General features: G+C 35.0%; 8 protein-coding genes across 19 annotated transcripts; 3 read left to right on the top strand and 5 right to left on the bottom strand.

Annotated features, from left to right (window-relative positions):
• Nucleotides 1-12,546: 12,546 nt before the first annotated feature.
• On the bottom strand, nucleotides 12,547-13,899 carry LOC131652166 (uncharacterized). Its single transcript, XM_058921954.1, has 5 exons — nucleotides 13,741-13,899; nucleotides 13,590-13,642; nucleotides 13,180-13,392; nucleotides 13,011-13,094; nucleotides 12,547-12,919 (listed from the first exon to the last, which is right to left on the bottom strand). The coding sequence occupies exons 1-5, from the start codon at nucleotides 13,786-13,788 to the stop codon at nucleotides 12,787-12,789; spliced, it is 531 nt and encodes a 176-aa protein (XP_058777937.1). The 5' UTR covers nucleotides 13,789-13,899; the 3' UTR covers nucleotides 12,547-12,786.
• Nucleotides 13,900-19,860: 5,961 nt separating this feature from the next.
• Nucleotides 19,861-24,294, top strand: LOC131652164 (wall-associated receptor kinase-like 14). Its single transcript, XM_058921952.1, has 4 exons — nucleotides 19,861-20,046; nucleotides 20,213-20,942; nucleotides 22,528-22,602; nucleotides 22,722-24,294. Exons 2-4 carry the CDS (start codon nucleotides 20,234-20,236, stop codon nucleotides 24,011-24,013), a joined length of 2,076 nt encoding a protein of 691 aa, XP_058777935.1. The 5' UTR covers nucleotides 19,861-20,046; nucleotides 20,213-20,233; the 3' UTR covers nucleotides 24,014-24,294.
• A 371-nt stretch (nucleotides 24,295-24,665) lies between these two features.
• On the bottom strand, nucleotides 24,666-25,966 carry LOC131652165 (thioredoxin-like protein HCF164, chloroplastic). The gene is made up of 3 exons (XM_058921953.1): nucleotides 25,687-25,966; nucleotides 25,270-25,595; nucleotides 24,666-25,122 (listed from the first exon to the last, which is right to left on the bottom strand). Exons 1-3 carry the CDS (start codon nucleotides 25,861-25,863, stop codon nucleotides 24,840-24,842), a joined length of 786 nt encoding a protein of 261 aa, XP_058777936.1. The 5' UTR covers nucleotides 25,864-25,966; the 3' UTR covers nucleotides 24,666-24,839.
• Nucleotides 25,967-48,176: 22,210 nt separating this feature from the next.
• On the bottom strand, nucleotides 48,177-48,843 carry LOC131652163 (uncharacterized). Its single transcript, XM_058921951.1, has one exon. The coding sequence runs from the start codon at nucleotides 48,789-48,791 to the stop codon at nucleotides 48,306-48,308; it is 486 nt and encodes a 161-aa protein (XP_058777934.1). The 5' UTR covers nucleotides 48,792-48,843; the 3' UTR covers nucleotides 48,177-48,305.
• Nucleotides 48,844-48,980: 137 nt separating this feature from the next.
• Nucleotides 48,981-52,966, top strand: LOC131652162 (uncharacterized). Its single transcript, XM_058921950.1, has 6 exons — nucleotides 48,981-49,412; nucleotides 50,306-50,562; nucleotides 51,460-51,657; nucleotides 51,773-51,863; nucleotides 51,959-52,223; nucleotides 52,373-52,966. Exons 1-6 carry the CDS (start codon nucleotides 49,123-49,125, stop codon nucleotides 52,697-52,699), a joined length of 1,428 nt encoding a protein of 475 aa, XP_058777933.1. The 5' UTR covers nucleotides 48,981-49,122; the 3' UTR covers nucleotides 52,700-52,966.
• Nucleotides 52,967-56,335: 3,369 nt separating this feature from the next.
• On the top strand, nucleotides 56,336-58,735 carry LOC131650055 (importin subunit alpha-2-like). Its single transcript, XM_058919797.1, has 10 exons — nucleotides 56,336-56,410; nucleotides 56,497-56,579; nucleotides 56,634-56,742; nucleotides 56,813-56,944; nucleotides 57,053-57,238; nucleotides 57,327-57,499; nucleotides 57,614-57,698; nucleotides 57,775-57,900; nucleotides 58,118-58,239; nucleotides 58,351-58,735. Exons 1-10 carry the CDS (start codon nucleotides 56,336-56,338, stop codon nucleotides 58,733-58,735), a joined length of 1,476 nt encoding a protein of 491 aa, XP_058775780.1.
• Nucleotides 58,736-58,914: 179 nt separating this feature from the next.
• LOC131652161 (aspartate--tRNA ligase, chloroplastic/mitochondrial-like) lies at nucleotides 58,915-61,531 on the bottom strand. Of its 3 annotated transcripts, none has more exons than XR_009298624.1 (5): nucleotides 61,375-61,531; nucleotides 60,892-61,278; nucleotides 60,103-60,292; nucleotides 59,952-60,009; nucleotides 58,919-59,657 (listed from the first exon to the last, which is right to left on the bottom strand). XR_009298624.1 is itself a non-coding variant. In XM_058921949.1 (4 exons), exons 2-4 carry the CDS (start codon nucleotides 60,109-60,111, stop codon nucleotides 59,491-59,493), a joined length of 234 nt encoding a protein of 77 aa, XP_058777932.1. In that variant the 5' UTR covers nucleotides 60,112-61,278; nucleotides 61,375-61,531; the 3' UTR covers nucleotides 58,915-59,490. The 3 variants fall into 3 exon arrangements, 1 of the variants encoding a protein (XP_058777932.1); XR_009298625.1 differs by having other exon boundaries at nucleotides 58,923-59,657; nucleotides 60,103-60,169; XM_058921949.1 differs by having other exon boundaries at nucleotides 58,915-59,657; nucleotides 60,103-61,278.
• A 23-nt stretch (nucleotides 61,532-61,554) lies between these two features.
• Nucleotides 61,555-66,983, bottom strand: LOC131652160 (KH domain-containing protein HEN4-like). 10 transcript variants are annotated; one of them, XM_058921948.1, is made up of 5 exons: nucleotides 63,728-64,053; nucleotides 63,168-63,524; nucleotides 62,977-63,014; nucleotides 62,762-62,852; nucleotides 61,555-62,681 (listed from the first exon to the last, which is right to left on the bottom strand). In XM_058921948.1, the coding sequence occupies exons 2-5, from the start codon at nucleotides 63,447-63,449 to the stop codon at nucleotides 62,538-62,540; spliced, it is 555 nt and encodes a 184-aa protein (XP_058777931.1). In that variant the 5' UTR covers nucleotides 63,450-63,524; nucleotides 63,728-64,053; the 3' UTR covers nucleotides 61,555-62,537. The 10 variants fall into 10 exon arrangements, 4 of the variants coding, with proteins under 4 accessions (XP_058777931.1, XP_058777929.1, XP_058777928.1 ...); XR_009298618.1 differs by lacking the exons at nucleotides 61,555-62,681; nucleotides 62,762-62,852; nucleotides 62,977-63,014 and adding exons at nucleotides 64,694-64,765; nucleotides 66,129-66,983 and having other exon boundaries at nucleotides 63,387-63,524; nucleotides 63,728-63,978; XM_058921946.1 differs by lacking the exons at nucleotides 61,555-62,681; nucleotides 62,762-62,852; nucleotides 62,977-63,014; nucleotides 63,168-63,524 and adding exons at nucleotides 64,135-64,202; nucleotides 64,694-64,765; nucleotides 66,129-66,983 and having other exon boundaries at nucleotides 63,836-63,978.
• Nucleotides 66,984-69,806: the final 2,823 nt, after the last annotated feature.

Here is a 69,806-nt window from a genome sequence, read left to right as displayed (position 1 = left end):
TGTCCCCAGACAAGTCAACATCATAGAAATCTTCCAATTCTAGCATGTTTGGTGTCACGAATTTAGGGAATAAGATTCTATCATGGATATTTTCATTAATGTACCTTAGCATTCTCTTGGAAGCTAGAAGGTGAAATTTCAAAGGGTTTCTCATAAATTTTCTTACCCCTCCAACATAAAATCAACTATTTGGTCTATTGTGGCATATGTACCTTAAGAAGCCAAAGAGTTGTCTAAACATAGTAGGACCATAACTTCATTATTGTCATCATCTATGATATTTAAGTGGAACCTTATTTTACAGGTTACGTTTAGGTGACATGCCTTTAATAAAGGACAACAACTTTTCATGATGACAATTAATGTCTAATGATGACAAATAGTCCTTAATGACGATAACTAAAGTACATCATAAAGTAGTTAAAGTAGTCCAAATCGTTTTTGTTTATCTATTACTTAAATAAGTGATTTTCACACCTTTTCTTTTTGTTCCCATATTTCTGTGGTGTATTTTGATTTCTCGTCTTTGTGCGGGTATTTTGTTTTTTCGTTTTTGTGCGGTGTTCATTTGTTTCAGGTTGAAAGATTAGTTTCGATCTAATGCAGATTCAATCAATGACTTTGGTGCCGTCAACGCTACAGATCCGGAAGCATGAATATTTCGGACATCTCAATACAATCAATACATTAATATTTGTAGGCATATGCAATTTGCCGTTTTATGCTATTAACATGGATGCTGTGGATTTGTTCGCAGATTCATCCTTTTTGTTTTTGGCGATTTTGAATTTGTATTGCAACGATGTACTTTATCGATTTGAATGAATGAATATCATTTATTTTCTGTCAAAAAAAAAACTCTATAATGATGGCAACCAAGTAGAACCTAACACAAGTTGCATCTCAAGTGAACTCAAGTAAGTGTTAACAAGACAAAAACGTCTGATAAGACTTGAAATATGTGAAAGACTGTCTCGACACGTCTGAGTGAACATATTGTAAAACATAAGGGTTTTCTCGTAAAAGTACATGGATAATCATACACACATACATAATCATGTTTTCAAACTTATTTTTATCAAGAAAACATTTTCAAAAATGTCTCAAAGTCGTTCTAGGTGAGTTGGATGTAAGAACAAGATTTAGTTCTGCATCTGGATTTTAGTTTTAATGATAACAATACATAGTTTCATAAAGAACAACTTTGTACCCTAATGGTTTTGTTAAGTGTGCAGCTACTAGTAAACAAGTTCTAACTCTGAGAATGTGACTCGTGACGTCATCAAACTCTAAACCTAGAACACTCTAACTCAAAGGAGAAAAATAAGGTGTGATCTAGAAAGATAATCAAGCTTTCAACCACTCTACTCAATGCTTTTGTTTATCGCTCATCCAAAAAGCTTTGGTTTATGTCTCTTATAGATAAGCATATGATATTATCAAGTTCTGAAGTCTTGCATTCAACATATTCTGAAGAACTGTGTTACCTGACTCTAAATTAAGACTCTGAATACCAAGTTCTGAAGACTCTCTCATAGAGACTTTGATTCTTCTATGTATGATTCATCAACTCTCTTTCTCAAGCCTATGAATATTAGAAGATAAGATCAAAAGGTTTTATGAGAGAACATAGTATGCAATATAAGATCAATATTCCTTCCACTACACTGATTTCAAGGGAAAAGTGTTGTACTATTGTACCATGTTGCCTCCCATTTTCTGCAAACTGTTATGCAAGGATACAACTATACATTTATGGAATTACATCTTCACCTCCAACGAATCTTTTCATTTCCTATATAAAGGAGTCTTGGAATAATGGAACAATAACAACTTCTACGTGAAAATTGCAATAACTTGAGACTTTTGAGAGAAAGAAAAACATACACGCAGGGAACTTTTGTTCTTACACTTTTATAGAAAATATTTTTATTGTAAATATTTGTGATAAATTTGTGTAATCTGCTTTCATATAAGCATTCTTGTAACACACTTTGTTTCTCAACTTTTGAGTTGTATTTCCTTGAGAATAAGGTATAGTCATAATTTCTCAATAAGACATTGATAGTTTGTCTTTGTGGTTGTAATCGAGTTTGATTATAGTGGATTAAATCCTTGTGATAGGGCAAAATCACCTTGGCGGATGGACTAGAGGTAACTTCGTTAACAGCGAACTAGGATAATAATTAGGGGTGGCAAAACAGGCCGCCCCGCGCCCGCCTAATGTCCGCTAAAAAGCGAGCGGGGGGGGGCAAGTCCGCCAAGTAAAATGGGCATAAAAATCATGCCCGCTCCGCCAAGGTGGCGGGATGGCGGGCGGCGGGCTTGCCCACCTTTTTTTTTTAATTTTTCTTTAATTTTTTAATAGATTAATAGTCTTTTTTTTACCTTTCAATTAAATTTTTCAATTATTTTTTAGAACAATGTTTTATAAAGAATCTTTTAAATAAATTTTACCTAAAAAAATATTGCATATATTTACAAATAAATGTATAAAATAAAACCATCAAGAATTTGAATTACTAGAATTAACTAAAAATGGGAGGACTTAAGGCGAGATAAGCTTAACAAATATGTGAGACGGGCTTTAGCGGGCGGCAAGTTTTGGCGGGGCGCGCTTAGGTGGACGATAGGTTTTGGCGGGGCGGGCTTTGGTGGGCGGCGGGCCCAAAATTCCAACCCAACCCGCCATTTTTTGGCGGGTGCGCGGGCTGCCCCGACGGGTCACCACCCATTTTTCCACCCCTAATAATAATATCGGTGTTTAATATTTTTGTTCCAAATTCTCTCTTTGTTGGTTTGGGTAGCAAAATATTTTCATTTTGGAAACCCAATTCTAACCCCCATTTCTTGTGTTTTCTTAAACTTCAATTGACATCAGAGCTCTGGTTCTGGTATTGATTGTTTATCAAACACTTCACCGTGTTAGATAAAGATCAAGATTTTTGAAACACAATGGCAGGAGTCCCACCACAAGCTGCAACCGTTGGTAACAATGGCAGAGATCACTATCGTGCCAAACCCCCAGTTTTTGATGGAGAAAAATTTGACTATTGGAAAGACATAATTGAAAGTTTATTTCTTGGCCATGATGTGGATCTATGTGATATGGTAGTTGATATTGATGATAGTGGTAACAAGTTAAAAAGAAGAGTGATGAATGACCAACAAAAGAAAGATTAAAGAAATCATCATAAAGCTAGAACCATTCTGTTGAATGCTATATCATATTCTGAGTATGATAAAATCACAAATAGAGACACAACTAAGTCTATATTTGAATCATTAAAGATGACTCGTGAAGGAAATGCTCGAGTGAAAGAAAATAAGGTGCTTGCCTTGATACAAAAGTATGAAGCCTTCAAAATGGAGGATGATGAAATAGTTGTGAACGTGTTCTCAAGGTTTCAAACTATAGTTGCAAGATTGAAGGTTATGGACAAAGGTTACTCTGTTGCAGATCATGTTAAGAAGATTATCAGAATTTTATCCAAGAGATGGAGGCCTATCATAACTGCGTTGAATCTGTTTAAAGATCTAAACAACACCACTCTTGAAGAACTTGTAAGTTCCTAAAGAAGTCATGCGATAGAGCTTGAAGAGGATGAGCCTCAAAGAAAAGTTAAATATGTGTCTCTGAGATATATGGGAAAGTCTGAAAAGACTAAAGCCTTTCAAGTTGAAGAGAAAGAGGAATTTGAAGAAGATTCTAAAGAAGAAGATAGTTATCTCTTCTTTTCAGAAGAGTTAACCAACTCTGGAAGAATAGACAAATCAAGTTCAAAGGATCAAGAAGGACAGGTTGTCTCTTCGAGTCTACATGTGGATTTAAAAAGTCCGGTGCTAGCAAAGACATTACTTGTTTTAAGTGCAAGGAGCCATGTCACTACAAAAATGAATGTCCCAAACAGAGAAAAGAAATATCAAATAAGAAAGTATTCAGAGAGAAGAATAAAGGTCTAATGGCTACCTGGGATGACTCTGAATCCTCAAAGAAGATGACTTTGAGGAAGAGCAAGCAAACGTGGCGCTGATGGCACGCACAGAAGCCTCCGGTGATAAGACACAATAAGAATTTGAATTTGAGTCAGACTCTAAAGAGGTATTTTCTGACATATCTCATTCTAAATTAGAATCATGTTTATTTGAAATTCTAGAAAAGTATAAAACGCTTCAGAACAAATACAAGGATCTGAAATTAGTCCATGTATTTTGAATTTGAAGCATATAATAAGCTTAAGAAATAATTCTCCACTCTGAATGAAGAAAATTTTATTCTTAAATATGATAATTTTGTCCTTCAAAGTAAGAGTTCTAAACTTGAGGAAGAACTTCTTTCAGAAGCTTCAATAGATTCAAAAAATGTCATAAAGAAATATGAAAAATATTTTCCGACATTTTTGGCTAGAAACACAGATAGAAGTAAAATGGATTTGATTATCAATGTAGTTAGCAGGAATGGAATGTATGTTCAAGAGTGCGCCTAAAAGGGGGTGGGAATTAGGTACTTTAAAAACTTCTGGTTTTGAGACTCAAGTTGTTCTTATTTTTTTGGTTTGATGCAAGAGTTTTGAAATGTGTACTTTCGTTTCTGGTTATGATTTGTGAAAGCGGTATACGCGGAAAAGTAAAGAACACAAGGATGTATCCTGCTTCCCCTCACAATCCGAGAGTATTCCAGTCCCCTTTCAACACGAAAGATATTTTACTATTGTTATGAGTTATACAAGACCAACACAATCACCAAGGACAATCCTCTTGTGATTACCCAAGTTGAAATGAGAACAATCCTCTAAAACTCAACTCCCTTGCTTCCAACAATCCTGGATAACAAGGAACAAACCAAACACGTAGAACAAGAAAACAATCCTTTCCTTTATACTCTCTTGTTTCCAACAATCCTAGAAAAATAAGGACTACACTATACATAATCTTAATTCCAACAATTCTGGAAAAATAAGATGTGATATAACGAGAGTTTTTGAATATATAAGTTTATGGAACAATTATCACTTTGAGTGATATATCAATGTAATTGATCTTCCCTTACAATAACAATAATTCACAAACATAAAAGTATAGAATGCTCAATAATTTTCTATTATGAATGATACGAAAATTATGCAGAAAATTCCTTGAATGAAGGTTAAGTATTTGAGATGTGAATTTCTAAAAAATGCAAAAGTTTGATTGGAAGAGGTAAATTGTAATTTGAAGTTTTATGTATTTATATGAGCATAACACCTTTATGAATCATGGTAAAGTCATGGAAAAATATCATGAACAAATGGCAAGTTAAATTAAAAGGAATTCATAAAGAGGTGCATGAAAAGGTGTTAAAAAAGTTGTTGTTTTTTCAAATTCGTACAAGACTTGTTAAGTCGGTTTTAACAGATACTTGACTTAACAAATACATAACGTTTTTTTAAGTTCAAATAATTATTCAAATTTCAAACCGCATCAGGTTTTGTTAAGTCAGTTAACTAGACCTGAATTAAAAAGTGCTGGCAGTTTTTTTTTTAAAAAAAATTATGCATTTGAATCAAAGATTTTTATGCATGATAATTTGAGAACTTTTAGAGATGAAAATGTATAAAATATTTTGAGCATCTAAAGCTTTAGTGTTTGGTAAGAATTGTTATTATACTTTCTTGAAATGTGAATTGCTTGAATTCAAAGTCTTGTTCATGATGCTTTAACATTAAAGATCATCTTTGCCTTCTTGTTGCTATTGGATTTGTCTTCATCAAAACATATTCATCATTGATCATGAAGAACCTTATATTCACATGGAAGAAGAGGATTTGGTTATGTTCCTAAAGAAAAACCTATTTTAAAAAAGGAAAAACCAAAAGCTCTTTATTCTCATTTCTCTTATGCACATACACAAAATGATTATTCTGCACAAAGACCCAAGTTCGCTAAAAACTCTGGGAGAACTAATTAAAAAGGACCCAAAAATATATGGGTGTCTATGGACAAGTTAATATATGTTACAGACATCCTTAGCACCACAATTGATATACATGACGGGAAGAAGACATATGTTCTAAGATATGGAACTTAATCCTGAAGCTTCGTAGGTTTCGAAGGTAATAAGAAAGGAAAGATTACATTCTCCATAACAGTTGGTAATGGTTTTCTCTCTTCTATTACTAATGTTTTATTAGTTCATGGATTAATGCATAATCTATTATCTATAAGTCAATTAAGTGACAATGTCGCGACGAGCAAATTTTGACAGGATGGAGGGCTAACCCTTGATAGTTGGATTAACTCATAGATGCCTCTGTCTTTCCATGTTTGCAACTTCTTAGCTTAAACCTTGTCTAACCAAGTAATATAGTTTTTTTTTATCTTGGTCAGAGGCGCAAAACAAAAAAACACAAAAAGTAACGCTCATGTAATCTAAGTCAATGGGTTTCTCTATACTAACAATGGGTTTGGTTCTGTGATAAGAAGGAAAAATTCTTTTAGATTATCAGCGTTTGCCTTAAGGTCAGGGAGTGGACCCATAAGCGCATGAGTTTTACCAAAAATTTAACAAGGGATAAGTACTTGGGATTTCCAGATGCGAGCTTCTTCTTCCTGCAATGGAGGTTCTGGAACATATTCTTTATTTCCAGCAACAATAGGAACCTTGAGTTTGGAAAAAAGGGCAAAGATTCTTTGGAAATTTTTGAACTTGTTGGTTTTGTGGAAGAAGCCATTAATGCAGATGGTGAAAGTGACGTTTGAAGAAAAAAGATTTGAATAAGAGATTTTGTTTGGAAAGAAGTGGAATTTGAAATAAGAAGAATAAGATAAACTCTCCAATTTACCTTTTGGACAAATGGCGCCATATTCAAGGACACGTGCTCTTTGTGTAGAGGCAGAATCAAACGGTTGATCTTCGTGGCCCACGTCATCCTGGAAAATTAGAGCCATGATGAGTTTTTGGAGGTTGCGCATTTTATGGTGATGTCTTCATAAAGTTGTCATCATAACAATAATGTCAGTGCACTACTTAAAACAACGATGAGAAGATTAAAAAATGCCCCTATCTCTAGTTAGTCGAAAGTGGAACTTTGGAGGGCAATTTGTTAGCCTGAAAATTCGACGTCATTGAGCTCGACAAATAAGAAAGGAGTTCAGTGAAATACTTAGTGAAATTTGAATATTTTGGGGGAGTATTTCGATATGGACATCTTAGCCCAAGATGTCGAAGTCATGAGTAGTTCGACATGAAAATTCTAGCCCAAGAGGTCGAAGTCACTACTTTGAAATTGAAGTTCGGACTTAGTATTTTCTATCTCAAAGTTAAGTATTCAAGACTTCGACATCAGTAGTTGGAGCAAATAGCAAGTTTAGGGCGAACAACTGTTTTTTCGCCATATCCACGCTAAGAAGACACATGGAAGCAAGTCTAAAGATGAGACGTATGCAGTGAAATACGTGTCAATTTCTAAGGAGAGAGTCGTTGCAGAGGGTTAGTCATTTATTAGTATAAATAAGAGTTCTAGCGTTAGGATTCAGAATCTCAAATTCATTACAAAAACCCAAACACTCAAAATACCCAAGTGAAAAGTGAGAAATGAGTCAATTGAGTGAATATGTATGATTATGAACATCACTCTTTACATATTTAATCAATGTTTTCCAGTAATTCAATTTCTTTTTACACCGCCTTTTACAAAGATTTTGACCACGTCGAAATCCTTTATCTTTTTTGCAAATTTACTTTCTTTGTTTCATATAACAAGTTAGAATCAATTTACATCTTATACAATAATCAAACATACTTTTAAGAGTTTATGCACATATGTCATAGGATTAACAGTCGATCTTGCAAGTAACTTTTTTAAAGACTAACACTTGTTTACTAAAATTCACGATAAATAATTTGGCAATATCCTTCTTGAGAATAGTCTCAAGAACAACTCATTAAATTGCTTGATACAAGTAATTTCTTGTCTTTAAATTTGTCAACTTCAAGTTTTTTATTTCCTTTAGTTGTGCTTCAGTTAGGGTTACTTCTTCCCTTACTTTTTGAATTTCTTCCTCAATTAGTTCCCATTATTCCTTTCATCTCAAAATTATCCATCAACACATTTCAGTGACCATAGCTACCATCAAACATTGGAATGGTTGAATTTACTATCCCATTACTACTCCCTTCAGATGTTATTGTTTAGAGAAGATTGACGCTTCAGATAAATAGACCTCTTTCAAACTCTAATATCAAATGTTAAATATCCAACAATAAAAAAAGTAGTTGTAAGAGAAACATTTTTCTATTTATTTATTAAATGAATGTAAATAACCTTTTGAATTAACCTTACACCACAATTGTCACATATAAACATGACTTCATATATTAAAGTCACTAACTAATCATGCTATTTCAAGTTAACAAAAATGACGCTACTTAACATATAGGACAAATCATAGATCCTCTCCTTCCCTCCTTTTTTCTCCTTCGCAAAAACAAGTGTAGTAGAATTAATTGCATCAAGAAAAAATGATAAAAAAAAAAGAAGAGAGAGAAAATATTAGAGAGATATAGAGAGAAAAGTGTGAAGGAGATAATTGGAGAGAAGAAATTGAAGGAGAGGATCCAAGTCCGGATAAGACTTATTAACAACAACAAAAACAAATACTAACTTATTTCAACATCAAACTGGGCTTATTCTCCTTAAACAACTAAGCCTAACCGAATGAAAAGATTAGATTAATTTTTTTACAGGAAGATTAAATTGATTTATAAAAAGTAGATTTGAAGATTAAATTGACTATTTGAAAATCTATTTAATAATCAAACTAACTAATAAATGGGAAGATTAAATTGATTTATAAAAAGTAGATTTGAAGATTAAATTGACTATTTGAAAATCTATTTAATAATCAAACTAACTAATAAATGACACTATTTGATATATCAAATTTTGTGTTTATCAATAACCTACCTTGTTATTTTTATAAAATAGCTTCATTCAATGACTAGAAAATGAGACACTACAAGTAAAATAATAAAACAGCAATTGTGTTTCCCATTAACTTTAGAGTCACTGCGTTCTATTTTACAACTTTGAGTTAAAAAAAATCAACTTTAGAGTCACCTCTAACAAATATGGGTAAAATAACACAGGTCTAATTCACAAACAAATTTTAATCATAGAAGACAAAATTCAAAACTATCTTATTATATGGAATTCTCTATGAAAATTCAAAATTTTCAATATTATATTCTGGCATGTGATTTACATGATCCACAAGCCTACTTGGAAATGAAAACAGCTTACTTAGCCCACTGTTTTTATAACACTGACACTATAAGAATTTGAATAAGGTAGTACTAATGTCCAAATTAGGTTCAATCTTTAATATCTTACTCTATTTAACTACATTCCAATCCAGATTCTTGGTGTATGATAGTTGATTTTAATGTAGTTATTAATTTTCATGAGAAGTTTGGTAAAGAAATTTTTTACTTATGAATTTTTTTTAGTTGAACAAATCAAAATGAGTTATACATATTGATACTTATGGTAACTATTATATTTGGACTAATAGGAGAAAATATTGGTGTTTACTTTTCTATTAGGTTTGACCAAGTCATTTGTAATCATAATTACTTAGATAATTGGGACACAGATAATTGCTCTACTTTGATCAAGAATCCCTAATATCATTGTCCTATTTTTCTCGGTTGTGACAAATGTAGGTTTGATTCGGTTAGATCATTCAAATTTCTAAAGGTTTGGACTTTAGATGATAGATATAAACAACTTATTGATGATAATTGCTCTATGTTTGTTTTATTTGCTAAGTTTAGATCTCTTAAACCTATTATTAAGAAATGGAACAAAGAGACATTTGCCAATATTCATGAAGTTAACATGATATAAAGTTACATTAATGATAAAGTTACAATGATGATCTTGGATTGGAGGAAAAAAATTTCAACTTATGTTAGATAAGGCATTGCATATGCATGATCAGTTTTAGAGAAACAAGGTAAGGAATAAGTGATTTAAGGATGGAGATAGGAATAAAAAAAATTCACAACATAATCAAATTGAGATATGCTAGTAACAAAATCACTAGACTCAAGCGTGATAATATTTTTTTAGAGGATGACGTTGAATTAGATATGCTATTAACTTCTACAATTGCAACTATATTGATCTGGTGGAGATAACTATTCCAGAATTTGAAACTCACGTGGATAATGAATATCTCACTAGAATGCCTCATCTAGAAGAAATTAAGAATGTCGGGCGTAATTTTGCTTCAGACCCTTATGACTTTGGAGATATTTTTTCCAAACCTATTGTGATATAGTAAGGACTGATGTGATCAATTAAATGAATCAACCCTTTAAAAAAAGTTGGATTTTTCATAATCTCGATTCAGTTAACGTGACTCTGATACATAAATAACATGAAGCATATTCTATTGGTCAATATAGACAGACCTCTTACACTAACAAATTTTCATTTCAAAATCACCTTACCTCCTAAAATTGTTTGAGAAAACTAAAAACTAAGAGGTTTGATTAAAAGCAAACATATTTTTTACAATTAGTCCAATTATATATTTTACTATTCCTTTTTTAGATTTTCACATAAAGCTATTTTATTAACCAGATTAATCACTATCGTGTTGTGTTTTGAAATACCCTTTATAATCAACCATGTTGATGCTCAGAAGAAATGGAGAGTACCATTACCAATGTTTTCATTAAATGCAAGTTAAATTATATAAATTATATGTCACACATTTCAAGAATATATACATTTATACACCAATACTTTAGTAATTATGTTCTCTATTTCTTTGAGAAATTGAGAGGATCTTAACTCGTTCAGAAGGTGACTATTCAATTACGCCTTTGAATTTGAATATTGTTTTGGTGGAATTGTATTTCTAGTCACATTCGATTAAGAAGAAAAAACATGAATTTCAAATTCAAAACCCAAGTCATCATAGCTAATAGAAGTGAAGCTCAAAATATGCCTGTCTGTCTTTGAACTGTTTGATTTAAGAGGTTCGTCAAAAGCTTATATACATATCAAGATATACAAAATTTACATTCCTTTATTATAATTAGTAAGACCCTAATTGACTTTTCTTTTAACAATCTCATAACTCAAACCTTCACTACATTAAGCGAACTCATACCACTAAACCAACTCAAGAATTTACCACTAAGCGAACTCTTACCACTAAGCGAACTCTTACCATTAAGCCAACTCCAAGAGTTTTCAGGAGTTTATCGGAGTTTAACGCGAAGCGAACTCGTACCACTAAGTCAACCCCAAGAGTTTGCAAGACCTAAATTAGTAATTAGAACTCTTACCACTAAGCCAACTCCAAGAGTTTTCAGGAGTTTATCGGAGTTTAACGCGAAGCGAACTCGTACCACTAAGTCAACCCCAAGAGTTTGCAAGACCCAAATTAGTAATTAGACATCGCCACATTCTATGATTCATAATTAGAAAGTACTTTGCTCCCTTAAAAGTAGACTCATTTTTTAATTTACAGCAATAAGAAAAGTAGTTAAATTAGTTTATAACAACAAATTTATTATCTTTTTTAAAAAGCTCTTCACAAGAGCAAAAAAATATCTTATTTTAGGAGCATGTGTAAAACAAAGTTGAGTATTTTTGTAATGAGATAATGAATACATTAAACAATCTAAAATGAGTTTTATGAAAAAAAGACAAATCTCAAATTATTTGACATCCCACTAGACACAGCCAGCGGAATCTGTTTGGTGGTTTTCATGGTAATACCATAAATCTTATTGGTCCTTTTTGCAGTTGCCACGCCTAAGTACTTTTTGTCCGTTTCACGTTACTAGTGTTTCTAGCCTTTGTTTAAGAAAAACAACAGGCTCCTATATATATCCTATAAAAGAAAAACAACTGGCCTCACATTTTTCACTAAATTATTAAACTATAAAAGCTTTGTCATATCCCTATATGTTTGAAAACTCCCACTCGCCTCTGCCACTTTCAATTTCACCACTCCCAAGTTTATCAACATTCCAACTCAAACAAAAACAGAGAACAAATAATGGCTTTCATGATTTCCAGAGCTGAATCAGGAACTGAGAAGGTTAGCCTTGATCACCAGGAAGACAAGAACTTTGCAACAGTTAATGCTGTCTCAAGCGAGCTCCACTTGAAATCGTCCAAATCCACATCTCAAACCCTAGACAAAGAAGTAGTCCTCCGACGCCTTCGCCATCACAAGTCCATAAACAGAATCAAAAGTGCTTTTGAAGGTCTCCGGGTCTGCTCAACTTCAACCCAAGAACAAAAGTGGCTACAACAAGATGATGTTTTTTCTTCACCTTAAATATAAGCAAGCAACCAGCACTGCTTTATGATATGAGCAATATGCCTATGAATGTATTGCTGAATGGCTTCTAACGTTGTTTTCCATTTATATATTCAATATGGCAATACTAAAAATCGCACTATGTATCAACTATCACTGCTTATAAGGTTGAACCTTCCGTTTCAAATTATTTGTTGTTTACAGTTTTTTTCAGAATCATTAAGAAAACCACCAAATAACTTAATGATAACAATATAACTAAATTGTCCAAGTTTAATCTACTTGTTGTACATAAAACTTGAGCATAATTAACTCCAACTAACATTGATGACATCTTACAATATTCAGTCCAGTAGACCGACAGAAGCAGCAAAGCTGACAGGTTAAACATAAATTTTGCAACATTAGCACCTCACCTTGGCCAAAATAATCTATAAATTTATAAGGACATAAAAATCCTCATTTCTGGCAGTTGGAATTCTTCAAAACAGCAGACGATCTCGGAACTGCCATTTTTCTTTCTTTCAAGAAATCTAAGGCACTCTTTAAGCAAGGAGGAGGACCTAACTCGCTCAATATACGAGGTTCAAAACTGCAAATCACAATGGAAATATATAAAATATAGGATAAAAAGCAACATTTAAAAGCACAATCATAGAAATACAAAGGCTGAAATCCCTAACCCCGAATCCTTGGATTTTCTCTTCTTTGAAGTTGTAGGCTTTATTTCATCTCCCTCCTTATTAGTGTCAGTTAAGGAAACAAGTCTGCAAACAAATTGTAGCCTTAGAGATTTGTTGAAAGAATCATGCATAATAATTAGATAAGAGAAAAAGAGAGGCCACTCATTACTTCTCGCGGGCAGCCAGCATTTCAACAATGTTTTTGGGAAGAAATCCTACGGCTTTGTTTCGTTGGACAATGCTTTCGGGCAGAACTCCTGCATCGTCGTTTGGTTCATTCTCGGGTTCAGTTATTGATACAGATTTTTTAGCAGCTTTGGATGGTTTAGGTGTTAACTTTTGAGCCCATTTCCTGCGGCGTTCTTTCTCTTCCGTATTAACCCTGCCACACAAAAGTCAAATAAAACATAAATATCTTAGCCTAGGATTGCAATCTGGTTACTCATATTGCAACAAAACACAATACAGAAGATGCTGAAAAGTTTACTTAATTTTTTTTTCTTTCAATTAACTTCCAACAGCTTAAATTAACACATAGAAGTTCAAAACTAAGTAAACACGTGAATTTTTCAGGAATACCTAATTGTGTTTTCTCTTTTAATCTTTCGAATCTCTTCGTCAAGTTGAATACCCTGCAATACGCATTCTTAGATTCAGTGTTCATACTAATCACAAAACAAATGAAAAACTGTAAATTCGATTTGAGGCATTGAAAATAAAGGAAAGAAACCTGTTCGGCTGTGAATTCCTCAGGGGCGTCGGAATCGTTGTCTGACATTGATGCGATTGTGAGTGTCTCTCTTACTTTCAAGTTTTCTTCTTCGAAATTGAATCAGTGGAGAGAGTGAAATTAGGGTTTAAGCAACATGGAACGGGTTTTGTTTTTTTTGCCGTAGTTACGTGTGTATTTTTTTTGTTGAAACTGGATTGAAAGTGTTGGGTAAAAGCCCAAATTAAAAAGGCTACCTGACCTAAAGAGTTCTTTTGCACCTCTCAATTAGGAAAGCTTTATCTTATACTCCTACATTTATTCCCATACCCCTACAAATTTTAAAATATATCAATTTTACCTGGTATGTTTTTAATTAATTTACTATTTTATTTTTCATTATTTATTTCAGTTTTTCTAAAATTGCACTGCTAAGCATTTGTATCAGAAAATATTTGAAATAATTTCTGATATATATTTTTTCTAAGTCGGAACACTATCAATAAGATATTCGGTTTTGTAGATAATGACTATCAGAATACTTGCAAAAAAAGTTATGGTTTTGGATGAAAATTTTTAATGGACCGGAATACTCAACAAATGCCTTCCGGTTTTTATGTTTGTGTACCAAAACTTTTTCGGCAAGTCATTCGGTTTATATTTTTTGTATATCGGAACACTTTTCTCTAGATATCCGATTTACATTTTTTAATATTATTTTTACACTTTTTATGCCAGGTATGGAAATTTCTCTACGAATATGCGATAAAAACCAAGTATGTGTAAATACCTCTGATGCATTCTCAATTGTTTAAAGGTTCGATACACGAGAAAAGTGATAAGATGGATTAAAGAGGTTTGAATTAGAAATAAAGTAACTATTATTATCACTCGTTCAGACACCAAAACAAACAAGAGATGGAGAAGCAACAAAGTAATATTTGGTTGTGATAAAGGTTGAAAATACAAGGATACATATAGTGGAACACAAAGTGCGACAAAGAAATGTGAATGTCCATTCAAAATTAGGTCAACTCCAGCAAAAGATGGGTTTGGATGGAAGGTTGATGTAAAATGTGGAGTTCATAACCATGGTTTTCCTAATAGTAACCAATCCAGTCAACATCAATATCATCAACCATCATATAATTATGAGGTGGGGTGGAACATACTTCTTGTATCCAAACTGACGTATACATTTGTCAGGCAAGTATGAAAAACATGTCACCCTACTTCAGACACCTTTATACATACATATCTTGTCAAATTGTTGCGATACTCTATAATCCTCGAACGGGCGTCATACGATGTCAATAGGTGTCAACTCATTCAAAATAGGTCTCAACTCGTCCAAAATAGGTCTCAACTCATCCACCTTCAGGATATTCACTGAGCTGCTTGCAACTGAACATGGATGCATCTCCAAGATATCTGTAGAGGGTAACCAACGCAACTTCTCCCCAACTGTAACCCTCACATCTTTTCAAGTCCGTAAATAATAATAAATATCGTGCCTCAACATGCGTAAAAGTCTTGTCGGCAAAAATGATGGAACCCACCAACATCAGCATATACGCTATGGTCGCATTGTCCCATCCAGAACTAGTTTGATGAACTTTGAATAAGTCGTATAACCACTCAAACTTATAATAAGCACCCTTGCAGTTACAAACCTGTCATACTACATCACTCTGTGACACTTCTAAGTAGTCAACATCAAGTTCAACAACAACTTCTTCAATGACATGTTCGGGGCTCCAGTATACGCCCCTCATGGACTGGTGAAAAAGACAAGAGACATCATCCAGAGTAATACTCATCTCACAAAATGGCATGTGAAATGAAGATGTCTCTAAATGCCATCTCTCTACAAATGTGAATATCAGGTTTATGTCTATCTTTGTCAAGCTGGTTCTATGAAGTGAAGAAAAATCATACCTAGACACTCAAGCCTCCATCTCTAGTATGAGAATATGAGGAACCATATGTGTAAACTTCAGCCTATGTCTAACAACCTTCAATTCTTTCTTCAACCCTCTCTCCTAAAAGTAAATAAAAGTAGACACATAATAAAACACAAAATTAAAAATTAAAAAATTATTCAATGTTAAGTAAATGTCATTTACATTCCTCACCGACCCATAAATGTCAAGCATTATGATGCTCGTACTTTACCAAAAGAAACGTACAACCCTCCTAGAAAGCCAACTGGTTGTGGTGCAGATGCACCAATATGTTCTTCCTCTCATTCCAACATCGATGGAGCACCCCGTCCTAAACCACGATTTGGAATCCTATTGTCATTGCCTCGTGTTCGCACCACTGTCAAAATAACAAAAAATACATCAACAAAACCGAACACATTTAGAAATAGGTATGGAGTGTAAAATAAAAAAAACTGAACACTTTGTGAAGGAGTTCCGATGAAGTCTTCGCCAAACCGAAAGAGTTGGTCAAAGTGTTATGGTTCATCATTTTGAAAATTGGAAGAGTTGGCCTAAGCGTTTTGGTAAAAAAACTAAAACTAGAAAACTCACTTGATCTGTCTTGGTATGTTAATTGTAAACCCAAAGAGTTGTTAAGAGTATTCCAGTATGCACTAAATTTTAAGTGTATCGAAAAAGTTCTAAAGCGTGAGTGAGGAAACAGTGAAATTTTTTAAAACATAAACTATTTATGAGGACAATTTGGTCAAAAAAATTAATATTAGGATAGAGGGATAAATGATGGAGTATGGGATAAAATTTTCCTCAAATAGACCTCATGTTACCAACAAATTTATCATAATATATTGGTAAAAAATACAACTTTTTTTATTGACAATATTAGTATTTAGATTTTTAAAAAACTTAGATTTATACCGCTTATTTTAAAGCTTATATTGGATATTAACAAGTGATGTTTTTCATTAATTTTATGAATGTATATCGACATTTATGAAAGATTTTGAGATTAACGATTTGGATAGAAGCATGATCCTGAATAGAACAGTATGGCAAAAGTTGAACCATGTAGTCGACCTCATTTAGTGGAATAAGACTTGGTTGTTGTTTTTATATATCAACAATTTTTCATTTATACCGGATATTTCATTAAAAATATATTTTTATCAAAACATTTAATACGCCGATAAAAAATTATGGATTTTTAACGGAGATTTAGAGATATTTGATAAAATTTTAAATTATGCATGCATATTAAAAAAATTAGAAAAATGTGGTATATCTGTATGTGTTTTTGCCGTCGTTTTTAAATTGTTGATAAAAAATGCATAAATTTATATTCGAAAATATCGGTAAAACACATGTAAAATACTAAATATTTTAAAAATTCAGGTAGATCAATTTTTTTTTAATTTTTTGGTTTATTCTATAGTGAGGACAAGAGAAAGAGACTACAAGATTGTTCTTATATTGAGCAACAAGGCACATATATCAGTTGCAAAATGCTCTAGTGGAAGTAGAGAAGATGACGGGGAGCAATTGCATACTAGGATGGGTAAAGTAGTCTCATGCACCCCGTGTTCTCCAGCATATACGAGGTGGAGTTGGACGGGCCATATATCATGATGTTGAGTCAGGTGTTGTTGTTGTTGTTAATGATATCGTCTCAATAACTCATGATGATACGGAGGTTTCTCTTCATGCTGATACGGAGGTTCCTACTCTAGTTGATACGAAGGTGCTGGCTCAAGCTAATACGGAGCTATCAATTCACACAGATGAAGCATTCCTTGGAGGGCCCAGTAACCTCACCTTGCTCACTGGGTATTGTTGATCATGTGGCATTTAGATTATGACTGGGAGAGGTATAAATACTTTATTTTAAGTTATTAATTGAATGTAATTGAATATTCATGCTTTATTTTTTACAGGACCACGCTTCTTTGAAGGTGCCCATCCATGGGGAGAAGTTGAAGAAATTCTCTTATGTGCAAATGTCAGATGAGGTCAAGGTGATTTTCGTTGATGTCAAATTGTAGTTGTTGGTGATTGTTCCCTCATCATGCTCGATGCTTCATTGTTGTTTGTTTTTGTTTAGCGATAGCATAGGGAGACATCCAAATTTCATCTTCCATTTTGGAAACAATGATTACTCTGGATGACGTTTTCAGCCTCTTCCATCTTCCCCTTGTAGACAACTTATTCACCATGTCGATAATGAACCAGGAGATTGAGTGTATGGCTGTTGAGACATACCTGGACGTTTCGCCTGGGTTGATATTGGATCAGGTTGTAACACCTTAAACCCCAATAATTTAGTTTACTTTTATAATATAGTAAATATAGCAAAATGAAAAATTATAAGTCCTCTGCAATCTTAATATTATCACTGGGGGCTTCGAAGGTGATTCAAGCTCTTATCAGAAAATATATGCTTTCAAAGTTATACCTCAAAATCGCCCCTAAAATCATCAATGACCACCCGTCTGAAGTAACTTTCTTGCACCAAGATATTGTTGGAATTATATCCTAAAAGATGGCCTCATTGTCATTAGCATTCAAATGTTTCATTAAATATGAATATGCTTCCTTTTGACCCCAATAACTCGACCCTTGTATTGTGATGCTTTCTAGAGGCTGCAGTTAGATCCAAAGTAAATACAATCTTTCAAAGACTTTTTGGTTGGTTTCTTAGTGGTGAATACTTGAGTTTTGAATGTGTGTTTCTCTAAAAAAATCATGTTCGAATTTAACTAGGTGCAAATTATTTATAAAAAATTCAAAAAAACCTTAATTTTCATATTGTCGAAATTCGCCAATGAACCGGATTGTTATGTAACACCACTCTTCTGAGAATGGGCTAAAATATAAATATCAAAACAAATTAAGTTAAATTATTAACATTATGCGAACTCGTGATGATAAAAATCAACTTGTAAAGCATAAACTTACTGGTATTTTCCATTTATAAACATATTCATATATTAAGGATTTTCAACCTTCGTCTCACAATGAGTGATCCATTAGGAATAAAATGATGTCCCCAAATGAATGACTCATTTCAATTTTCAATACACTTTTTCCAATTCTACCATCTAATTATTAAAATGTTCACCATTCCCAATACATGATAAGGGTACTATGGTAAAAATAATATTATCTCTCTTACTTTTTTACACTTTTTTTAATCTGTGTAAAATGGTGTGCTGGATCACTTATTGTGGGATGAAGGAAATACTTTCTTTTTAATGGTCATAAATTACCTTTTTTTTCAAGACTACTACACGTAAATTGTTATTTAATAAGTTTTAGCTTTATTGAATGTATAAACATTAACTAAGAAAAACCCAAATTTAAGAATGTGCATGATTGGTTATTTTCAAAAACCAAACTACAACTATTTTAAAACTGATTTATAACCATAATCACATTTTAATTAAAACTGATTTTAAATTTGGTTATGATTATATAACCGGTTTTTTAAAAAAAAAATCAATTTTGAAAAAAAGTTCGATTTTTTTTCTCTTGACAATTATAATATTTAGATTTAGATAATAATCGGATTATAACCGAATTCAAAATAATTTAACCGGTTAATAACCATTTAATTATATCTGAATTATATTAATGGATAATCAAACCATTAATAACTAAACAAGTTAATAACCATTCAATTATATAAAGATATTTAAAAGTGGTTTAGATTTGATTATGAATTTGGGCATCACAACCGGATATTTTGTTCACCCTACTTATGTTAAATATTTTATTTTATTTTTGAAATGAGAAAATGAGGAAATGTAAAAATAAAAGCAAAAGTAGTAAGATATTTTGTGATCATTAGTGCGGCTGTGAACCGTTTGAATAAGAGACATAATTATTACTCTCCCTTTCTTAAATAGTCACTTTAGAAAAATCAAAATAATTATATAGTTTAATATTGATAAAATGACAAAAGGACTTATAATAAATAAAAGAATTATCAGTAACATTTTTAAGCAGCTACCTAAAAAATAAAAATACATTAGGTCTCTCTCTCCCTTAGTCAAACTCCGTATGATTTGCCTTTTTTGACTTCTACAAACCCACTCTCACAAACACGTAATTTCCTCTTAAAACAAAGGTCATTTCCGCCATTCCACACATAAAAAAACCCAAATAAACATGTCGATACACACGCATTTTCCGTTACAAAACCCCCACGAAACAAGTGTGAACAAGTCGAAGGTTCTCTTTACCCTACCCAAAAAAAAAAACACTACAACTTGTTCATTCATTCATGTAGCTTCTTCCTTCCACTATAATTTCCCGTTGGAAAAAAACCAAGAATTTATCATAGTACTGCGTGCTGAATTTACTCCTTCAACTGCTACAATATTTAAAGGTACTATACAATTACTTCAATTTTTCAATTTTCAGTTTTTTCTATGCATTAATTATAATAGATGGCTTCCCAACTGCTTATTTCACAAGCTTTAACTTCTCATTTAATCCATCACCTGAAAAACTCAACACGTACATGATTTTTTCTAATATCATTTTTTTTTCAGGTTAATTTTCTTCATCACAAGATGAACTTTGTAATCATGATCTCAATAGTTTTCTTATGGACTATTTTATCGGATGCACAGAATAGCACAAACACAAACTGTTTGAAACGTTGTGGAGATGAAATTGTTCAGTATCCTTTTGGATTCTCTGAAGGTTGTGGAATCAAATTGGACTGTCATGATGATAACACGCCTCAAATTGGCGAGTTTCTGATTCAGAATGTGACTAAAACCAGTTTGTTAATCTACCTTCCTGCGAAGTGCAACCGGAGTATGGAATCTATTCAACCGCTTTTCGGTATGAATTTTGCTCCGACAAGGAATAATAGTTTTCTAGTTCAAGGTTGTTCGGTTCCGCTTGGTGGATGTGTGATTCCGGCTTCGAGTTTTATTGGGAATCAGATTGAATTTGAGAGCTGTGATAGTAGAAGTAGTAATATAAGCTGTTTTAATGAACAAAAGGGAGAGGTTGATGTTTTGAGTTATGAGGAATTGAATAAAACTAAGTGTAACTATTTGTTCTCGGCTGTTTCGGTTGAACAGAATAAAGAGATTTCGTTGCAGTTTCAGGCTGTTGAATTGGGGTGGTGGCTTCAAGGTTCTTGTGATTGTTCTGAGAATGCTACTTGTTCGGAGGTGCGTCTGGAAGGAAATGGTTTTGGATTTCGGTGTCAGTGTTTGGATGGTTTCCGGGGAGATGGATTTGCCAAAGGCTCCGGTTGCCGGAGAGGTGAGTTTAGCATTTTGTGTTTTATCTTATTTTATGTGTTTTTTAGAAGTGGGTTTTGTTTCATTGTTATGCTTTGATTGGATACTTTGATTCTTGTTCTTAGAATAATCATAATGCTGCATAAAAATAATGATTGTGATGCTTTTTGACAAACTGGTTTGGTTCTGCTTTATGTGGTGGCCAATCAAGTTGCTGCACTTCAATTCTGTTTAGTAGAAAAAGTTTGCTCTTTGTTCAAGTTGTTTGAAAGACCAGTCAATTTCGTCTGCTAAAAACTACATGAAAGATGCAAATTTGAAACTTGATTTCTTTTAGTTTTCATTTTGATTTTTTTATAACCAAATTCTAAGTTGATAATTTGTTTCGAAAACAAGAATTTGTCTGTAGCAGAGATCAAGCTCTAGATAGCTTATACAATACTTCAATATTCCAACTAGTACCACTAAACTACTCTTCTAGGAATATAGTGGATCGCGATTGTTAGATAAAGATAAGCAACTCATATTTTGAGATGTATTTTAAAGTTGATTTGATGAGTTGAGAGTTTAAGTTAGCTGTCTTAATCTTTATCAAACAGTCAAAATCATTTTAATGTGATTGTGCTTTTTCAATGAGAAATTTGGTCTTGCAAATCATCCACACCAAATTTTACTTTTTGTGACAAGCATCAAACTTATTTCTTGTGGACCTTGAGGGTACTCTTAGGCTCCTTTATTTTGAAGTGAAATATGAAAGTAAAGCCAAAATTGATTGCTTTGCTTGGTTTCTTCTGATAATGAAATTCATTGTCATGGAAAAGAGGATGAGAATATGAGAAATGAATGTTGTTATCTTGAATTAGTTGTTTTTGGTGTGCTGTTTTGTTTTGAATGGGAACTTATTAACAAAGAAATAATCCTTAAAAAGTCAACATCAGTGGCTGCACATGTATGGTAGCTAAGAATAAGATTGACTTGAACTTTGATTTGTTTTATTGGTGGTCAAAAGAGAGAGAAGTGATGATACATTCCAAGAATCACAATCAGAGATTTAGAGGAATTAAGATTTAGGATATGATCTTATTCTTATATAAATATTAATTAACCACATTGCTTGTAACTTTAAGAATGCAGACATAGTTGATAGCAATTTTTTTACCTTTTAATACTTTGCTGACAGAGGAAATTGAGTTTCATGCCAGTTTTTCAAGTAAACATCTAATAGACATAGTGAGAACTAAATGTCAACATTTGCTGAGCTGTGCCATGTTATTTACAGCAATTTTATACTTTTGCATGACTTTGAATAGTTTTTATATTTAATCTGGTTTATTTATTATTAAACATTTGCAAAAGATTATTTAATCAAAATATCTTAAAATTTTATCAAAACTAAACTAACATTTTGTGATCATTGAATTGTGAAAAGTTCTTTCTGACTCAGTCGACAAAGAACATTTTAGATACTGCACATCTAGGTCATTTGAACCAGTTGGTTAAGAATAACTATCAATACTCTAATGCAGATTAATTTTATTTCTTTATCTGTTCAATTAGTATATATTGTCATCTTTTTAATTATTTGTCTATGGTTGCCTTGTCATCAGCTCCAAGTTGCAGTGCTTCAACACTAACATCCGGAGGATGCAGGAGCGCAATCAAAATCGGTGTTGTTGTCGGAGGTATAACCTTGCTTTCATTCCTCGTACCATTGGTCTTACTATTACAAACTGACAAAACGTTGAGGACGAATATGACAAATAATATTGATTCATTCTATGTGATTGCTTCTATTTAACAGTGATTATAGCCGGAGTTGTGATTGTGGCTGCCCTCATTCTTGTATGCTACTGTGCTAGGCGCCGTTTTACTTGGTTGAGAAAGCATACCAGAGTAAAGCGCCTACTACGCGAAGCTGCGGGAAACTCTATTGTGCCTCTTTACACTTATAAAGACATAGAAAAGGCCACAAATTCTTTCTCTGAAAAGCAGACACTAGGAACCGGGGCTTTCGGCACAGTTTATGGCGGAAAACTTCATAATGATGAGTTTGTTGCAATCAAGAAGATAAGACATAGAGACACGAACAGTGTTGATCAAGTAATGAATGAGATCAAGCTCCTTTCTTCGGTGAGTCACCCAAATTTGGTTCGCCTCCTAGGTTGCTGCATTGAAGAGGGAGAGCAGATACTTGTTTATGAATATATGCCAAATGGAACACTGTCTCAGCATTTGCAAAGAGAGAGAGGTAAAGGTCTTCCGTGGACGATACGACTCACCATTGCCTCTGAAACTGCCAATGCTATAGCTTATCTCCATTCTGCAATTCATCCACCAATTTACCACAGAGACATAAAATCCAGTAATATACTACTGGATTATAACTACAAATCTAAAGTAGCTGATTTTGGGCTTTCTAGGCTTGGTATGATAGAGACATCACATATTTCAACTGCTCCGCAAGGAACTCCGGGTTATGTGGATCCTCAATACCACCAGAACTTCCACCTTTCTGATAAAAGTGACGTCTACAGCTTTGGAGTGGTTTTGGTAGAGATAATAACTGCCATGAAAGTGGTTGATTTTGGTAGACCTCAGAGTGAGATTAATTTAGCTGCACTTGCTGTTGATAGGATTAGGAGGGGTTCTATAGATGAGATTGTGGATCCCTTCATTGAACCAAATAGAGATGCTTGGACTCTATATTCCATTCATAAGGTGGCTGAGCTTGCATTTAGATGTCTTGCTTTTCACAGTGACACAAGGCCAACAATGATGGAGGCGGCCGAAGAGCTGGAGTACATTAGACGCCGTGCATGGACAACTATGGAGGAAGCTATATGTTTGGGTTCATCGGTTGGATCTGCGAGTTCATCCCCTCGCAATGGAAGTGAGAAGTCAGTGAGTGGTATTAAGTTGAATAAAATAGGACAAGAAATTGAGGGATTGATTGTTCCATCCAAGAATGAAAACTTGCTGCAATCTATGGAATTAGAAGTGAAAGACAGTTCCCCTATATCAGTGCATAATCCGTGGTCAAGTGGAAATAGCTCGCCTTCAACAAACAGCTTGTTGGGAAATATCGTTCGGTGACGTAAGCCACCGACGATGTGAATAATACTTAAGGCATATACATAAAAGTTTTCTTTTCTTTTTCAGTTTACATTGATGTTTTTATGTGTGATTAAGATTCTAGTTTACTAACAACTTCTGAAAGCTTGTATGCAAAAATAATCAGCAATAGATATACAAAATTTTCTATGCAGACAAAGATGTAAACTATGAATAGTTACTATTGTATATTATGACTCGAAAAGACCAACAACTTTAGGCTACATTATTTTATCAAGCAAGTACAAATGTGCAAATTTAGATGAGTTTTGATGTATCAGTAGTCTATGTAATGTCTAAGAAAGGCAGCACTTAACAGTTTACACTATATGATTATATGCTTCATCCATGTCAATCCATTCTTAAATTTAGTCGTTGTTTTTTTTACCAAGTCTCATAATTCTAAACATGACAGCAAATGTCAATTAAACTTCTTAGTCATTGGTTGTTAATTATTAATCAAAGCTGCACAAGAATTTTGTTTCCGCTTTCTACTAAAGCAACCATTTCTGATTGACTGAGAGTTTCATGAATTTAGTATTGGCGGATAAACAGATATCCATTGTTCAAACATATTAGTATTTAGTAATGAGCAATGTAGTGGACTTATAATAAACATTTAAGTGCACAGAGATTGTATGAAAATAGACATTTGAGCTAACAATTGCCATTGATATCTTGTTTTAGATCCTAATCTATAACAGGCTTGTACAATGTACATAATTTGTCTGTTGAAATGTTGCTCATTGACAGATCTAACAATTTGGTGTAAAACAGTAAAAATAAAGTATTGTATGTTGTCTGTCACCTAGCCATGACTTCTTGGATCAACAACTTGATGCACCTTTCTTTTCTCAGCACTTGTATATTGGCCTACAGCGCGCGCATGAGGCACCGATGCTTCACCACGAGCAAGCGCATCAACATTGTCAAGCAGATACTGTCTTGGAAGTCTCCCAACTACATTTCCCTCTTCATTTCCTTCTTTATCAAGGAAGGCAAAGTGCGGAATACCCTCCACGCCAAACTCGTCAAGCTCTTGTTCCCATTTCGTGTTATCCACATTCAACATCACAAAGTTCACTTTATTCCTGATTTATGAAGTAAATAAAACAGTGTCAAGATTGAGAATTAGTACACGAAAAACCATAAACCATATCAATATTATACAAAATGTTGGCATTTGAATTTTCCTTCAAAATAAGGCATCAACATAAGCAAGAAATAGAAATGATTACTTGTACTGCTGCTCTATTTTGTAGACATCGGGAGCTAATTCCCGACAAACCTCACACCAATCTGCATAAAACTCCACAACAGTAGGCTTCCCATTTGAAAGAGCCTGCTCGTAAGGCAATGCAACAGCAGAGAGATCCGTCAAAGAAACACCAAAATCCAATCTAGTAAACACGAAAAGTCCCAAAGCAGCTAAAGTAGAAGCAATCGCGATTTTTCTGCTGATATCTTTATTCGGCAATTGAGGAAGTTCAGCAGAATCAACGCTCGAACTTGTCGTCTCCTCCTTACTGCTACTTGGCTCAACCACAACTCGTATTTCCTGAGGCTGAAATGAAACCATCAAATCAAAAGAATTAAGCTACGAAATTAAAATAAACAAAACGACGTGATAGTTATGGAAATAAGAGTTTGTTTACCGGTTTTGTTGAGGGATTATCTTTTTCGTTAAGGTTTGGATCTGTTTGGGAGGCTAAGGTGTGGAATTTTGGAAATTTGATGTGGCGGTGGCGAGGATATACGGTGGCGGAATGAGAAGGTTGAAAGCATGGTCGGAATCTATGGAGACCGATTGGGTTTAACGATAGACGAGCCATCCACGGGGTGCTTAAAACAAATATCTGCGGTTGCTTGGTGAAGGTAGTAAGTAATTATCCTGAACTTCATTAAAACTATCACCGCTAACTACAAAATCTATTAGAAGATAGAATTTTATTTGTCCTTGACTTTCTTTTAATTGTTGGGGATAATAGTCAATAGTTAGTGAATTATAAGAGGTAACAAATAATTTGATTTGTATAAGTAAAAATATGGTAAATCTTTGAATTTTTTTCTTCAAAACACACTTATTTTTTTTTCAATGCATAACACTTGGCAATTCAATTAGCGATTCTATTGAAAAAAAATCCTAATCAATTGAATTGGCGATTGCACTATGTTTAGCCAATTGAATTGGCGACTATGTACAAGCGTCGTCGCCAATTCATTTGTCTGCTATGTGTTGGATAGTTTTTTTAGTACCGTTAAAAGCCTGTCTTCTACCATTTATTTCACATCTCTTCTTATTTTCTTCTTAATATTTTCTTCACTTGTTCTAACATGGTTAGTAAAAGAAATGGACATATTTGTTTTTCAAGAACCAAGCCTCCAATGAAAATGTGTTTTTGGAATATCCAGAGCTTCGAGCAACTTGAGAGGAATTTGAAGTTTTGGTTAGACAGAGAGATTAATGATAATGAAAGAATAAGAAGTATCAATAAACTTGTTTCATACATCTCTATTGCGGATGAAAATGATGATATTCAGCGTATGTAAGTGTCAGTTAAAGATGACAATGATGTTGGGGATATGATGTCTGCACCAGATGAAATCATTTTGATTGTTGTAATCTCTTAGATATGTTGTAGTGTTAAGTCTTTATATTTGTTGTATGTCTAATTGTTTTAGGCATGTTTATGTTCGTGTGTTGTTGTTTTAGGGGAGTTTATGTTCGTTTTGTTGTAACCAAAAGTCATTATATATATATATATATATATATATATATATATATATATATATATATATATATATTAAATGCCAAGGTTACAAATTTTTTAACAACATAATAAATTATCATGCAGAACTTGTTCCTACATTGGGACAACGTTTCCGTCTATGTTCAGGCTAACGACATATACCACACAATCTTACCATTTTGTCACCGTATCCATTTTGGTTCTAATACATGTGTTGTTCGGGTGACCCTTTTTTCTCTTTCTCATATCTTCGTTGCACCAAATAGCACCGCCTTAATATGTATGCGAATATTCCTCTTTTTCTACCACTGAGAAGCTATTGTTATATACATCAAGTACGTTTATAACTTTATAAACGACAGATAAATGCTTGGAAGCATCCTGGCGAACACTTGAACATGCCACAATGACAAGAGAGCAAGACATGCATAAGACATGAAACTTTTCTCAATCGCACCAACCTTGATATTGTTTGAACCGATAGTATCCCTTTGGCCTCCCCTCGTTGTGGTTCATTGTCTCCTCTACATTGAAAGCGTATATATGACGGTCAAAGCTTATAACAACATGTGTGCTAGCTTTGATAGTTTCCTCCTTTATTACTTTCATGCACCTTTCACTGAACAGTTGCCCCGATTGTAACACCGAACTTCATTTTTTGTCTCCGATTGCAAACAGTGATCCTAACCTAAAATAGGTTGCTCTTACCAATGCGATTATTGGTAGGTTTCTAATGTATTTGAAGACAAAGTTCATGAATTCCACAAGTTTTGTTGTCATGTGGCTCCATCGTTGATCCTTGTCAAATGCCCTAGTCCACTTCTCCACTAGAATATTATCGACCCACCTTAATGCATCATTATTTGACAATATAATTTCCCCGTGGTAGTGTTTGAATGATAAATGATTTAAAGTATACCCCGCATTCACAACTTTTTTCCAAAGACTTTTGTCTTTGATTCCCGCATGAAGTCTTGTGCAATATGTCTAATGTAGTAGACATGAGTAGAATGAGGATTTTGCCAATTATTATCAAGATTATTGTATGCACTCTCAATAGATGCATGCCTGTCTAAAATCAAACAAAGGCTGGAATGTGAAGAAATGTGTGTTTTGGGATTCTTGAGAAAAAATTCCAACCACTACTAGTCTCACTGTCAATAAGAGCGAAGGCAATGGGAAAGATATTATAGTTATCGTCTTGTGCCACTATCATAAGTAATGTGCCATTATATTTCTCATACAACCATGTTCCATCAATTTAAATAATAGGTTTTTAAAATGCAAAACCTTTGATGCATGGTTAAAACGCCCAAAAAAGTCGATGGAGTATTCTATTTCTACTACCACAAGTTTTGTCCGGCGTATATGCTGATAGTGTCTCCATAATTGCAACAGTTCCCGGAGCATATGTCTTAGGTGCCACCAAATATTGTGGAAGTTCTTTGTACGAGGCCTTCAAATTTTCGTATACCTGTTCAACAATCTTTGCCCTTGCAATCCATGCTTTCCTGTACGAGGGAGTATAATTGTATATTGTAACGATATGGAAGATTATTATACTCACCTTCAATTATGGTCCTTGCTAATAAGAGGCAAAATGTGTCGACATATTATTTAAGAGCCTAGTTTACGATGATCATGTTGAATATTATTGGTGATGCAATTGTGAGGTGGATTCATATAAGTTATCTCTCATGAATCACTTCCCTTCCTGTAAGACGCTGCCAGTCGAAACATGCAAAGCACATTACAACCCTGTATCAGTGAGATCTATGGTATAATCAACAGAGTTAACCATATGAAACTTTTTTTATAGTTCGCACACATTCTTCTTTTGTGCGGAACATACACAAATGAGTCTTAACTGATGCTATCATGTCAATCGAATCTAAACCAACTAGTAATTATATGTATTGGTACAAATTGGTTACAATTGGATTTCTTATCTGAAGATATGAATGTATATGATACATACCAAACCACTTACACACAACAAACTTCAGCACCTAACCCCCCACAAAATTACCAAACCACTTACACACAACACTCAACCCAACAAAATTACTAACTCACAAACACCCAACCCACAACTAATATATGCCACACACCCAACCATAAAACCAACCCCATACCACCACCACCAACATGATTATTATCAAAACACCCAATAAACATATATCGCCAACAACTTCTTCTACCATAGTCAAAACACCCAAAAAAAACTAATGACATCAACACTTCCTAACATAGCCAAAACACCCTAACATCACAATATCAAAACATCCAACAAACATATGACTCTCAAACACCACAACATCCACTTCTTCCTTTCTCCAACGAAGCATTCATACCAATGTCGTCAGTCAATCGACCATACCACTCACCAATAACCCCATCAACCTAAACAACATAACCCAACATGGGCAACAAACTCAATTATGACAGCGCGTCAATGCATACACAAGACTACATAGAATTACAAGAACTTCTTAGGAATTCTGGTGATGGTGATGTTCCATGGACCTCGTATCAAACTACTGAAGTGAATCAACAGAGACCGCTACAAGAAAAGGTACCTAAGGGGTGTGGAACTGGTGACATGTATGATTAAATGAGTCGTCGTCGTTAGTATAAAAAGTATTCTCGTATGTAATCTAATTTAAATTAAATATTATTAGTTTCTATTTAATTTTTGTTATTAATTAATTGGATTAAAATAAAAAAGTATCCAACACATAATAGCCAGATGAATTATCGACTGCTCCTAAGACTTGTACATTGTCCCCAATTCAATTGGGCATGACTCATATTTTTTCAATGGAGTCTCTAATTGGATTGGCATGTGTTGTTTGTTGCAATTTTTTGTTTGAAACATGGATACTTTAAAAATTAAAGGAGAAAGATAGTTATTTGGAAAATTTTATTGAAAAACTTGGTTATTTTAATAAAAAAAATTCAAATCTTTTATTTATTAATTACCTTTAGAGTTTAACTCATGAAATTAATTATTTTACATTGTTAGTGAGTATAACTCAAGTTAATCAAAATCGGATGAGAGATTAAAGCGGTCTACTCAAGGTTTAGGGTTTAGAGGTTTACAACTAAAAAATTCGTTTTTAATGACCAATTTAATAATTGGAAAAATTCAATCACTCTAGCAATCGAATTAACCACTGAAATTTTATATACATGAGTAAATTTTTAGATGTCACTAAATCTGCCAGAAAATAAAAATTGTCACCGATTTAATGACTGAAGTTTTTTTGACTGAAAATTTAGTCTCCAAAATCATTTTTTATATAAAGTTTACTATATGAAAAAAATTAGTGACATAAATTTTGGTCACCGATCATTTTTATTTTTTCTCTATTTTTTATTTCTCTTGATTAAGTTATTGTTTAACTCTCAATTTTTATCTTATTTTTTAAAGATTTTTATTTCTCATAATTTTTAGTTTTAGTAAATTTTAATGTCACATTTTCTTTTTTATTATTTTACAAATAAACATATTTATATAACAAAATTATGTAATTTTATTTTATATGTGCATTAAAAATAAACTTAATTTTATTTTATATGTGCATAAAAATAAACTTAATTTTATTATGAAATTTTTATAAATATTAATTATATTGATTTTTTTAAATATTATTTGAACATTTTAGAAAATTTTATTTCTATGGTATTATGTATATTTTTTTAAATATAATTTTAAATAAAATAAAATATTTCAACCGAAAAATGATGGTCACTAAATCAATTGCAAAACACTATAGTGGTCGATTTTTAAGCTTTTTCGATCTCTAATTCAGTCACAAAAACAAATTTTCTAGTAGTGGTTGGACCCAAATTCAACCGATAATAATTAAATACATGTTTTTATTATAATAAAAATAATAAATATATTTCACACTATTTAAAATTAAACTTCAATAACAAATTGAGATAAGAAAAACAAATTTTTAAAAATAATAATAAATACATCTAAATAATAAAAAAATATATTTAATTTTATCAATACGCAATAGTTATTTTATGAATGAAAATAAGTACAAGTTATTGAATTTCTTAGTGTCGTTTTTAAATTTAATAACGTACATAAAAAATATAGGTGATAAATGAATGTGTCTTAAAAATAAGTGAAATAGTAAATTAGATGAAAAATGTGTAGGAAAATTCCCTCCCCTGATGAAAATTTTAAAATATCTTTAAATTCAGATATTCATATTTGAATACACATTTTTTTTAAAAGAAGACTTTGCATATGTTTATCCGAAGTCACCATGTTTTATACAAAAATGGTGATTTCAGATATTCATATGCAAAGTCACATTTTTTTATAAAAAGGGTGTCTTTAGAGATGCATATCGGAAATAATTTGAGGTATTTCAGAAAACGCAAACAGCCACCCCCACTCTTTGCATTCTCTTCAAACACCAAATATTCCCTAAAACAACAAAAACCCATTTTTACCAAAACATAAATTGAAGATTCACACTCTACAAGTTCCATTCAAGCATTCTCAGAAGCTTAAAGCTCAACTCAAAGCTCAACAAATTTGTAAGTTTTCAATACTCTTTACCTCAAACTCAAAGTTAGAATTTAGGGTTGTTAGAATTTAGTACAATGTGTTGGTTGATGTTATTGTAGTTTAATATTAGTGTTTAGATGTTAAAAAATGGATTTTGGATGAGTTAGGCGCGAGAGTCCACGTGGGGACGGGTCCACGTGGAGGAGGCACCTACAGAATTCTCATCTGCACCGAAGATTTGTTTGTGTCGGGCGTCTTCCTTTCGTGAGGTTACTCGGGAGGAGGAGGTACCTGAGCACGGTGAGGTACCTGACCCGTCATAACTCTCCAATTTTAGTGGTTAGCGAACATACTCTTTTTGAGATGGGTGGAGGCTTGATGGTTGGTATTGTGATTGAGAATATCTCTTGGGACAACGACCTTAGATGGCGTATGACTATTGTCTCGCCTCTATAGTCATGAGGAGGAGAATTACGACCATGTTGATGACAATTATGTCTTTCTGGAAATCTTGTGCTCTTTTTATGGAAGCGACACAACATCGATGGGAGCGCTCATTGTAGCAGCTCCATGATGACCATGTTGTAGCATCTCTAACTATGTTACAATATGATAAGAGACTTTTTGTTGATTATCTTTGATGCAGAGAAGTTTTTCGTTGAAGAGGCTTACATTTTGTTATTGCATTAGATTGTAGGTGCATCTTGAGTTCGTTAGAACCATATACTCTCATCGTGGCTTGGAGGTGTTGAAGGTTGTGTGATAATTTTGATCACGAGGATTCAACCGAATGGGGGAAGAAAGAGGTTGATATTGATAATGCGGTGGTTGAAGTGTAAATTGTGTTGGAATGAAGAAAGTGAAAGACATTCTTGAGTTATCGACTAAGATGTTGGAATCTAATGTGACGTTGCACTCAACGAAGTGATTAAGATTGAAGCCTGTACATCTTATTGTTGAGGAGGTTCTTCCGTTGTGAGAGTGAGAACTGGCACTACAATATCTTTAAGCATCTAAAGCATTTATCGGATATCAGGAATGGGAACAATGTTGCATTGTGTCGTTGATCCAATTGCTTTGGATCCTACCATTGTAAAATACAGTAGAAAGCAGTTGCAAGATGATTAACAATGATCTAAACGATTGTCAAAATCTCTTACGACGATCAGAACAATTATCATAAACATTTGTGATTGAGCAACAAAGAAGACCTGAGAAATTTGATGAATAATTTGTGAGGATCAGAAGATAATTTCCACAGATAACACAATTATTATGTACCAAAACAAAGAATAAGTGATAAGTAAAAGATGGCCATAATGAAAAGACTTAAGATACAATGAGTAATTCCTCCATTAATTAGAGAAAGGGAGTACGTGCAAGATAGCACTCCAACGCTTAAGTTACTATTTGAGAGAGGCGAAATTATACAAGTACGTATAAGAATACTTGGACATAAGTCACACTTATATAGGGATGAACGATTAGTACTATCACCAAGTAATCGAGCGTTGATTGCGGAAGAACATTCAATGTATATTAAAGGAGGAGATGAATGTGGTGGCGTACTTCCACGTGAATGAATGTGGTGGCGTACTTCCGTGTGATGTTCTCAATCAAATGAAAACTTCAGCTAGATTGGACTACATAATTCGATGGAGCTTATCAGCTAGATTGGACTACATAATTCGATGGAGCTTATCAGGCCTTATCGGGCCTTTTGCTAATGCAAAACAAAACCCAAATCCCTTATAAAAATGCAAGTCTGCCTATTATACAATTATTTCTGTTTTACCGTTGGTTGGCTCGATTTTGCAAGTTTACAAAGGTAATTTAAGTGTTTCATGACAGAAGAGGTGGTGTCCGTTGCAACAATGAGTTATAAGTGTTATAAGTTATGTATGTGAGTTTGTAAGCCTTGGTAAGATATAGCAGTTTTCGGTTGCATAAAATGCATTAAAGATGACTGAATTCTATTCATCAAGATCTATTTGACACCAATATCAACTAACTTTCAAGAAATAAGGTGTGGCTAGAAAAGTTCCCAGTTAAAAAGAGAACGTTGCTTCCCACCAAACTATTTTTTTAACCTCTGGCTCACTGCATCCATAAACTATTGAAAATGTAAGTTTTTAAAGCTGCTGATCCTAAACCTAGTTGATCAAAATATATGTATTGTATCAAACGGAATAAGCTCATATACATCAAACAACCCAATTGTTACTGTGAAGACTAATGCCACGTGTGATGAATAACTAACTCTCTAAGAGTTAGTTAGTTGGTTAAAACAGTTTGTTATGCATGTTAGTTAGTTAGTTAGCTGAGATATAGAAAGCTATATAACTACCAATGTAATCAATGTAAACTCTTGAGATTGATCAATACAAACTTGCAATATTCTTCTCCTTTTACATTCAGTTTTTCTCTCTTTTCTTCATGCACACATCAATGGATATTATGCATGCAACTGAGTGTTCACATGGTATCATCGACCTGTGATCCTTTTTCCGCTACGCTTTGCAAGTCCTCAATCTCCATATCTTCTTCATCTTCGTTCTTTGAATCCACTGCTTCGTTCTCACCATGTCTGCAACTTCTGAAGGCAGTGTTCATGGTGAAACCATTCTTCGCAATCAGCAAAAAGGGTATCAAAATGATACTCTCAATCCATACTTCATGCATCCAAACGAAAATCCAGCGTTGGTTCTCGTTACTCCTCTCCTATCAAGCAACAATTATCACTCTTGGTCTCGTTCCATGACAATGGCGTTACGTTCCAAGAACAAACTTCACTTCATCAATGGCGCTTTACCTCGTCCCTCGGATCTCGATTTCAATTATATTGCTTGGGACAGGTGCAACATCATGATCATGTCATGGATCAAGAACTCTGTAGAACATGAAATTGCTCAAAGCATTCTTTGGATTGAAAATGCAGCTGACATGTGGATCGAACTGAAGGAAAGATTCTATCATGGTGATGTATTTCGTATCTCTGATCTACAAGAAGAAATCTGCACCTTAAAGCAAGGTGACACATCTATTTCTTCCTACTACACTAAGCTGAAAATCTTATGGCAAGAGTTAGATAATTTTCGTCCAATACCTACGTGTGACTGTGATCCTACATGTTGTGCTATCACCAAGATACGCACCTACAGAGATAATGATCAAGTTATTCGATTTCTGAAAGGTTTGAATGATCAGTATGCAGCCATTCGTTCTCAAATTATGTTGATGGATCCACTGCCCAACATATGCAAGGTTTACTCTTTACTTGTTCAACAAGAAAGACAATCTTGCATTCCCCTTGATGAACCAAAAGTGTTAGCCACTCCTAACACCAATCGTGATCCACAATCCAGAAGTAATTCTCGAGGCAGAGGTAGTTTTCGTGGTGGTAGATCCCTAGGTGGCAGAGGTAGAGGTAATCGTGTTTGTACTCACTGTGGAATGACTAATCATACAGTGGATACATGCTTCAAAAAGCATGGCTATCCTCCCAATTGGAAACCAGATGGTGCAGTCAACAATTACACCACTGCACATGACAAATCTGATACTCATTCAAGTGATGATTCTGAAGCTAATGCACAGGTAAACTCTGGATTGGCTTTTACTCCTGAGCAGCACAAGGCTTTGTTGGATTTACTCCAAGATGCATCAAACTTACAGTCTCATAACATTAATCACCTCACCTCCCAAACCAATCCCAGTTCAGGTATCATTTGTGCTATTCCAAACTCTTTTCACCCTGAAACCTTTGTCCTTGACACAGGGGCAACTGATCATGTTTGCTTCACTCAAAATTATTTTCAGTGTCTTAAGCAAATCAAACCCATCACAATCAAACTTCCTAATGGTAGTCTTGTTACCACTAAGTTCTCAGGCACCATTAAATTTACTGATTCTTTTTACATCACTGATGTTTTATATATGCCTGAGTTTTCTTTCAATCTTATCTCTGTTCCCAAGTTGACCAAAACCCTCAATTGCCAACTTATGTTTACTGATGTTAATTGTGTCATACAGGATTTATCATCCAAGATGATGATTGGCACAGCTGAACTGCATGGTGGATTGTATCTTCTCAAGTCTCCATCTGTTTCCTTGTACCCTAATCCACCTAATCATTTTGTTAATTCAAGTGTACATATTCCTGTAAATAGCTCTTCCAATTGTAGCCTATGGCATCTAAGGCTTGGTCATACTTCTTTCTCTAAACTGGTGGAACTCAATAAAACTTTCCCTTTTATCAAACCTATCAATTCTAATTTACCTTGTGATGTGTGTTTTTATGCCAAACAAAAGAGATTGCCCTTCTCTCATAGCACTAATATATCACAGGCTGTTTTTGATTTGATACACATGGACATATGGGGGCCTTTAGCCACTCCCTCCATGATGGGTTTTAGGTATTTTCTTACCATTGTAGATGATAAGAGTAGATTCACTTGGATCTTTCTAATGAGACAGAAATCTGAAACTTCAAAACTTGTCCAATCTTTCATAGCCATGGTTAAGACACAGTTTAATTGCCAAGTTAAATGCATTAGATCCAACAATGGTCATGAATTCAAACTCTCTGATTTTTATCAGTCCCATGGCATCACACATCAAACATCATGTGTTGGTACCCCTCAACAAAATGGCATTGTTGAGAGGAAACATCAACACATACTTGGCATTTCTAGAGCCCTTTTATTTCAAGCCAATCTCCCACATATTTTCTGGGCTCATGCTGTAAGTCACTCCATTCACATCATTAATAGATTGCCAACCCTTTTCTTGAAACACAAGTCACCCTACCAAGTCCTTCATAATACACTTCCAGACATGTCCCATTTGAGAGTATTTGGCTCTTTATGCTATGCAACTACACTTAAAACTAATAGAACGAAACTTGATACCAGGTCTAGGAAATGCATATACTTAGGATATAAACCAGGTGTCAAGGGTCATCTCTTATTTGACCTTCAATGCAAGGAACTCTTCTTATCTAGGGATGTCACATTCTTTGAGACAGTTTTTCCCTACAAACCTCATTCTCAGTCTAGCATTCCTACACAACAGTCAATTTCATCCTCAGATGACATGTTTGATCATTTTTTCATGACTGAGTCACTCTCCTCTCCTCATATACCCTCCACCAGTTCATCTGCTCCTAATGTTACTCCTAATGTCAGCACATCTTCAGCCCCTAATCCCAGCTCATCCGCTCCTAATGTTACTCCTAATGTCAGCACATCTTCAGCCCCTAACCCTAATCCACCTCCTAATCCTGTCAGAAAATCTGCCAGACATATTCAGCCACCCTCATATCTTAAAGATTACCATTGTGCTTTATTATCTGATACAATCCCCAAGCTTGATTCAGCTCAGTCCACATCATCCTGTAAGTATCCCCTTTCTGATGTACTCCATTATTGTTTTTTGTCTCCTGACCACAAACATTTTGTTCTAAATCTATCCTCCATTCATGAACCACATTCCTATGAGACTGCTATGCTTGATGTCAATTGGAAAAAGGCCATTGAAGCTGAGTTATCTGCTCTGATTAAAACCAATACATGGCTGCTTGTGCCTTTGCCTCCACAGAAGAAATCAATTGGATGCAAATGGGTGTTTAAAGTCAAACTTCATGCAAATGGGACTGTTGAGAGATACAAAGCTAGGCTAGTTGCCAAAGGCTTCACACAAACTGAAGGTCTTGACTATACAGATACTTTCAGTCCTGTGGTCAAAATGACTACCATTCGTGTTCTCCTTGCAATTGCTGCAGCATCCAATTGGCCTCTCTATCAACTGGATGTCAACACAGCTTTTCTCCATGGAGATCTTCTTGAAGAAGTCTACATGAAGCCTCCTCCAGGTCTGGAACTTCCTCAACCTGGTCTTGTTTGCAAGCTGCAAAGATCTCTATATGAATTAAAGCAGGCTAGCCGCCAATGGAACACCAAATTGTCTGACACCCTATTAGCCTCTGGTTACTTACAGTCCAAGGCAGATTACTCATTGTTCACCAAACAATCTGTTAGAACAAGATTTGTTCTGATCAATTATCTTAGTTTTGATGATAACAATAATATGAATTTTGCTTAAGATAATATGGTACTCTAATTCAATGCAATTTCCCTTTCAGGAAATATATATAAAGAGTATGCATAATTCAGCGCTCAGAAGCTTTGTCTCAAATGGTTCAGCATGCAACATCAGAACATGGTCTGGCAAGACATCAGAAGATGGTCGAAGCAGAATCAGAACATGGATCTATGGAAGCATCAGAAGAACAAGAGAACAGAAGCACTGAAGTTCTGATGGTATCACGCTCAGAAGCACTTCAAGGTCAGAAGATCAGAAGATGCTTTGCACCAAGCTGTTTGACTCTGATGATAATCAAACGTTGTATTTACAAACATCAGATCAGAAGAAAGTACAAGTGGCAGGCTACGCTGACTGACAAAAGGAACGTTAGAAGCTATTAAAGGCAACGTCAGTAGACACAGCGTGAACAAGGCTCGAGGTAGTTGACAAAAGCATATAACATTAAATGCGATGCTGTACGGAACACGCAAAGCATTAAATGCACTCAACGGTCATCTTCTCATACGCCTATATATATGAAGTTCTGATGAGAAGCAAGGTTAACGATTCTGAAGAAAAACAACTCATATTAACTTGCTGAAACTCTGTTCAATTAAAAGCTCAGAAACTTCATCTTCATCAAAGCTCACTACATTGCTGTTGTAATATATTAGTGAGATTAAGCTTAAACGTTAAGAGAAATATCACAGTTTGTGATTATAGCTTTTAAGAAGCATAGTAATACTCTTAGAAAGATTACATTAAGTTGTAAGTAACTAGAGTGATCGTGTTGATCAGAATACTCTAGGAAGTCTTAGCTTGTGTCTAAGCAGTTGTAATTAGAGTGATCACGTGGTGGTCAGGATACTCTAAGAAAGTCTTAGCTTGTGTCTAAGCAGTTGTTCCTGGAGTGATCAGGTTGTGATCAGGATACTCTAGAAGACTTAGTTGCGGACTAAGTGGAAAACCATTGTAATCCGTGCGATTAGTGGATTAAATCCTCAGTTGAGGTAAATCATCTCTGCGGGGGTGGACTGGAGTAGTTTAGTTAACAACGAACCAGGATAAAAATAACTGTGCAATTTATTTTTATCTGTCAAGTTTTTAAAGCTACACTTATTCAAACCCCCCCTTTCTAAGTGTTTTTCTATCCTTCAATTGGCATCAGAGCGCCGGTTCTAAGGTGCAAGCACTTAACCGTGTTTAGAAAAGATTCAGGAAGAGAAAAACGCTTCAGTTAAAAGATGGCTGGTGAATCTCAAGCAAATCCAACTCCATCTACATCTGGCTCTGCTGAGCAATACAACGGTAACAATGGTTATACTAGACCACCAGTATTTGATGGTGAAAACTTTGAATACTGGAAAGATAAACTGGAAAGTTACTTTCTTGGTCTAGATGGTGATCTATGGGATCTTCTGATGGATGGTTACAAACATCCAGTAAATGCCAGAGGCGTAAAGCTGACAAGGCAAGAAATGAATGATGATCAGAAAAAGCTTTTCAGGAATCATCATAAATGCAGAACTGTTTTGCTGAATGCTATCTCTCATGCTGAGTATGAGAAGATATCTAACAGGGAAACGGCCTATGACATATATGAGTCCTTGAAAATGACTCATGAAGGAAATGCTCAAGTCAAGGAGACTAAAGCTCTAGCTTTAATCCAGAAGTATGAAGCCTTCAAGATGGAGGATGATGAAGACATTGAAAAGATGTTTTCAAGATTTCAAACTCTTACTGCTGGATTGAGAGTTCTAGACAAGGGATACACCAAGGCTGATCATGTAAAGAAGATTATCAGAAGCTTGCCCAGAAGATGGGGCCCAATGGTGACTGCATTCAAGATTGCCAAGAATCTGAATGAAGTCTCTTTGGAAGAACTTATCAGTGCCTTGAGAAGCCATGAAATTGAGCTGGACGCAAACGAGCCTCAAAAGAAAGGTAAGTCTATTGCATTAAAATCTAATGTTAAAAAATGCACTAACGCTTTTCAGGCTAGAGAAGAAGATTCTGAAGAATCAGAATCTGAAGAAGAAGATGAACTGTCCTTGATCTCCAGAAGGCTAAATCAACTCTGGAAGAACAAGCAAAGGAAGTTCAGAGGCGTCAGAAGTTCAAAGAAATTTGAACATGGAGAATCTTCTGATGACAGAAGATCTGACAAGAAGAAGGCTGTCTGCTATGAGTGCAATGAGCCTGGACATTACAAGAATGAGTGTCCGAAACTTCAGAAGGAGAATCCCAAGAAGAAGTTTCATAAGAAGAAAGGTCTTATGGCAACCTGGGATGAGTCAGAAGATGATTCAGACTCTGAAGATGAGCAGGCTAACTGTGCGCTAATGGCGACAGAAGATGACGGATCAGAATCAGATTCTGAAGAGGTATTTTCTGAACTCACTAGAGATGAGTTAGTTTCCAGTCTAACAGAACTTCTGGAATACAAGTCTCAGATTAGTCTCAAATACAAAAAGCTGAGAAAGCTATTTGAATTTGAAACTAAGAAGCTTGAGTTGGAAAATTCTGAATTAAAAGAAAAACTTTTAAAATTATCCAATAATGTTGGATCTCCTTCTGATTCAGAAAAATCCACTCCTAGTTTAAACCATATTCTGAAAGAATATGATTTAAGTTTCAGGAAGTTCTTATCTAGAAGTATTGGCAGAAGTCAGCTAGCTTCTATGATATATGATGTGTCTGGAAACAAAAGAGTTGGCATTGGCTATGAGGGTGAAATCCCATACAAGCTTGAATCTGTGGATGATATGAAAATATCATACAAGCCTCTGTATAACCAATTTAAATTTGGCCACTCCCATGATATTAGGCACACATCACATGCACAAAGCTTTCACGTTACACACACTAAGAAGCATGTGACACAACCTAGGAAATATCATGAAACTCACATTAAGAATTATCATGATGTTCCTCCTATTGCTTACAATGTTAAACCCAAGTTCAATCAGAACTTGAGAAAAACTAACAAGAAAGGACCCAAGAAAATGTGGGTACCTAAGGATAAGATTATTCCTATTGCAGATATCCTTGGCTGCAAAAAGGACAAAGCACAACATGTCATGGTACCTGGACTCTGGATGCTCACGACACATGACAGGAAGAAGGTCTATGTTCCAAGACCTGGTGCTTAAGTCTGGAGGAGAAGTCAAGTTTGGAGGAGATCAGAAGGGCAAGATAATTGGCTCTGGAACTATAAAGTCTGGTAACTCTCCTTCCATTTCAAATGTACTTCTTGTAGAAGGATTAACACATAACCTCTTATCTATCAGTCAATTGAGTGACAATGGTTATGATATAATCTTTAATCAAAAGTCTTGCAAGGCTGTAAATCAGAAGGATGGCTCAATCCTATTTACTGGCAAGAGGAAGAACAACATTTATAAGACAGATCTGCAAGATCTTATGAGTCAGAAGGTGACTTGTCTTATGTCTGTTTCTGAAGAGCAGTGGGTCTGGCACAGAAGATTAGGTCATGCTAGTTTGAGAAAGATCTCTCAGATTAACAAACTGGATCTGGTCAGAGGACTCCCTAATCTGAAATTCAAATCAGATGCTCTTTGTGAAGCATGTCAGAAGGGCAAGTTCTCCAAACCTGCATTCAAGTCCAAGAATGTTGTTTCTACCTCAAGGCCATTAGAACTCTTGCACATTGATCTGTTTGGCCCTGTCAAAACAGCATCTGTCAGAGGGAAGAAATATGGATTAGTCATCGTAGATGATTATAGCCGCTGGACTTGGGTAAAATTCTTGAAACACAAGGATGAGACTCATTCAGTGTTCTTTGATTTCTGCATTCAGATTCAATCTGAAAAAGAGTGTAAAATCATAAAGGTTAGAAGTGATCATGGTGGTGAATTTGAGAATAGATCCTTTGAAGAATTCTCCAAAGAAAATGGTATTGCCCATGATTTCTCTTGTCCTAGAACTCCACAGCAAAATGGAGTTGTAGAACGAAAGAATAGGACTCTGCAAGAAATGGCCAGAACCATGATCAATGAAACCAATATGGCTAAGCATTTCTGGGCAGAAGCAATAAACACTGCATGCTATATTCAGAATAGAATCTCTATCAGACCTATTCTAAATAAGACTCCTTATGAATTGTGGAAGAATAGAAAGCCCAAAATTTCATATTTCCATCCTTTTGGATGTGTATGCTTTATTCTGAACACTAAAGATCATCTTGGTAAGTTTGATTCCAAAGCACAAAAATGTTTCCTTCTTGGATATTCTGAACGCTCAAAAGGCTACAGAGTATACAATACTGAAACATTGATTGTAGAAGAATCAATCAATATCAGGTTTGATGATAAGCTTGGTTCTGAAAAACCAAAGCAGTTTGATAATTTTGCAGATTGTGATATTGATATATCAGAAGTTGCTGAGCCAAGAAGCAACGCATCAGAAGCAGAGCTTCTCAGAAGCAAAGAATCTGAAGATCAAGTATCAGCTTCTCTGGAGGATCTAAGCATTTCTGAAGAACCATCTGTCAGAAGATCATCTAGACTCATCTCTGGTCATTCAGAAGATGTCATTATTGGAAAGAAGGATGACCCAATCAGAACAAGAGCATTCCTTAAGAACAATGCAGATTGTCAATTAGGTCTTGTATCTTTGATCGAGCCAACTTTTGTTGATCATGCTCTAGAAGATCCAGACTGGATAATTGCTATGCAAGAAGAACTGAATCAGTTTACAAGGAATGATGTTTGGGATCTTGTTCCTAGACCAGATGGATTCAATATAATTGGTACAAAGTGGGTCTTCAGAAACAAGCTCAGTGAGAAAGGTGAAGTGGTAAGGAACAAAGCCAGACTGGTGGCTCAGGGTTATAGTCAGCAAGAAGGGATTGACTATACAGAAACCTTTGCACCAGTGGCCAGGTTAGAATCTATTTGTCTATTAATTTCATTTGCCACTCAACATAACATCACTCTCTATCAGATGGATGTTAAGAGTGCCTTCTTAAATGGTTATATAGATGAAGAAGTTTATGCCCATCAACCTCCTGGTTTTGAAGACTCTATGTCTCCTAATCATGTTTTTAAACTTAAGAAATCATTGTATGGATTGAAACAGGCTCCCAGAGCTTGGTATGAACGCTTAAGTTCTTTCCTTCTGGATAATGGTTTCACTAGAGGAAAAGTGGACACTACTCTCTTTTGTAAAACCTTTAAAAGGGATATTTTAATTTGTCAAATATATGTAGATGATATTATTTTTGGAACATCTAATGCTACACTTGGAAAGGAGTTTGCTGAGTCTATGCAGGCTGAGTTTGAAATGAGCATGATGGGAGAACTCAAGTATTTCCTTGGAATACAAATAAATCAAACATCAGAAGGAACGTATGTTCACCAAACCAAGTATGTGAAGGAACTTCTGAAGAAGTTTAATCTTCTAGACTGCAAAGAAGCCAAAACTCCTATGCATCCAACATGCATCCTAGGTAAGGATGAGGTAAGTAAGAAGGTAGATCAGAAGTTATACAGAGGTATGATTGGATCTCTTCTATATCTGACTGCTTCTAGACCTGACATTCTGTTCAGTGTTTGTTTGTGTGCTAGATTCCAATCAGATCCTAGAGAATCTCATTTAACTGCTGTTAAGAGAATTCTAAGGTATCTGAAAGGTACTACTAATGTTGGCTTAGTTTACAGAAAATCTAAAGAATACAACTTAGTAGGATTCTGCGATGCTGACTATGCTGGAGACAGAATTGAAAGAAAAAGTACTTCAGGAAGTTGCCAATTTCTTGGAAGTCATTTGATCTCCTGGTATAGCAAGAAGCAAGCAACTATTGCTCTATCAACGACAGAAGCAGAATATGTCGCTGCTGCTGGTTGCAGTACACAGATGCTCTGGATGAAGAGTCAGCTGGAAGATTATCAGATATTTGAGAGTAACATTCCTATATTCTGTGATAATACTTCTGCCATATGTTTATCTAAGAATCTTATTCTTCATTCAAAAGCTAAACATATCGAGATTAAACATCATTTCATAAGGGACTATGTTCAGAAGGGTGTTCTATCTTTAAACTTTGTGGATACAGACCATCAATGGGCTGATATCTTTACAAAACCCCTGGCTGAAGATAGGTTTAAGTTCATTCTGAAGAACATCAGTATGGATTTATGCCCAGAATGAGAAGATGAGAAGTTCTTATGTATGAGTATCTTCTGAAATGAAAGTGGATTATTTTTTTAATCAGAAGTTCTGATTGAAATCAATTAGAAATTATGATTCAGTTATTACTAACGTTTCATTGTCTAAGTTGATTCAGAACCTCTTTTAAAGCAAAACAGCTGTAACGTTTTATCTCGGGATGGTAAACCTGTCTTTACTGTTCATGGATAAGCGCGCGTGCAGTTGAAGGGACGCCGACCATAGGTAACTGTGCAAGTCAACTCATTTGTCTTTATTATCTCTCCTCATGTCACGTAACATTAAATGCTATTCATCATTTGTTTCATTTTAAATACTCTTCAAACGTTTCTCCTTCCCTCTTACATTTTCTCTATTGTACTTTTTCATTTTTTTGTCTATTTAAATCCTCCGTTCCTTTGCATTCCTCATCAAGTTTTTTTCTCTCTCTCTTCTATTTCTTTTCTTGCTCAAACAAAGTTTTTTTTTCTCTTTAAAAAAATTCCTAGTTCAAACCTAGCGTTCATCATAAATCCTTTCAACTCAATGAGAACGGATGGAAGGGTTACTCAGTTACCGGATGTGAAGCATATCTTGGGATGGCTCTCCAAGTCTCTTTCAAGACAGATCTCTTCTTCAATGCTGTTATCAACATTTATCCAAAGGAAGAAGACCTTCTTGAGTCACTGGAGCCCGTTTGCAACATTAGCTCCCTGTCTGTGAACTGTCCCTCACTTCCTCCCTGGTCTCTTGAATCTCTCCTACAGTGGAGGTTCTAGTCTGAAAAGACAAGATGACCACAGGGATTCTTGATGGGTTGACACAGATTGTGTCTTGCTAGGGTTTTGTTTTTAATTTTTGTAGTCATTTCCTCTTGGGATGACTTTTTATGTATTTGCTAGGAATGTTTCTCATCTTGTTAAACATAAGAACCTTTGTAAAATCTTTTGATTATCAATGAAAAGTTTCTTTGTTTTTTACATTCCAGTGATTTTATTTGTCGTTTTATACATCTGAATCTTTTAGAATATTCTTTTTGATGTTATGACAAAAAGGGGGAGAAGATAAATGATAAATGATTTGATTAATCTATCAGTTGCTGGGTAAAACTCCCACACATTTACTAACAAGAACTGCAAGTTCTATATGGTTTAAGTGTGTTGCAGGTATAAAGAAGTGAAGAAAATCTTCAAAGCAAACACAAGAAGCAAAACCATAAGAAGCATTATTCTGTAAAAAGAATAAGCTTATGGAAACTGAAGCAAGCTGAGTGCTGTCAAGCTTCAGAATCAGAAGCACTGAGAATAGAATTTGATCCAAAATTTGTCTATTTGCTTTGACAAAATTCTATTTGCTCTGATACATTTTATGTTCTGACTCGTTCATGCTGACTTTTGTCGTTTAGTTTTTGTTCTGTAACATTTCAGGATGTAGAGATGCTCTGATGATGCTCTGGTACATTCAACAATGTTCTGATACAAATCTAGCATGAAGTGATGTTGGAAGAAATTCAAAGCTCTGAAGCTATCCGAGGGAAGCAGAAATCAGAAGCTGTGAATGTTCTAAAGATCCAGAAAACTCAAGTTCTGAAGCTGTCCTAAATGGAAGCAGAAATCAGAAGCTGTGAATGTTCTGAAGATCAAAGAAATTCAAGTTATGAAGCTGTCCTAGATGGAAGCAGGAATCAGAAGCTGGGAATGTTCTGAAGATCAAAGAAATTCAAGTTCTGAAGTTGTCCTGAATGGAAGCAGGAATCAGAAGCTGTGAGTGTTCTAGGGATCTAAAGAAATTCAAGTTCTGAAGCTGTCCAATGGAAGCAGAAGTCAGAAGCTATGAATTCTCTGAAGACAGAAGCTTATGTGATCGTCTCTACCGAAATAATCAGGGAAGTCTTTTATTAAAGTTCTTCGAGTATTTATTTCAGGGGGAGATTATTTATCTCAGGGGGAGATTGTTAATCTCAGGGGGAGACATATTCACATGCTTATGCTATAGCTGTGTAATTTGTCTTTTGCCGTCTGTTCTTTCTGATCGCAAATTCATATCATTTATATATGTTTTTGTCATCATCAAAAAGGGGGAGATTGTTAGAACAAGATTTGTTCTGATCAATTATCTTAGTTTTGATGATAACAATAATATGAATTTTGCTTAAGATAATATGGTACTCTAATTCAATGCAATTTCCCTTTCAGGAAATATATATAAAGAGTATGCATAATTCAGCGCTCAGAAGCTTTGTCTCAAATGGTTCAGCATGCAACATCAGAACATGGTCTGGCAAGACATCAGAAGATGGTCGAAGCAGAATCAGAACATGGATCTATGGAAGCATCAGAAGAACAAGAGAACAGAAGCACTGAAGTTCTGATGGTATCACGCTCAGAAGCACTTCAAGGTCAGAAGATCAGAAGATGCTTTGCACCAAGCTGTTTGACTCTGATGATAATCAAACGTTGTATTTACAAACATCAGATCAGAAGAAAGTACAAGTGGCAGGCTACGCTGACTGACAAAAGGAACGTTAGAAGCTATTAAAGGCAACGTCAGTAGACACAGCGTGAACAAGGCTCGAGGTAGTTGACAAAAGCGTATAACATTAAATGCGATGCTGTACGGAACACGCAAAGCATTAAATGCACTCAACGGTCATCTTCTCAAACGCCTATATATATGAAGTTTTGATGAGAAGCAAGGTTAACGATTCTGAAGAAAAACAACTCATATTAACTTGCTGAAACTCTGTTCAATTAAAAGCTCAGAAACTTCATCTTCATCAAAGCTCACTACATTGCTGTTGTAATATATTAGTGAGATTAAGCTTAAACGTTAAGAGAAATATCACAGTTTGTGATTATAGCTTTTAAGAAGCATTGTAATACTCTTAGAAAGATTACATTAAGTTGTAAGTAACTAGAGTGATCGTGTTGATCAGAATACTCTAGGAAGTCTTAGCTTGTGTCTAAGCAATTGTAATTAGAGTGATCACGTGGTGGTCAGGATACTCTAAGAAAGTCTTAGCTTGTGTCTAAGCAGTTGTTCCTGGAGTGATCAGGTTGTGATCAGGATACTCTAGAAGACTTAGTTGCGGACTAAGTGGAAAACCATTGTAATCCGTGCGATTAGTGGATTAAATCCTCAGTTGAGGTAAATCATCTCTGCGGGGGTGGACTGGAGTAGTTTAGTTAACAACGAACCAGGATAAAAATAACTGTGCAATTTATTTTTATCTGTCAAGTTTTTAAAGCTACACTTATTCAAACCCCCCCTTTCTAAGTGTTTTTCTATCCTTCACAATCCACTTCTGGTTTCACTGTCATCCAAGTTTATGTTGATGATTTAGTACTTGGAGGCACTGACCCCAAAGAAATTACTAATATCAAGGCATTATTAGATGCTAAATTTAGCATCAAAGACCTAGGAATTCTTAAATATTTCCTTGGATTTGAAGTTGCTCGTAGTGCTCAAGGAATTTTCATATGTCAAAGAAAATATGCCCTTGATCTCATCAATGATGCTGGCCTCCTTGGTGCAAAACCTTGCACCACACCTATGCAGCCTCACATCCAGCTCCATCAGACTTTTGGCACTCCCATTTCTGAACCTTCAACATACAGACGTCTCATTGGCAGATTATTGTATCTCACACATACTAGACCTGAGATAGCTTATGCTGTAAGTAAGCTCTCTCAGTTTCTTGCTAATCCTACAGATAAGCATATGCTTGCTGGCATCCATGTGCTTAAGTATCTCAAGCTCAACCCTGGCCAAGGTCTCTTATTCAAGTCTTCTTCTGCCCTTCGCCTCACTGGCTTCTCTGATTCAGACTGGGGGGCATGCCCCGATACTCGCAGATCCACCTCGGGCATTTGTTTCTTTCTTGGGGATTCCCTCATTAGCTGGAAAAGCAAGAAGCAGGTTGTGATCTCTAGATCTTCATCAGAAGCTGAGTATCGCGCTCTAGCTCACGCGACTTGTGAAGGCATATGGCTACTCTCTCTTCTCACTGATTTTAATCTTCCTTCTACCTTGCCCATTATCCTCTATTGTGATAACAAATCTGCTATGCATATTGCTGCCAATCCTGTGTTTCACGAGAGAACGAAACACATTGAGATAGATTGCCATGTTGTGCGAGAACGTGTCCTCGATGGTACGATTCATTTAATGCCGGTTACCTCTCACGAACAGGTTGCAGACATCTTCACCAAATCTCTTCATCCAGGTCCTTTTAATCACCTTAAGTCCAAGCTTGGAATGCTTGACATTCATTCCAGCTTGCGGGGGACTGTGAAGACTAATGCCACGTGTGATGAATAACTAACTCTCTAAGAGTTAGTTAGTTGGTTAAAACAGTTTGTTATGCATGTTAGTTAGTTAGTTAGCTGAGATATAGAAAGCTATATAACTACCAATGTAATCAATGTAAACTCTTGAGATTGATCAATACAAACTTGCAATATTCTTCTCCTTCTACATTCAGTTTTTCTCTCTTTTCTTCATGCACACATCAATGGATATTATGCATGCAACTGAGTGTTCACAGTTACCGTTCATCTAAAGTAAGCTGAATTCATATATCACGTAATCATATATAGCCACTCAAAGAAAAACACAAAATGCGGACACATTCTTACAATTACAGAGTTATTACATGATCAATTTTCATACAAACATACAAAATTGAATTGAATTTTAACAATAGTAATATTCATGAACAACACTACACTATCACAACTCAGGACTTTTGAGGTTCAGGCCCCAAAATACCGTTAACCACCGCCGAAGCAACCAAAACACCGAAAACCTCCGCTCCCGCCACCACACCTGCTTGCGCCAACCCCCCAAAACTCACCGCCGTCTCTACCCCCTTCTCAGCCGCCTCCAATCCTTGTTCCGCCGTCTCAAGTCCCCGCTCAGCCGTCTCTAGTCCTTTCTCCGCACTTTCAAATCCTTCCCTCACAATCTCCTCAGCCTTTTCCTCCGCTTTCTTCAGACTCTTCCGTATACCAAACAGCGGAATATCCTGCGCCAAAGACACCGATTCCCTCGCCGTCAACGCCGTGGACGCCGAGAGAAGAAACAGTAACTCCCTTCTACCCGGTGTCGGTAACGCCGTTACAGACTTCGTAGCTTGCGCCTTGCATGTAAACGACGTCGCATTGTGAACGACGAATCGGTTAAACGAGAGAGCTGGAAACGACGAGATTGCATATCCAACCATTGCTCCAAAAATACACTGATCCTCTTCGCTTGTGGCTACTAATTCTTCATTCTTCTACACAATACGAAAATTTATTATTACCAAAATACCCTTTCTTAATTCATGGTTTTTAAACTGACACGTGCAAAGTGTAATTCGGTAACCGGTTCTGGTTTATTATATTCGGATTCGGGTTCGGGTTTGTTATTTCTTTTCATTTTTCATTTCTCACGTTTTGCGCCATATAGCATTTCTCTGAACAAAACCCCAAAACCCAAACCCTTGTTGAGCAAATTGAAGAAATCTCAAGTTTTCTTCTTCTAGCTCTCTCTGAAATTTGTTAAAGATCACTATGGTTGAAGAAGCTCCTACTGCATCTGAAACTTCCGTTACAATGCCTCAAACTGTGGAAACTGTAACGGTCGTCGACGAAACCCTAATCCATGGTGACAAGAACGGAATCACTGTCAACACTACAGTGGAGTCCACCACCGTGTCGGAAACTTCTGTTCTGGCGACCGGTAGTGATGGTCAGAAGTCTCTGGACATGGCTGTTGAGTTGATGGATAAGGGAAACAAGGCCATGAAAGAGAACGATTTTGGTGAGGCAGCTGATAACTATAGCCGTGCTCTCGAGATCAGGTTCAATTTCTTTACGCAATTACCTTAGCTAAGGAGATTATTTTTTGAGCTGCTTTTCTTTGATTTGCTTATTTCGTTGTAGATTACTGTTACGATATCGCTTTTGCTGGTTTAATTGTTCATAAGCTTTGGATTTGATCTTTAGGTTAAATGACTGAGAATTGAGTTGGAAACAATCTTGCTTAGAAGTTCACGTTCTCAGTGTTAGGTTATAGACGTTCTCAGTGTTTTATGGATTATGCACACACTACTCGAAATTGTAAGTATCACGTCAAAACAAATCTACACTAAGATGCTATCTCGTTTGGTTTTCACTATCTTCGTGCTAGGATTGGTTGACTTGCATAGCTCTGCTTGGTTGGTTATTGACATCTTTATTCTCAAAAGAGCATCCAATTATTCAGTGGAGGTTGTTAAATTCTGCATTATCAAGGTTTAAGAATATTAGTTGATTGAATGAAATCGTGTTTTCTTTTTTTTAATATTTGAAATATGTTAGCGAGTGTTTTGGATGGCATTTTATGTCATGTTGTCAACTGTGCTTAGTTATCATAGTCCATAGAAATTTCAGGAAAGGCTTGGGTTGATATGAAGTATGATGTAGTTTTGCACTGATAGTTGTAGTTAGTTTGATACTTTCATATTTTAATCCTACCCAGCAGAATTTTTATTATATTCAAACCCACCCGGTAATAGAAAATTGTAGTTAATTTGATACTTTCATATTTTATTCCTACCAGCAGAATTTTAGTTATTGTGAAACCTACCCAGTACTCTTATAGGACCCATGAACAAATCAATTACATGTCCACCGAAGAATGTCTGAATATTTTCTAAGCTTCATTTTGCTCTACTCAGTACTCACAATATTCTGAATGAGTTTTAATCAACAGAGTGGCCCATTATGGTGAACTTGCTCCTGAGTGTGTCCACACATACTACAAGTATGGCTGTGCACTACTTTACAAGGCTCAGGAGGAGGCTGATCCTTTGGGTGCTGTTCCCAAGAAGCAGGATGGTTCCCAACATGGCTCTAATAAAGAAGGACCTGTGAAGATTGCTGTGAATGCTGAATCCTCCACTGCATCTTTTCCAAGCAATGCTGAGCAGGATGTGACTTCAAATAACCAGGAGTCAGAAGTGGATAATGGTCAGTGCGCTGCTTCTGGTGTTTTTTGGTTGCTTCACAAGGAATGAGAACATTTTACTATATTTGTTCTTCAAAGCATGTATGATATTAATGTGCTGTTGCAGTCTGCGTTATACTGCCTTCCACTCATCAGTCATTGCGAATAAGAGAGTGTTTCATGGCATTGTTTTTAATGAAAGAGTAAATATGTGATGTTCTTTATTCTGTTTCTGTGGACATGAGTTACGTTGATTTTGAATTTTTCACTCAAGAAAAGGGAAAGCAAAATGTTCTTAGTTGTTGTGTCGAAATCAAGTCACTTTTTCCTTCTCTTTGATATGTGTGCATGGTTATCACTTATTCTGAGGTTTAAAATGACTCGTGAGACTGTGGCATGTGTGCACCAAGTCTGTGGGATTCAAATGCACTGTATGCTGGAAACTTGTGAACACTACCTACTGAATTGCAGGGACATGAGTTACCTTGATTTATGAACTCTTTACTCTAGAAATGGGAAAACACAATATTTTAATTTTGTGTCTTAGTCAGTCGCTTTTTCCTTCTCTTTGACATGTGTGCATGATTGGCATTTATTGTGGGGTTTAAAATTTACTCGAGAGTCTGTGACACGTGAGAACTAAGTCTGTAGCATTCAAAAGCACATGGTTAATGCATTTTATGCTGGAAAGTCGTGAACACCATCTCCTGAATTGTAGGGAGTAGAAACTTTGTTTCACAGTGTCAACTACTCTAACCAAATTTACAGTAGCTTGCAAAGATCATTGTTTGATTGTAGATTAAGTGAATTATTTTATATGCTTTTCTGGGTAAACTTATGATTTCATAATCACTTAAGCTGTAGTCTACATAGAAAACAATTTCTCATTGTTGGTTGTGTTATTTTCAAATGTGAAACAGTGTCTGGTAAAAACGGCCAGCAAGTTGATGAGGATAGTGACGCCGAAGGCTCGGCAGAAGGTGACGAAGATGAGTCTGACTTGGACTTGGCTTGGAAAATGCTTGATATTGCTAGAGCCATTGTTGAAAAGCAATCTGTCAATACTATGGAACAAGTGGATATATTGTCAACATTGGCAGATGTTGCTTTGGAAAGAGGTATTTTCATGCTCTTAAGTTTATTTTAAATTTGGCCAATACTTCTCCAAACACATAAAATGGTGGATACAATTATTCTAAAGGTTGAATTCTTACTGGGATCTGTTTCTTACAGAGGATTTTGAAACATCTCTCTCTGACTACCAGAAGGCACTATCCATCTTAGAACAGCTGGTGGAACCTGATGATAGAAATATTGCTGACTTGTATCCTCATCTTAATTCTATTTTGATGCGATATTATATTACTTATGTTTAGGCTTGGTATTCCACTACTAGACAACCTTAACTTGTGAAATAAGAAATTTCCGTATATGCTTGTGTTTGGAGGTTGGTTCTAGGCCTGAAGAAGCTATTGCTTATTTAGAGAAGGCTACATCTGTTTGTAAGGCACGTTTACTCCGTCTCACAAATGAAGTAAAGAGTTTTTCAGATTCTACATCTCCTGCATCCAAGTTAGAGCGGGATGAACAAACATGCCCTGGATCTGAGTCTAAAATCTCAATTGTGGATAAACAAGCAGAAATTGAAACTCTCACAGGTCTCTCAAGTGAGCTGGAAAAGAAGGTAGACTTCATTAAAAAAAGTTATGAGGCCTATTTGTCACATGCTATTTTGATATAACTGTGAATATATGGAATTTCAGCTTAAAAAAAGTTATGAGGCCTATTTGTCATATGTTATTTTGATACAACTGTGAATATTTGGAATTGCAGCTTGATGATCTACAACAGTTAATCTCAAACCCAAAATCAATTCTCGCTGAGATCCTAGGAATAGCAGCTGCCAAGGCAGGCAATGGAAAGGAACCATCTCAAGGAAGAGTGAGCTCCACACAGTTGGCTACTGCCCACAGCAGTGGAGGTTTTGACTCCCCAACCTTTTCAACCGCTCACACCAATGGATCTGCTGGAGTCACACACCTTGGTGTGGTAGGAAGAGGAGTTAAGCGATCATCAAATGCAAGTGTTGCAGAAGCTGGCATACCAAAGAAACCAGCATTAGAGACAACTGAAGACAAAGGCGATGGTGGCAACGCATGATGTATACTGGTCTCAGCTCTTTTGTAATGCACTGTCTTAACACTGAATGCTACCATACAGTTTGGTGACTCTTTGAATTACGGATCGGACAAATTCTTGCAAGTTCCATGATTGACTGATTTCAGGAAAGTGTTATGCCATATTTTTCATTACTGTAGGTTGATGTGCAGCTAACTGATTTCGTCACATGTTTCTGATGACTGAAATGTATCACCCTCAAAAACTTGTAATCACTGTCCATCATTATATGCATGTTCGATTAGGGTTGATTTGGTGAAAAAAAGGAGAGGGATTGAAATGAATTTTAAAGGAAGGAAAGAGGGAAAAAGAAGGGAGTTAAGGAGGAAAATGAAGGGAGTTGAGGGATTTTAAAATGTTCCGTTTGGTTCCATGAGAGGAAAGGATGAATCAAATTAACCGATTATCCATATTTAATCTGGTTATGAAAATTCAATTAATTATCAGTATGGTTTTAACCAGATTTATATATTGCGCATGTTATTAATACGGGTTTAACCAAATGTATATTTTAAACATCCAAATCCAAAATAAAAACCAATTTATCTTTTATTTTTAAATCACAAAAATGTTTTTTAAATCTCTCTCCTTTCCCTCATAGTTACCTATTACACTATTGTGATTTGTGACTTCAATTTATTAGACATTCTTTTGCTTCATGCGTTGCTTTTGCTTCCTGCGTAGTTAGGGATGCTCATGGACGGCTTTTGTCCATAACTAATCCATATCCATATATTATCCATTTGGTATAACCGGATTTTAAAACCAATTTTTATTTATTTTTTTAAAATCGGTTATAAACCGGCTATATCCATGACCAAATTTTATAACCGGTTTTAAATTTAAAAATTTCATTTTTAAAATTTAATTTTAAATTAAGTTGTTAAAATAATATTTTTTGGAAAATCGACTTTTCATATTTTTTAAGGACATGATTTTTTTTAAAAAAACTCGATTTTTTCATTTTTTCAAAATACTCGAATTTTTGTTTTTACGAAAAAAAACTCGATTTTTTCATGTTTCCGAAAAAAACTCAATTTTTTTGTGTTTTCGAAAAAACTAGTTTTTTTTTCTTCAAAAAAGCTCAATTATTTGTGTTTCCGAAAACTCAATTTTTCATTTTTTTCGAAAAAAAATAGATTTATCATTTATTTTAGAAAAACTCGATTTTTTCGTATTTAAAAAAAACTCGATTTTTCAATTTTTCAAAAAACTCGATTTAAAGCCCAATTCAACAATATTTAAAGATCCTAAGAACATTCTAGAGAACATTACAAAAAAATGAAGACGGAGGTGTTGCCGATTCAAACCTAATAATTTTTTCGGAGGAGATGACAGCAAAGATGATATAGGAAGTTTGTCAGAGATTTCATCAAAAATGAAGACGAAGGTGTTGCCGGAAAAGTCATCGGAAGCGACGACTGATATATCGTTGAAAAAGTCATCGAAAGAAATGCTGGAAATTTTGTAGGAGATGTCGTCAAAAGTTGCGCCGGAGTTGTTGATGGAGATGTCCTCAAAGCTCTTGCCGGAGAAGACATCGGAGTTATTGCCGGAAGTGATGCCAGAATCATTGCCGGAAATGTCGTCGGAACTGAGTTGTTTAAATATGAAATTTTGTTGTTTTCTTCATTTTTTGGCTGATCTGTTGAAGTTTGTTTAACAAAATATTTTTCTCTCAAATTGTTGTGTTTATCAGAAATTTCGTGAGACTTTTTTTGATATCTTTGCTTGATAGAAAGAATAGAGGCTTGATATTTCTCTTCAATAGTTTTCTTTTGGTTCTGATATTTTTCTTCTACTAGATACAAGTTTTGGAAAAGTTCTTGAAAATCATTTGGATAAGTTTGTTTTTGAGTGAATGGTTGGTGAGGTACTGATATATGCTGCAAGTTGTTGTGAGTGATGATAGGATGTGGGAGGGATACTGATGGTGTAAGTGGTATTGTTGTGGGAGTCAAGGTGAATGGTGGTTGTTGATGTGGTGTGTAGCCATGGTTATAAGAGAAATTTTGTGATGGGGTAGTGAAAGGTATGTTAGTAGAATAAGATGTAGGATTTTCCCATATCCGAGGGGAATGAGGAAGTGACAGTGGTGGTGTTGGGACGATAAGGATAAAAATGAGTAGTGAAAGATGGGGGAAATGGATATGCCATAGGAGGTTTTGGTGTTCAAAAATGAAAGCACCAATTGTTAGGATGCAAATTCAAGAACCCTAACAAAGCTACTAAAAACTCTAAAACTACAAGACAAATAAAACTAGGCTAAGAAAATAAAGATAAAACATAACTTTTGATTTCATTGATTGATTTTCAAGTGTCAAAGACACTACATATATATAATAATACTAATGGATAATAAACCAAAGGCCCAATACTAATTAAAGTCCAATTCAACAATATTTAAAGATCCTAAGAACATTCTAGAGAACATTACAAAATATAATACTAACATAAATTCTACTCCTAATTTAATATCTAAAATATTTATTTAATCCTAATTCTTACTCTATCAGCATGTTCCAAAGGGTTTTGTGGAAGAGTTTAGATGGATCGCCGAAGTCACTAAAGGTAGGGGTTGGAGAGCCTCTATCATGAAGATGGCCATAGTCGAGACAATGTACAACGTATGGCAGTATATAAACTTAGTTTGTTTTGACGAAGCTGTTGATAATACAAACATAGATAGTAAAATCATAGATATCATTATGTATATGGGATGGCAAAATAAAAAAGCTTAGAGGCTCCATTGATAAGATGATGATATAATTTTGGTTCTCTTTTGTTTTTGTTTGTCTTGTTGGGATGATTGGATTCGGCTTTGGCTAATATGCATAAGGATTTTCCTTATACACCATGCATAAGCCCATCTAAGTCATTGGATCATGTTTTTAATCTAGTATTGAATATTGAATATTGAGTATTGAGTGGTGAGTATTGAGTATTAAGTAATAACAATTGATGTCTAGAATTTGATCCAATGATCCAACTGTCAATAATAATCTATGCACGGTGCACAGATCTTTATCTATGCACGGTAACTGCACCCATTGGATTCTAGGGATCAGTTGTACTTCTTTGTTTTTTGAATTAATATATACATTTTCTTCTCCTTTTGATTAAAAAAATATTATATCATTTTTAAACAATCATATAATATATTATTATTAAAAAGGGATTAATGGATATGCACTTATAGTGTAAGACTGTCACCCAATAGAAAACAAGTAATTTGCCATGTCATTAAAAAATTTTAAAGATAAAAGTGTGATGGAATTGGATACATGGTTGTGATTGGTTAATAATAAAAATAGTAATAATTATTATGTAATTTAAAAATGGTTAATAAAATACAATTTAATATATAAAAATATTTTTTCAAAAGAATTATGTTTGTCTAGTTTTTTAATTTATAAAATATAAATATTAATATATTTTTTCATATTAATAATGCAAGCTAACAAACTCACCACCAATTGTTTGCATCCAAACAGAGCGCTCCTTAAAAACCAACAGACGCACCACTATAACAGAAATAACAGAAACGTGAGTTAACTTCTTTAGCAAACTTCAAGAGCACAGGTTAATACAAGAAATCTCCAAGAATACCGTTCAAGAATGGCGAAGAGGTTTAGCATCGAACTTGCAACAGCTGTTTTTCGTGAAAAAATTTTCATCTCTTCTCCTCTTTCGGTAAGTTAATGCTTATCAAAGATCTTAAGTTTGATTTTGTTTGAATTTCGGATTACCTCTGATTATGTTTTTGTTTGTTTGTAAAGATTGACGAGATTCTTTCAAAGCGCATTGAGTTGATGTCTAGTGAAGCTGAAGCACAAACAGGGGCATTGGAGTTTTTTGCGAGGTACTGCACTTTTCTTACTATTTGAATTGATATTAATCTTTCAATAATCTAAAGGAAACAATGTTCAGGGGACCTCAACCAAATTAACGCTGTGACCGAGAACCACGTTGTTCCTTGTTTGGTGAATTTTTTGCTGGATATGGATGTGAACCAGGATATGCAGGTATAAATCTTTTTTTTATTTTGTTCATAATTTTTGTCATTCCTTCTCAATATATTTCTATTTTGTGCAGGCCCTTGCAACATGGGCACTGGGAAATATTGCGGGAGGACTATCTAAGCATACTGAAGTTGTTGTTTCAAATGGTGTAATTCCTCTTCTCGTGCAGCTGCTGAGTAGTAAGAATTACATGATTCAAATGAAGGTATAAAACACTCTATCTATGTATTATGTATGTGCAATGAAACATGGATACGCTAAAATCTATGTTAGATTGCCTGTTCGGTTGTGTAACGTTTTTTTTTATTAATAGGCTGTTTGGGCGTTAGGAAATATAGCGTGCGATTCTTTAGAAAAAAGAGATAGTGTAGTTGAAAATGGTGCACTTGCGCCACTGATGTGTAGGTTGAAAACATCCAACAAACACGTCTTGATGATGACTAAATGGACATTACAAAAGATGTGCAGTAAAGTTATTCCACCAAGATTTAATCATCAGGTTGAGTTAATTTGCACAAAATATTGTTAATTAATTTGGACTTTTTTTTATTACCAATTGCATGTTGTCTTATTTTTTTCTTCATCAGATATCTACTGCATTGTCCTTCTTCCTGGAATTATTAGCACTGGCAGAAGATAAGCTGGATGAGAGTGCTATAGTATCCGCACTCCAAGTTATTATACTTGTTGACCATTCAAGTGAAGTATACAAAGTCTTAGCTGAAAAAGAGGTGTACTTGGAAATCGTAAAATTGCTTTTGTAAGTATATTAATATAGTTTTTAAGTAAAATTTGCTTTTATAAGTACATTAATATAGTTTTTAGTAAAATTACTCTTTTGTTGAGACTAACAGGTTAGATTTCATTATTTCAGCTATGATCCCAAATATAGCAAACTTCCTTTGTATGCTTTAATGGTCATGGGAAATTTGGCACAGTGTGGAAGTGCTCAAAAACAAGTAAAATACTTCTAGAACTCTCATTTTTTATACAAATCTCTCATCACATATCATTAAATTTGTAATGTTTTTTTAGATCATAATCGACACTGGAGCACTCTCTGGCCTTAAGTGGCTACTTGGGTCATCTGACAAACTGATTCTTAAAAAAGCGTGTTGGGTAATAGGAAACCTCGCACATGGAAGAAGGGACCATTTACAGGTAAATATGATTTAACCTCAAAAGTATTTGTTTGTTTTAACACTATAAACTGTAATCTTATCATAGGTGGATAATTGGTTATTTAAGGAATGTATAACTTTGTTTTTTTTAATCTGAACTCTAACTGTAATCTTATCATAGGTGGATAATTGGTTATTTAAGGAATGTATAACTTTGTTTTTTTAATCTGAACTCTAAATTTGTTCTGGATAAATAGGCAATCATTGAGAAGGGTTTTTTCCCTATTCTGATTGATGTTATGAACAATAAAGTTGACACTACATATGAGGCGGCATGGGCCATTTATACGGTCAGCTGTGGATGCTTCAAACAAACAAGGTAAATTTTACCATTAGATTTAATTTTCCTTCATTTTTTTAGTCTCCCTCATTCTATGTGGTGGGTATTGTGGAAAATATTTAATACCATTAATTGTGTATATTTATGTAGACACTTGCCGCAACTAGAAGTAACTCACTGCATAAGGGGATTATTTACTGTCATGATTTTTACGAGCGACACAAAGTTACTTGATGTGTGCCTTAATGGAATAAGCAATTTCTTAATTCATGGCGACATGCTAAGGAAAAAATCTACTGCCAATGTGGAACATATTAAAAACGGTGACATGATAAACGGTAACAGAATTGCGGAACATATTAAAAACGGTGACATGATAAACGGTAACAGAATTGCTTTGTTGAGGTTGTGGTCTTTGAAGAATCACGATGACGAAGATATTTCTTATTTGGCGGCTAAGGTTTTTGAAGAATATTGGTCTTCGGAAAAAGATGAAATTCAAAAGAGTTATGAAAGAGTTTTGGAAATGTACTGATGTGTTACTATCATTACTATCAACCATATGTCTATCTTTCTTTGAATTAGAAAAAATGTATGTTCTATAATTTGGATCTTCAACTTCCCATTTCAATTGTGTTTACTGTCATTACTATCAGCCATATGTCTATCTTTCTTTGAATTATCAAAAGTGCCTGTCATATGTCTATCTTTCTTTGAATTACCAAAAGTGCCTGTTTCTTTAGTTATCTTTTATAATTTCTCAGCCAATACCAATACCTGCTTCAGACACTTTATTCTTCCATTCCAAAAAACTTATCTATTAGTAGTGTTAAAAAAAATTAATTTATGGATAAGATACCATGAATTTATTTAACCTGTTAGAGAAGTATGATTGAACTGGTTTTATTTGTAAACTTTCACTTCCTTATCTTTCATTGTTAATAATATTATTTTGCACACAAGCCAAAAGTAGTTGATAGATACAAGCATAAAGAACAATAGCTAGTTAAGTTGAAATGGCTAATGTCATTAGTTAGTGGAGAAGTTGTGTTTTGGTAATCAATTATTCTCCTATTCAGAAATAACAAAGAGAAGGTGTCGACACTAAGCTTTATTATGTGTTTGAATAAATAATATGGCTTTCTTTGGCTCAAAAAATGCGATAAACAACATGAAAAAGTAAGTTTACATTGTAACCTATATTGATTTATTTATGCGTACATGAATTTTTCCTTGGTAGAGTACAAAAATGGTATAAGTAAGAGAAACTATGAAGAGCTAAATATCTATCTACGTAGTAATCGAAAGATCTTTCAGCTGTTGCGGGTCTACTTCGGATGGAGACCTGGTCAGGGCACACTGTGCAGTAGTTGTTTTGGGGAAAGCAATGACATCCCTGATTGAACTAGCCCCTTCCAGCAACATAACCAGTCTGTCCAAACCAAAAGCTATGCCTCCTGCATTTGTTTCATATATAATAACAATCATCAGCTACTAAACATATTGAAACATTGGTGCACAGCATGTTTTCATAGTAGTGTTCGAATGAGACAACATTTGACGAGTAGTGTCGCATTATTCTACTCGCCGAGTTTTTTGCCTCCGATGAAATTATAAAATTGTGAAACTATTTTCTGTTTCTGCAATTCTGGTCTCAAAATAAGTTTGGTTTATCTTAAATGTTTGATGTCTTATTTATAAAAATATCTATTGGCTATAAACCATTTTAGAAGATTTACAAATATACATACCATGTGGGGGAGCCCCCATGTCAAGCGCTTCAAGAAGATAGCCAAACTTTGCTTCAGCCTGAAAAAAATTATAAAGCATAATTCTGATCAGCCAGAGCTACACATGCATTCGAAGATAAAGAAGGCTATGATTGGAATCATATTTACTAACCTGCTTCATTGAGATGCCTACAATCTCCAAAACCTTTTGTTGTAAGTCGCGTTTATAAATTCTCAAACTTCCTCCACCAATCAGACCAAAAATATAATAGTTATTTATGCAGATATCGGTCGTGAAATTGTTAACCTCGGAGCTTAAACATTGACACACCCTCAATTTAAAGTTGGACTCTATCCTAACCCTTTTCAAGATAATATTTTGTGTGAATATGAGATTCTACATATATGATTTACCAACTCAAAAAAAAAAAAAAACCATTCACATTTTCCCTTTAGAAATTTGACACACATGGCAATAGAGTATGGAACCATAGTTTATGATACATTTTACACAACAGCATAATAAAACATGCTGACTGATACTGAGGTTTATATCACTTGTAAAAGTGATTTTCTGATATTCTTTTAGATTACTTATCATGTTTACTAATAGATATAGTAAGCAAATATATTTAGTCCATGTTAGCCCATACTCTGTTGTAAGCTGTTGATTTTTCTTTATGAAGAGATTTGAACATATGTTTGTATAGTCCAGATTTTATACTTACAAAGAATGATCAAAACATACAACTGGGTTGGTTACATACTATAATCTATATTGCAACCAACCCTTAATTTCCCATCTATAAGACCGACTATTTGATGATCACTCAAACAAAAGGAAGCACAATGTTATCACATAAACAACAAGAATTCTACTATCAATTATGCGTGTACTGTGAGAGTGACTTCCACATAATTTCTTTTGCTTAAATTGGAAATAGAGAGGAAGGTTGTTTACCTTAGATGAGGGCGATGAATTAGATAGTCTTGGGTAAACTGAGTGATGAAACCATGGTGGGACGAGCGGCGGCGGCGGAATGGATACTAAGTTAGGTGGATCCAGTAGAAGTATCGTATGCAGGGTAAGCGGGACAATGATGTTGAAATCCCCTACGGCAATCATTGGTGAAGACCCCAGTTGCTTGCTAAAACTACAGGGTATGACAGTGAAGGGAAGAAAACCTTTGATTACGGGAACTGCATAAAACTTTGAAATGGATGGTTCGATCACTTTAGCATTACTCAAATTAGCAGCAGCATGAACAACTAAAAAGGTTTCTCTTAAAGCATCTGAAACAATCATCTCGACATCGACATCGAGAAAATCAGAAGCATCGATCTCTTCCTGCAATTGGTCGGTCATTGTTGTAAGCATCATCAATGATTGATTCTCGGGAGATTGCAGAAATGAGTCCAGATCACCATTAGAAGTAGAGCTCACCTGAACTGCAACCAATTGCTCCTCAACACGGTCCAAACGCAAGGTATCAATTGTGCGTAACATCGTGTACTCAGCATAACGTGCATCTTCCTCTTCCATTAATTTCTTCAATGTGGTGTTGAGTTTTTGGATAGCTGCCTCCAACCCATTCAATCAAGTACTATCTGCCATGGTGATACCAATGTAAGGGTTTAGCCCTTTTTCAATAATTGAATGCAGAGAAAATGTAATTGATTGCTGAAATATGTCTTTGTATCCAATTCACTAAGAACAATACAAGACAAATACAAGACAAATGATAAAGTGGAAAACTAGTAGAAAGATAGAAGAAAGCTAAGTGCAAGACTTAAGTTATTACTCTACAAGAGAGTACCAAAGAGAGAGAGGAGAGACTTCATCAATTTTCTTCCATTCCTTTGTTTCCAATCAATGTTCCATTTTATAGAATGGTAAGGGAATATTTGTTGTTAACTTTATTCCCTTGATTGTTGGATCAAGTGACAAGTGTCTCTTATCTCTAACTATTTTAATGCGATGGCTTTTCTCTAATTTGAATCATAACACCAACCCATTCTAGCATAACAAGCAATTAAACTAGACCTGCCATAACAGCTTGAGCTATATTAAACAATGAGAATGCCTCCACTAACACCACCAAACTCTCAACCACTTAAGATTTCTACAACATGAGAGACAACCCCAATCATCTCGTATTTTTTCATTAGTGAATCAAGAAACACAGTTAAAGAAATTAATGGTGGTAAAAGAGTGACCTCCAAAATAATTAACTCTGACGTAGTTCAGATATAACTAAATCATACATGTTTTCTTCAACAAACTTTGCATTTGTTATTCTCTGCCACTCAGTGATGAGCAAATACACATATGCAAACCGAAATAAAAAATAAAAAAACAATTTCTCATGGATGTGTTGCCCGATCCAGAACAGAAGTAAATATGAAACAAAAAATTCCAAGACATATCATCAACTGATCAAGTTTGGAGGCATTATCATCCAAATTTTGTATAGGGAATGATCAAAATCAGCTGTTAACTAAAAATTCAATTCACACATTGGCATGACTTCCTTAATATAATATAAATATAATGATACAAGTTACAACAATCTCAAAACCTTTTGTTTAGACTCTAAAACTGCAGACTTAAGGTGAAGTCTGTCCACATAAAATAAAGCCTTGAGTTAGGCACAGAGCAGAGTGAATTTGATCTTGCGAACCTGATACAATCACCTGCCCTTCTGTAGCACCAGGTTTTGGATCATGAACAACCACATTTGCACCAGAGATCTGAGGATCAAGATGCTCCAAAAGTCAAAACACTATAAAAAGACAATAAGAAATGAATTGAAAATCTGATATAAACAAACCTGTCGAATTTGATTTAGGTTGCTGCTGTTCTCCCCGTACACATGGATTAAATATATATGAGGGATGGTGATCTCAACGGTTGAGCCATTCCTGGAAATAATATACAAATCGCTATAATGTATCAGGTAAAACAGTTTGATCTATGTTGAAGCACCTAACAAGAACTTGTATAAAGTATATGGTCAATTTAATAGGGTAAAAGCCCTAAACTCACATTCCAGCTGTTGCCCCTGGATTTCCTCTGCTAGGTGCCTGAAATACAAAACCTAGGGGTTATAGCATAGTTCTTGAATTCACAGAGTATGCACTATGCACAAGGAAAAAGGGCCAGCGCAAAGTTGAAACACCCCACCCTCCAAGAAAAATGCTCAGACTATATATACTATCTCTGAATGTAAAGCTGACCTGAGGATTCCATGATCTTGGAGAATTAGGTCCTTCATAGCCATGAGGATAGGGAACTCGGTCCATATTTGGCGGACCGCGGCCCATACCATGTGAATATGCATGCTGATGATGATCAACAGGCATGGCGGGGCCAGCTGGATGGTCAATCCCATGAGGAAGTCCAACATGAGGAGGTGGAGGAGGGTGCCCAGAAGGCATCATGTGATTTCTTGGCCTATGTAAAGGAGGGGGCGTCTCTGGGAATGGTGGCACACTAAAATTTGGAGAAGTGTTCTTCATTGGGAAAATAGTTTCTCGAATTCTGCTGGCTATGTGAAACAAAGCATCTTGCACAGATTGTAAGGTCCCGATAACCTGTTGCGTTTGAAGCAAAATAACAAACTCTTAAGAATTATCTAACAATTTAATCAACTAACTAGCTGACTTTGCAAAAAAAAGAAAAGAAAACTAAGTTCTCTAACAACTCTAATCATCTTTTATTGTATTTCCTAACAGCATACCGTCAAGTTTTTATTTACATTGCATAAAAAACGCATGTACTTAATAGCCCAAATTACCTGTACAACTTCTTCGTTGTGGGAAATGAACTTAATCTGTTCGTTCGAAAAGAGATGCGTATACCGGCACCTGTAGCTCTTCGCATTTCTGAAATAACATGACCTCCCTTGCCCAAGAGGCACCCTACTTGTGGTGAACGCACAAGGAGCCTAGCAACAACTGCATTACTCTGCTCAAATCCAATCTCTGTAAGTCGACCATGAACACGAAATACAGCATCTTGAGTCGGAGAATGCTTTTGTTCAGAATTCTGCATAATCATATATCATATTTAGTTCAACTCCCTTAACAAATATCAGAGAAATTATATGTCGGAGTCATAATTTTCTTCTAGTCTACTGTCTACTACAAATCTCCCAAAACATGTCAACACTCGTAAAAAAAGCTATCAACACAAGAAAGTTACCATAGTTAGAATAACTCAACAGCAACTCAGTAAACAATCTGAAGGTGGACCCCAGCCACAAAATCCATCTGTTTGATTATAACGAAAGAACAATCATATTTTAGATTTTTTAACAAATAATTCTAGAATAGTTTTAACACTGGAGAGCCAGTTATCAATAGTATCGACACCATTCAAAGCGAGGGACTGCACAATAAATATCAAAGAGCCGGAACTATTTAAGGCTACCAAAACAGAGTTAAAGAAGAAACTTTTGGCTAATTTACGAGTCTCTCCATGCAAAATGGTTATGGACAGGTAAGGTTTGCAGTTCAACATGAGACAACAATGGGTCAAACATGTTAGATGCATTGATATATTAAAAAATGAGAAAGCTCCTTCCTCTATAACCACCAAATTCACATCCACTTAGGAATTCCAAAACATGAGACAACCCCAATCATCTCATATTTTTTCGTTAGTGAACTAAGACACTTAGTAAAAGATGATCCTACAACAAATGAATGGTGGTAAAAGAGTGACATCCAAAATAACTAATTTGAATTCTATTAAATCATACCTGTTTTCTTCGACAAACTCTGCACTGGCTATTCTCTGCCACGCAGTGATGTATTCAATCGATTGCAATACCCTATTTACAACATTGCTGAAGTAAATAAATAAGGTGTTGAGTAATTCTCACATCACTTAGTGGAAACAAATATGACAAAAGAATCTTATCAAGTGACATAATCAAAGGCAAAGCCAAGAAAAGAAATACAATTTAAAACTACATAGATTACCAAATTGCATGCATTGCTTTGTGCATTATTATACAAAATATGAAATCTTTCACAAATACAAAAGCAATTATCATGCACAAACGGATGAGGAAATACACATATAAACAGAAATAATTTAATTAAAAACAATTCCTCATGGAAGTGTTGCCCAATCCAGAACATAAGTAAATATGAAAACAAAGACATGTTACATTTCAGAAATTCAAACTTCAGCAAACAAGGCATCCTTGACGCAAGAGGAGTTTCCTCTCATTTTCAGTGAAATGAATATGAAGTGGAGCCGTTATCTTTCTCAAGGATGGACTTGAAAATAACATTGAGGCAGGAAGATTGGGGTGCACATTCAAACAGTAATCCAAATTGATCTCTCTGAGTTGCGTGCAGTTGTCTACCACATGTTTCACTCCCTTGTGTGTGCATCGAGAACAATCAATTAATAACAATTGCAAAAGCCCAGAACAATTTTTTGAGATGACATAGAGTGTTGCATCGTCAACTTGTGAAGCCGTCAAGTTTAGCATCTTGAGGTGGGGAACTGGAAAGTTCATTTCAAGTAGATTGAGTGGTGAATTTAAGTTACAGAATGATAAATCCAAATGAGTTATCCTTTGGCATCTGTTTAAAACTTGAACAATAGCTTGTAGCGATATGTTTTTGCAAGATTTCAAATCAAGCATGTGCAAATTGGGGAAAGCAGAAACAAACATTATGATGGTTTGATCAGTTAACCATGAATTGTTAGGCAAATAGAGAGAGTTTAATTGAGGGTATAGTCCAAAATCATGGTAATAATTCAGTAGAGTCTTACCCCCAATCTCTTCCATTTCGATGTGAGTGAGTGAAGGACATTTCCTAACAAGTGTAAACAAAACTGACTGTGTGAGCATAAAACAATGTCTAAGGCTTAGAGACACCAAAGCGAGGAGATGTGAAGACAAGTGGATAAGATGAGGATCATTCAAAAATGAAACTGAAACAAGATCTAAATGTTGGATAGATTGACATTTGGATAACAAAGTAAATAGTCCAGCATAAGTATAGCCATCGCAATGGCGAATGGAAAACCTGTTCAAAGGAAGACCTTGGATTGCAATAGAAGTGAGCAATTGATCGGAAATAGAATAAAAGGAAAGATCAATATAAGTTAAAGCCTTCAAAGTGAACAAGGAGGGAATGATTTATGGAATAATAGATACGGGAAGGGACATATACCTCAATGCTGTTGGTTTCTGACGGATAGCATAAACAAGTCCTTGTTTGGTTATACGAAAACAATGAGGCGCGGTGAGGTCTTGTAGGAGCTTGCAGTTGTTAAACAAGTGAAAAATGGATTTGTCATCGATATAATAATGGCCAGAGAGATTAAGCTTGCGGAGTTTGGAAAGTGACAAGGAAAGAACCTCAATTCCATGGAAGAAGTTTTTGAAAGAATTGCGTTCGGGATCCTCATACATAAGATTTTCAGTAATATCGAGTTCGAGTTGTTCTAGTAAAGGGAAACATTGGGCGATGAGTAACAAGTGAGTGCTTTTGAAAGAATCTATGTCGTAACAAATGAGAGAGGTTAAAGTTGTAATTTTGTTAGAGAAAGCTAGTAAAGCAGAAGCGGGAATAGTAGGTTTGTGAGAGAGATTGAGTGATAGGAGGTGGTTGAATGGAAAAGTAGAGATCTGATGGAGAAGTGCATCTAGGTCGCCGTGGAAGTAACTGAGGTCGAGGGAGGTAAGGTTTGTGAATCTATGGAACAGGCGGGATAGGAAAGGGGTTGTCGGATCATATATAGTGAGAGATGATCGGATTCTGTTGGTGATGGACAACAACTGCTTAGAGACGACGGAGATAGACTTCAAGTTACGTTTATGTGAGTAGTCGCCGGAGATAGACTTCAAGCAACGTTTCATCTGACGTTTATGTTTCCACTCCTCCGAGTCACCACCGTTCATCATTAATTTCAACACATATTGCCAGCATTCATCTGGTAAATATGAATATTTTGCATCTTCCCCTGTTTTACTTCTCTTGCTTTCCATCTCGCTCTTTCTTACTTTTTATAATCTCTAATCTTAGATGTTCTACCTTGCTTTTATAATGCTTTCAACTGGATTTGGGCCTTGCAAATGCACCCAACCCAACATATACTCTAAACCTATAAATACGGATATTTATAATTTATTAATTTATTAATTTATTTTTGTTATTCAATGTTATGTTCTTTTAATTTTTGTTGTCGTCGGTTAGTTTTTTATAGGGTTAATAGGCATTTACACCCCTGAAATGTTAGCGAATTTTGCTTTTCCCCCCTCCGTTGTCAAAGACAGGTTTTGGCAACGGTTTTTTCGTTGCCAACACCTGTCTTTGACAACGGAGGGGGGAAAAACAAAATTCGCTAACATTACAGGGGTGTAAATGCCTATTAACCCTTTTTTATATTTGTTTGTGGGTATAAATTTTATTTAATTTATTAAATTTAAACTTTTATGTTGATGATATTTTTTATATAAAAAACACACAATTAACATGATTTACTTAAATTATTATTTTAAATATATTTTTTTTAACATTAACTAGATATGATTTACTGTGCAGTTCATCGAACTGATTGACGGCTAATTTTAATTAATATAATTAATTATCCTATTAATTATATTCATTCAGCTTGATTTTAATTTTTTAATTAATTATTGAACTTTTTCAGAAATGAATTTTCGAAACATTCCAAGATCAAAAATTGGAATATTCCGGGGTGCATCTCCGAAGGCACTCCTTCCCTAAAAAAAGTTGATTTCGGAAATGCATCTTCGAAAACACTTTTTTTGGTGTTTTCGGAAGTGCACTTCCGAAATCAACTTTTTTTCAAAAAAAAATTGATTTCGGAAGTGCACTTCTGAAATCAATTTTTTTTAAAAAAAATTTGATTTCCGAAATATAAGGGCTTTTTTGGAATTTCGCCGCAGGTTTTCAAGAAGGTAAGGGTTCTTTAAAGAAATTCTCATAAACTATTAGCATGTTTGGATTGGCTTTTGGAAGATCCATAATCAATTCTAGAGGTGTAGAATTGATTCTGGGTGATTTTGAGGTGTTTGTTTTTATCAAAAGTAGAATTGATTGTGTCTCTAGAATTGATTCTACTAGAAGCTATAATTTGTAGCTTCTACCTCCAGAATTGATTCTAGGTGATTTTTACACTGAAATTTATTGTTCAACTCACTTTTACATAAACATATCCAAACATAAATCAATTCAGCAAAACTCAATTCCGTTAAAATCAATTCTACCAAACTCAATTCCGTTAAAATTAATTCTACCAAAATCAATTCTAGTAGAATCAATTTTGTTAACCGTCAATCCAAACACACGCTATGAGAATTTCTTTGTAGACCCCCTATGGGGAGAACCTCCAGCGAAAATCCAAAAATACCCCTACTTCGAAGATGCACCAGTTGGTCCATATTTCTCATTAGCATAATGGGGTATTGTTCTTGTTTGAAAAACTTTAGACTATGAAGTATCTCCTTCTGATGGAAGAAGAATGATGAAACGAAAGTAGTTTTAGAGTAATTTAGGGGATTTGGACGTAGTGAGTTGTTCACTGAAATCCAAGATGGGTGTCTTGTGTAACACCCCTCTAATACCCCGCGGCAATTAAACAATTATTAATCAGAGTAACATGTAAAGAGGTGCCACAATTCATAAATAAAAGAAACACACGTTCGACATATGTCATGCATTCACTGAAAACATCTGAATTATAACTCATTAGATAAAAATCATGTTTACACAGCGGAATTGAATCATCAAGTCAACATTACATCATTAATGTATCAGACTTCAAACAAAATAAACAAATAGAGTTATAATCGAAACTCAAACATCGCGTTCCCAGTGTTACATCTATTAGAGCATGACACCGACACAACAACTAAACCGACTTATGAGTTAATCCTCACCAAGTCACGCCGCTATCCTCAATCTGAAAATGACAACAAGTAAGGGTGAGTCTCATCACAGTTAACCAATGTTATTGCATCATAAATAACAATATATCATAGTTATATCATTCACCCAATTGTTTCATATTCAGACACATCATCGTCTCACATCTACAAACATCAAGTCATCACATAACATATATTAATCATGTTATAAGAAAAATCATGCATATGTATGAAACTGACACTATGCATATGGTACCAACATCACCAGTGGGAAAACCCACCGACCAATCTAACATCATCCAGATACGGCCCTGCCAGCACAGATTCCACACAGTGGGAATCTTGCCCTTCACTGAATCCTCTCATCATTAGGAATTCTTCCCTCATCAAATGACTATGAATGCATGCAAACATATATACAACATACTATCATCATCATCATACTACGAGTAGCATCATCTTATACTCATTCATCATCATTCATCATCATCATCATCGTCATTTATAAGTATGTTCAATATATATATATATATATATATATATATATATATATATATATATAATTGCATCATTCAATAAATCAGACAACAATATTTCATACAGATTCATCAGTTTAAAGTCACGCGTCATCAGACTTTCAAACATCACAAAACAACAAAATCTGCAGGTCACGCTGACCATACGCGTACCAACAGGCCCAAAAATCACAAAACACTCACCATACGCATATCATACGCGTATGAACAGAACCTGTTTTCCACACAAAACATACGCATACGCGTACCAGCAAACACCATACGCGTACCATACGCGTACGAGCAGGAAGTGCATTCTGATGCACATTTGGGGAGCGTATCATACGCGTACCACCCCTCCTATACGCGTATCATACGCGTACCATACGGGAACGGGCAGAAGTTCTCAAAATCAGCAACTTACCCATTCGTCTTCCTCG

This window comes from Vicia villosa, linkage group LG2 (genome assembly GCF_029867415.1).
Source record: "Vicia villosa cultivar HV-30 ecotype Madison, WI linkage group LG2, Vvil1.0, whole genome shotgun sequence".
Taxonomy (NCBI): Eukaryota; Viridiplantae; Streptophyta; class Magnoliopsida; order Fabales; family Fabaceae; genus Vicia; species Vicia villosa.
The sequence above is the reverse complement of the archived record's forward strand: the minus strand, read 5'-3'. Positions and strand labels throughout refer to the sequence as shown.

What these genes read in the sequence shown, in the direction of transcription:
- LOC131652166 (XM_058921954.1), bottom strand. Translation starts at nt 13,788, where the DNA reads ATGTCAGACAACGATTCCGACGCCCCTGAGGAATTCACAGCCGAACAG. An exon ending in AAAAGAGAAAACACAATTAG is followed by an intron (nt 13,393 to 13,589) that starts GTATTCCTGAAA and finishes TTTGTGTGGCAG; the next exon opens with GGTTAATACGGAAGAGAAAG. An exon ending in ATGCTGGCTGCCCGCGAGAA is followed by an intron (nt 13,095 to 13,179) that starts GTAATGAGTGGC and finishes ATTTGTTTGCAG; the next exon opens with ACTTGTTTCCTTAACTGACA.
- LOC131652164 (XM_058921952.1), top strand. Translation starts at nt 20,234, where the DNA reads ATGAACTTTGTAATCATGATCTCAATAGTTTTCTTATGGACTATTTTA. An exon ending in AGGCTCCGGTTGCCGGAGAG is followed by an intron (nt 20,943 to 22,527) that starts GTGAGTTTAGCA and finishes CCTTGTCATCAG; the next exon opens with CTCCAAGTTGCAGTGCTTCA. An exon ending in AATCGGTGTTGTTGTCGGAG is followed by an intron (nt 22,603 to 22,721) that starts GTATAACCTTGC and finishes TCTATTTAACAG; the next exon opens with TGATTATAGCCGGAGTTGTG.
- LOC131652165 (XM_058921953.1), bottom strand. Translation starts at nt 25,863, where the DNA reads ATGGCTCGTCTATCGTTAAACCCAATCGGTCTCCATAGATTCCGACCA. An exon ending in ATAATCCCTCAACAAAACCG is followed by an intron (nt 25,596 to 25,686) that starts GTAAACAAACTC and finishes GTTTCATTTCAG; the next exon opens with CCTCAGGAAATACGAGTTGT. An exon ending in AAAATAGAGCAGCAGTACAA is followed by an intron (nt 25,123 to 25,269) that starts GTAATCATTTCT and finishes TTCATAAATCAG; the next exon opens with GAATAAAGTGAACTTTGTGA.
- LOC131652163 (XM_058921951.1), bottom strand. Translation starts at nt 48,791, where the DNA reads ATGGTTGGATATGCAATCTCGTCGTTTCCAGCTCTCTCGTTTAACCGA.
- LOC131652162 (XM_058921950.1), top strand. Translation starts at nt 49,123, where the DNA reads ATGGTTGAAGAAGCTCCTACTGCATCTGAAACTTCCGTTACAATGCCT. An exon ending in AGCCGTGCTCTCGAGATCAG is followed by an intron (nt 49,413 to 50,305) that starts GTTCAATTTCTT and finishes TTTAATCAACAG; the next exon opens with AGTGGCCCATTATGGTGAAC. An exon ending in AGATGTTGCTTTGGAAAGAG is followed by an intron (nt 51,658 to 51,772) that starts GTATTTTCATGC and finishes TGTTTCTTACAG; the next exon opens with AGGATTTTGAAACATCTCTC.
- LOC131650055 (XM_058919797.1), top strand. Translation starts at nt 56,336, where the DNA reads ATGGCGAAGAGGTTTAGCATCGAACTTGCAACAGCTGTTTTTCGTGAA. An exon ending in CACCAAGATTTAATCATCAG is followed by an intron (nt 57,239 to 57,326) that starts GTTGAGTTAATT and finishes TTTCTTCATCAG; the next exon opens with ATATCTACTGCATTGTCCTT. An exon ending in GTGGAAGTGCTCAAAAACAA is followed by an intron (nt 57,699 to 57,774) that starts GTAAAATACTTC and finishes ATGTTTTTTTAG; the next exon opens with ATCATAATCGACACTGGAGC.
- LOC131652161 (XM_058921949.1), bottom strand. An exon ending in CATGGGGGCTCCCCCACATG is followed by an intron (nt 59,658 to 59,951) that starts GTATGTATATTT and finishes AAACAAATGCAG; the next exon opens with GAGGCATAGCTTTTGGTTTG.
- LOC131652160 (XM_058921945.1), bottom strand. Translation starts at nt 66,946, where the DNA reads ATGGAAAGCAAGAGAAGTAAAACAGGGGAAGATGCAAAATATTCATAT. An exon ending in CAGAAACCAACAGCATTGAG is followed by an intron (nt 64,766 to 66,128) that starts GTATATGTCCCT and finishes TGTTGTAAATAG; the next exon opens with GGTATTGCAATCGATTGAAT. An exon ending in GAGTTTGTCGAAGAAAACAG is followed by an intron (nt 64,203 to 64,693) that starts GTATGATTTAAT and finishes ATAATCAAACAG; the next exon opens with ATGGATTTTGTGGCTGGGGT.